Source organism: Amblyomma mixtum, chromosome 3 (assembly GCF_055824585.1).
Source record: "Amblyomma mixtum isolate Tamu chromosome 3, ASM5582458v1, whole genome shotgun sequence".
Lineage (NCBI taxonomy): Eukaryota > Metazoa > Arthropoda > Arachnida > Ixodida > Ixodidae > Amblyomma > Amblyomma mixtum.
In genome coordinates this window covers 406,859,724-406,931,812 of record NC_143014.1, presented here as the reverse complement: position 1 = coordinate 406,931,812, position 72,089 = coordinate 406,859,724, and the positions used below count along the sequence as shown (strand labels likewise).

Sequence of the window (72,089 nt, the reverse complement as noted above, 5' to 3'; positions counted from 1 at the left end):
CTTCAGTACATGATAAAGTCTTTACTGGTGTCAGCAATGGCGTACGGTCCTTAACTCATCAGTGTAAAGTGATGTTCATCTCACATCAATCTAACCTGTCCAAAATGTTCGATTACAAGAGTAACAGAGTTTCAATAGACACCACCTTATATAATAAGAATCTTGGTGTTCACACAACTAACATCTTATCCTGGTGCATGCTCGAGTATATCCCCAACAATGCAAACACATGCTCTTGGCTACATATGCAGAAACTTCTCTCAGGCTCCATCCCATCTGGACTTAATTTCATATCAAACATTAACACGGCCAAGGTAGAATACGTATGCTTGCACAGTCTGGGATCCGAAATCCTTTCTTGACGTTCAAAAGCTAGAAAGAGTTCAGAATTTGGCTGTTCGTTTTGTTTTCAATAACTATGGGCGACATTTTAGTGTAACGAGCGCGAAAAAATCTTTGGGTTGGGACTGCCTTCAAAAAACGTTGGAAAGTTTATTTATTTATTTATTTATTGAATACTGCGGACATGCTGTATGTCCAAGCAGGACATACAGCAAATATTATTATATATATATTATTATTATTATTATTATTATTATTTCATAATATATTTCATTCTAGAACTGGAATAAACAGAACCAAATATATAGCCAACCCTGGTTACGTGTCTTTACAAAGAGATCATCCACTTAAAGTTAAAGAATACAGACGCCGGACTGACCTTTTTAAAATGTCTTTTTTCCCCAAAACGGTTTTGGAATGGAACAAGCTGCCTGAGGAAGTAGTGTCCATACTATAAAATGATTCATTTTCTTCCATAATGTGACATTTTTTATGTATAATAATTCCGTGTTCTTTCTATTTCATTGCTATCTTTTTTTTATAACCACCTGCATGAGGTGCAATTTGTGTACTTTTTCTTCACCCCCCCCCCCCCCCCCCAATGTAATGCCACACAATGGCGCTGTGGGTATGATGATAAAAAAAATAAATAAAAATCATTGGTATGGGACCCAGCAGAACTCACTTTAATCAACACTATAGAGTCGGTTCAGAAATGGTCAGCTTGGTTAATTCATTTTGAGTTAATCTTGCGCCGCTAGTGTTTCTTTAATGAAATCGAAACATGGTATGAGTAATCTCGCAGTTCATAGAAACATTTCATGCCTCAGTCTTTTCCACAGCATTCTTTTTTTTCATAACCAGACACTAAAACAGGAATTTTTTTCTCCAGTCCCATCATACATATCATCTCATGTCTTTTAGCCGCATAAAGTTGTCACCCCTATTTGTAAAACAAATCTGCTTTTTATGTCTTTCTTACAGAAGAGCAACACTGAGTGGAACCACCTTCCACCACGCATCACTTGCAACAAAGACAGGTCATCATACAAGACACTCATCACCACTGTAGATATACATATCGAACAAGGATCTGCATCATAATTTTCGCTTTTTGCATACTTATCACTATGTATAATTTTCTTTTTTACACACCCCTCCATAAAGTACTGTCAGCACTGAGGGCATTGTAATAAATAAGTAAATATGACATTAGAATGAAACCGCACTTGGCAACAGGATGCCAGTGTGAAATTGCTGATGACCACGAACAAGAACTGATTCAAGACTGTCCGCAGCTGTGACTACAGTTGACCACACCATCATCTTCTGACGACTGTAGGTAGTCTCTTTCCTCTGCTCTGGATAGCCATGCCCCTACCATTTGGTATGAAGCTCCAAAATCAATCAAGATAAATCAGTGTGCATCAGAAACATATCAATCCTTACTTACAAAAAACAGCAGCCATTGAGCGGAGGATTTACCCACCCCCGGACAAGCAATTGGTGAAGGCGCAGGAATGCGTCTGGCGACGATTGCAGACTAGATGTTTCTTCAACCCATACGTGTTGAGCAAAATTTACCCGGACATTCAGCCGGAGTGCAAATGGTGTCAGGAATTGGCAACCTATGACCACATATTATGGAGCTGCAGCATAGCACCGCCACCGGCGGACATTATGCGTGATCCTTCCCTCGAGCAGTGGGAGGCCGTGTTGGCCAGCTCAGACCCGGTGGTCCAGACCAGGGCCGTGGAGTGGGCCCCCCAGGTCGCTGTCAGCCATGGGTTGATGGCCATCTAACACGGAATCGTCCACACATGCTCTCTGACGAAAATAAAGTTTTTCCATCCATAGCTGTAAAAAACAAGATTCACTCAGTACCTTAGATGAATACTGACATGCAACTGACAAAAAGCATTATGCTAAATCTTAAGGATGGCTGCCTCATGGTACTCAGAAGATGAATTCGGGGCCACAGCATGCTCCACTGCTTGCATCAGTAGTCTTCCGCGTAGAAAACGTAGCTACAAGTAGCCAGGACTCTCTATGGCCAGCTTGCTGGAACCATAGAAACACTGTCATCTTCAAAAAACCAGACCACTGCAAACATCAGCACCAGTAGATTGCCTTTCGAACTACTAACAGCATCGCATAATTTTAAATATTGTCCCACTTTTGCCCAAACGTCCTTGAGCAAGAAGGTTTGCTGGAAAAACTGTAGCATTTATGACTTTACACACTGACGTGCACCCAACACTGTTATGCGGCTATTTTGCTACTAACTGTATTTACAAGCAACACATTACATTTTGTTTTGCTGAACATATTGTACATTTCTGCTAGTCACATAAGATCAACAAAGATTTACTATAAAAGCCACAAATACGAAAACAATAACATAACAGTGTGCCGCAAGCATAACATTAAGGAAGAAACTTAAGAGGATTCTGCTGTACTCCAATTATAGATCTTTCCCAAACACTATGGTATGGCCCAACAAGTCAAAGACAGGGCAAGGTGCATAATAAAATGCAGACAACTACACCTGGTCGTGACAATGAAGCAATGGTAGTATGACATACACTGGTGGTATTTCCTGGCAAGGCAAGATGACGAACTTGCATTTGATATCTGTAAGGTGCGATGCCATGAGCTCAGACAGATTGCAAAACTGAGAACACCAAGGTGCATCGATTTCATACACTTAGAAAAAAAGGTCTTCAGCAACTCTAAATCTTTTGCCTGCTACTATTCTCTGCCCAACCCAATCACGCACAAAGTGAAAGATTAGGATCACACAAATATCCAAAAGGATACCGCAGTTGTCACCAGTGCTACTTTTGAGGATGAAACCTGAAAAGACAGCCGCAAGATTTTCTTGGCCCTAGCAAGTTGCTGGCATTGGACCACCTTCATGAGGTTCCTTGAGAATGACATTACAAGAGGACACATTTGGTACACATTACACGTACAGCTCTCCTTTGGCCATAAGCTCAAAAATCCTGTTACTCATCTCAAGTGGTTTTTCCCCCTTCGGACAAGACTTCAGGTGATGCTGGAAGCTTTCTCCAGCAAAGGCACTGAAGTTGTTCATTGCAACCATGCAACAAAACAACGTCTGGCAGGTGGTCAGCCTATGCACATTGCAGCTCATTAGATCATGACCATACAATGTATCAAAACATGTTGCAAAGTAGCACAGCAGATCCTTTGCATACCCATTCAAAGACACGCACAAAGAAGAGCTAGCAAGAATTTGGTTTGCACTTTGAAAGAATATAGAAATTGCTCATACTGTTTTCAAGGCAAGACAGACTTCAGTACTATTTGTCCTGCATTAAGAAAAGCACGCAACTCAGTAGCTTTCCTTTGACCGATGTGTTAGAGAGACCACTGCGGCCATGAAAATTCTAAGCACAAGTGACTCCTCAAACTATGTGAGGCCTCTGATAAACAAGCTATAGACGAGGATGATAAGCTGTAGAGCAGGCTACCCTCTGACCACAACACAAGTAACTTAGTAACTCCTGTCCACACACTTTGCATATAATCCGAGGGGAAAGTAGACACTAAGCCAACTGGAAACTTCTTGTGAGGGGTGTCATTTACATGGTGTTCTTTCTGCACTTGACAGGTAAAATCATAATCTCTGCGGGGAAGTAATTTTGTGCCAAGGACCACACCCCTTCGATCCCATACCTTGGTTTTCTGTACACTTTGTACAGCTGAAATATCCAAAATGAAATTTTACACCAGGAAAAAACGCATGTGCTGGTGCATCACAGGAAAACGTTTTAATACCCACAGTAAATTGCCTGCCACTGACAAAATATATTTTGCATCATGTTACATGCTTTGTCCACTAACAGAGGCGAAAAAGCATCAGCAGTTTCTGGCTCTGCGTAGCCCTATTAGCAGCCCACAACAAACATACCACTGCCCGGAATATCATCTATTCTGCCTAAAAGAGGCCTAAGCTTCCTTGAAGTGCTTTTTTTCAATAGCACCCCATTAATAAAAAAAAACAAGTTTCACTTGTGATGGCCCTATTCAAAAAGTCCGCAACTGACAACAGGACAGTCTTTAGACGGGTTGGCTACCCTATGAGTACATACCCTCCAAGGGGCACACTGGCAGTGATAGCATGTACACTCCTAGGAGTTACAAATAGTGTACTAACATCTAAAAGTAAATCTGCAAAACGTACATGAACAAAAGTTATGAGTTCGAAGTTTCTTTAAGAGTTGGCTTGCAGCGGTATGTGAAACAATGTTTCGACAAACCCAGATGGTCAAAAAAATGCCTTTTACACTTTCATCGGCCACATTATCTATGCACTTGTTGGTACTAGTATAGCCTCCTGAGGTAAATAAATGCTACAAGCATTTGCCGTTGTGAATGACCCTGTTGAGAAAGAATCTGAGCTACTGCAGATGTTCTCCTCCATACTTTTTTAACACATAGGTGCTGTTGACTTGAGGAGGGGGAATCTCCCTCAATAGCTGCCGATGTTGAACACCCTGGCCTTGCTTCATCCACAGATTGAAGTGGCTCAGGCAATGGGCTGGGGTGAAATTCAGATTCTCTCACTGATGACATTAAGCGCCGGTGTGTGTGCCAGCGAGATAACTCATTGAAATCTTTTTTTCGCCTCCTTGCGTGTCCTCGAGTGTAAGACACAAGCATGGTTTATAGCTACCTTTTAAAAAGAGTCAGCCTTCGCCAGTATGTACGTAGCAGGAAACAGGGAAAAATTTTGTTACGGACTTGGAGAAACGCAGGAAGGGCAAGGCGACGACGCCGGCGGGGCTCCAGTTGTGGCTGCGCCGTTTTCTTGCTGAGAACGTTACCCGGCTCCTCGACCACGATGTTACGGCTATAATCTCACAGCCGGGCCGGTGTTCTAGCTGGTTCAACAGGCCAGTGACGAGAGGTTGAATCGGCGAGCGGGAATCAGTGTCCAACGGGGCACAACCCTTTCAACTTCCTCTTGTTTCGTTCTCCTCCTTGCCCTTCCTGCGTTTCTCCAAGACCGTAACAATATATAACTAAAAGCAGATCAAAAAATATCCCCCTTATGCTGGGGCTGGGAACCCAAAGCTTTCACCGGTGAGAATCCGTGGCCAGACAGAGAAGCTGTTAACCTTCGAAAGAAAGACACGGCGAGATTTAAAAATGCAGAGGGGTTTAACTTGATTCTGAAGCACCAGGAGAGCTAAGAGGGGACACTGTAGTGGACTCCGGATTAACAACGACTACACGGGGTTCATTAACATGTGCTAACTCACAGCTAGAACAAGAGTACCTTATGTGTTTTGCCTCCACCGCAACACGGCCGCCACAGCCAGGATTGAATTCATGGTCCTCACCTTAGTATTTCTATATTTGTGTATCAAATAAGGTGCGCAATGCAAAGCAGCTTTTTAAATGAAGCGAACAAGGCCTTTGCTCTGTAGTAACATTTACCCCTGCTGCAAATTCACCGGCGATGGCAGTAAACTCAGTAAAAATGGCGAGGCGGGGGGGGGGGGATAAATAGAAAATTCACTGGCCTAGCCTGGGTTGCGTTTCAGCTTTTTCTGAGTGCATCTACATTTTCTATAGATAATAGTGGAGTGCGCAACACAAGACGCTCACTACAAGGACCACGGATGATGGCCATGTCGTCTGAGGCACTAAAGTGCAGTGTGTTTTGAATGACACGAGAATAAGAACTTCTTTTGCTCTTTCACAGATCTGATATCATTTGGTGTGCCTACTAAAATGAGTATTAAATTTGCTTGAGAAAGAGCGACTCATTTCGTTTTCACAGATGCACGGTAGTGAAACTAACGGGGTAGTGCATACGTCTGTAACAGCTGTCTTGCTGGCAGTTACAATTAAGAGCCTTCTTAAATGTTCTCCTCTGGTGAGATGTCATGCCCTGCTTTCCGGGACATGTACTACTTACGCCATCTGTCGGCAGTGGCGGCGACACGGCGCGTAACTGAATGGGAAGGGGTACAAAAAAAAACGTAAAACGTGAAAAAAGCACCCACAAAAAATGACCCGGGGATTTGTATAGTGTGGACTTAGATGTCGATTGTGCCGAAGCTTCAGTTCTGTGCTGTTGATGCACGAGCTTCCCAGCGCGTTTGAATATTATATGAAGCTGCCTATCGGAGAGGAGCACATTTTGCCCATTTTTCAAACTTTAAAACCGTATAGCGCCGTAACACAGATAGATATCGGAAATTACCCTGGGTTTTAGGTACCCTAACATATGCTGTTTAAAATGGTGTGCGTCGATCTATCATAGCTTTGATCCAGAAGCTTCCCGATGCCTTTTTATCTGAAACCTGATAATGCCATATGAAACATATGAAAGATGGCGCCTGGCTAGTTACGCTGCAGAAATAGTTCGAAGCGATGAATTTCCGTCCATTTTGATGATTATCTTTTTGTCAGGAGACGTACGCCTTACAGAGAGTTCGTGTGCGAGAATTCAAAACTAGTGCATGAACCGGAGTCTTAAACAAAAAAGTTACTAGGATGAAAATTACCGTAGCTACAACAAGTATTTGTGGGTGTTCATAATGCTTGTAGTACAGCAACTTCGCGAATTGTCAGCCCTGTGCTATTATTCAAATAGTTTATGCGTCTGTGATTATGTTAGAATAGAATCCGAGAGCTAGCTCGTTTGAATTTGGATATTCATGTTACTTTTGAAGAGCGTAGCGGCGACCAAACGGCCGGCATCAAAAAGTAATGTCGGATGGAAGTCTTTGAGTTTATTCTCAAATGCTGATGTAAGAAGTTTGAGGGAGCTTTACTCAGAGATGTTCTGTACCTGTTCGGCTCATTACATGTCGTCGGAAATAATACAGAATTATAAGTCTAGAAGCAGATGGCCTCTGGTTAGAAGGTCAACTGTCGCTTCCATCTGGGATGCTTTCAAATTAGTGATTTGTAGCGTTGTCGGGGATTTGTAGCGTTACTGGGGTTTTGACTTGGGGCTCTAACCAGCGTTCAGAACCTTTCTTTTTGTCAGCCGATTTTAATAAAGAGTTCTCGTTTCAAGACCACGAAAATATATTAGTATCAATGAACAATTTCACGCATTATACCATTCGTACGTTTTCTTTTAAAGAGCTATAGGCGACTTCTTTTTGGTGCTCTTTCATTCAAACTTCTGTCATATGCATGCATGACGTATAGCCAGGATCCTATCTGTGGGGTACCACTGCAGAAAGAGGCTGCGCTTTTGAGTCATCAAAGTTTTCTTATACCACGAGATACCACCAACTTTGTTTAATTGTTGCGAAGAATGTGGTGAATTTAATTTTGTCGACTACTGTCCTTCGAAAAAGCGCTCTTATATGGGCATCTGCAAGAAAGCAGCTTACAAATGGCAGATATAAATGGTATGTATTGCGGCTGCAGCATTTCGCTACGCTGCCTGTCGGGATATTGAATGCAGTCAGATACAGCTCAAGAATTCAGCGGCAAATGCCCGACAAAGCAGACCCCCTAGCGAATGGCAGCAACCGATTTTCATGGTGCCGCGGTTAATCCCACCGCACCTCCAAGAGTTACATTGCAGGGGGCTGGAAGGTGCACAAGGCTTAACCGCAGATTAACAGGATTAGCCGCGAAGTCATGTCATTCGGCTGAGGCCATTGGCCTGAGGGCCTCCTTTGAGGAACGTTTGCGTCTGTACTCTTGAAGCTGGGGTGTAATCATGTTTTAAAAATGAATTATTCTATATTACCAGTGCAGGAGATTACCGTATTTTCCGGTGTATAAGACGCGGCTTTTTTTTCAAAAATCTTGCTGGTGCGTCCTATACAAGGGTGCGTCTTATATGCGAATTTTCCGTTTCTTTTTTTTGCGAGTTCAGAAATTACTCAGATTCATGTTCAAGCTTTTTTCACCGAAAAAATATTACTACTTACCACATTTACCACAGGTCAGTTATATGGCCAAACAGGCCAGTGCCTGAACGAAAGGCTACGAAAACACCGGACTACAGTCGCAGCTCTGATGGCGGGGGGCCAGTTGGCCGCACATTGCCGCAAATGCAAAGTAAAAGCAACAGGCGGTAATGAAGAAAAATGCGTTCCACTCTTTAGCCACACGAGAGTGCTGAGGCGGCTTCATAGGCAGGGTTATAGGGAGATATTTGAAGCATTTTGCATTGATAAGGCGTGACAAGTGCGTGAGCACACCCTCAGTAGCCCTCACGAAAAAAGAGATAATCTATCTGTCAAAAAACTTGCGCGTCAATTTGGTTTAAATGTTTACTCTTTGTTATGACAACCTGCTTCGTGATAAAGAGAAGGGGGCGGGGGCACAGTCTCCTGAGCATGCGCCGAATAGAAGTGTAAAAATCTGTTATGTGTGCATTAAAACGTCAGTTGAAGTCTAGCGTGCTGTCCCGTCGGTTCCTTGTGTCGCTGTCCTTGTGCTTTCCACGCTAGTTGCAATGTCGCAGTCACTGACGGAATTATATGGCGAAGCGCTACATAGGCTTCCTTCTGCGCTCCTATATTTGGCAGCAACGGGGCGGCTACGGCGGTCGACTAGGTTGACGTATTAAATGAATCCGAGAAAGCACGAGGTACGCAGGTCTGCATTTTCAACATTTGGGGCGATACAGCATATCCGATCGCTAAGTGCAAGGAGGACGACGGGAGGCAGCTTTTTCCCATGACGAACCATTGTGATGTGCCTGCTCACCCCCTTCCCCCCGTGTAGGGTAGCAAACCGATTATTATTTCGGTTAACCTCCCTGCCTTTCCTCTTCTATATCCTCCTCCTCCTTCAGTGCGGAGAACGCCGAGCGCTACTGGACACTGAAGCCATGCAGTCACTTTAAAGGAGTCATCAAAATGCGATCTTTACTGGTAATGTCTGAAAAAATGCATTTTATTCGCTTTGCTTTATCAGAGGTGCACAGGCGAATGAATAGAAGTTTACCTCGAGCTACAACGAAGTTACGTTAGCTCTGCAGAGCTAAATATTTTAAGTGTTTCTGCTTGCAGGTCTTATTCTGCTTGATATCTGGCTTTTGTTCCTGTATTTGCTGTTTTTGCCAGGTTCCTTTTGACCAGCAATTGTAAAATTCAGGTAATATGGGAAATAACACTGCATGATTTTGCCGATACCTTAGCGACGCTTAATCGTTTTTAAGGATAGGTAGTGAAAAAAACGTACAGTCTTTGTCAAAAGTAACCAGGCTGCACGTTTTTCTTCTCAGTCGTATGTTAAAGCTATTATGCCAGTCCTCAAGCTCTAAATATTTGTATGGTAAGGAGAACCCCTGTTCTCACCTTCAAAGAACTTTTTGATCTTTAGGGAAACCGTGAGGGCTCTGTTATACGAATGAGAAGAAACCATGGGGCCTGGTTACTTTTGACAAAGACTGTACATCTTGAAGCTCGTGGAAGCGAAAATAGAGAAAAAACTACGCGTCGTATATTCCTACTACCGGACTACAGTGCTGCTTCAAATGTCGCGCTTAGTGTCCCGATGAATGCTGAAGGCGACTAGCAGCAGCTGTTTTTTTATTTTTTAGCCCGAAGAGATGCCCGGGACGTAGTCCGGGTGATTGCCACCTGAACACGGTCCGCTGCGTTCAATTTACGGTCCCACCCACATGGAATGTCGCGTCCAGACTTCTCATAATCAGAGCCCGACAGAACGCGAACAAGCTGCAGACGTTGATTCTTGCACTGTTCGCCGCGCGACTGAAGAGCAAACATAAGGATTAAGAGATGCAAACTATAATATTTCGACGCAGAAATGCAATACTAGCCGCGCAGCCGATCCGTCGCCGAACTTTTTCCGCTCCACGGCCGCTGCTCATCGCTTTGGCCCATATCTAAATGCGATAAGCTTCTGGAAACTTGTGCCACTGCCTTTCTTCAGCATTGCGGTTCAACCACCCGCACCACAACTCGCCGGAATATTGCAAAATGCGTTCTAAAACGCTCAAGCGTGGCATAATCAAGGCACGCGGTACCGGCTTTTGCCTACACAACGAAAGTCACTGCTGATTCCAGCGCCGCCGCATCTCCGTGACGTCACGGCCTGAGGCTTGCGCATATGGCGGGTGCGTCTTGTACACAGGAAAATACGGTAGTAGCTTTATCGCTCACAGCTTTTTTTTACGATTCATCTTCCTGCTCAAAATGCACTGAAAACGAATAAAAATTGATCGCGAAAAGCCAGGTCAAAGGATGTCGAAGGGGAAGAAAAGGAACAACTAAACAGTCCTGGCCAAGCCAATATAAATACTATGTTAAGAATCTTAAAAGAATGAAAACTGGAAACATATTAGAAAAACAGCGCGAAGGACGCAGACGAAGAAGAGAAGACACAAGACACGAACACAGCGCTGTGTTTGTGTCTTCTCTTCTTCGTCTGAGTCCTTAGCGCTGTTTTTCTAATAAGCAACCAACTAGCGGGCACTTCAACACGTGGAAAAATATGTTAGGATGGGCAATAAAAAAAGGACTCTCCTGGACAAAGAGCATGATGTCAAAGGGACAAGTCCCTGTGGGAAAAATCGCCCACTTTTGCTTCTCAGCTGGTTTTGTATGTGTCGATCACTTTCCGGCCACCTTTCTTCTCCCGATTAGAGACGCCTTGGTATGAAGAGGGTATGAGTAGCACCTGCTGCCCCTCCCGGTCAGAAGCCCCATGATTTGCCCCCCCATAACAGAGACACGTGCGCCGAGCAGTTATGGAAATACCCAGCACACAGAGGATGCTCTGGATGCGCGTGAGAAAGGAAGGAATGATTGTTGGGCATTCTACAGCACAATTGTTATGTGATGCGAGGGCAACCGGTTGCGGGAGGGAGGAGAAGGGACTCTTGAAGGAGCGTGGCGACGCCTTGTGTTGTTGTGAGTCATACCATGCACTCACTTGTTCCCTATATCGTTTCCTGCGAGTCACTCCGCGAAGCATGAGGCAAGTCTCGGAATTTCGTCTAGTGTTTGTGTTTGGGTATGCTAAGAAGTGGATTGCAAGTGTAAAGCCCCAACTTCAACGACACATCCTGGGCGCACGCGCTCAGCGTCGGCGCTCTTGGCGTATGCCGGAACTGGCGTCGAAAAGGGGCATGCATCTCCATGTCTTTCGTGCTGGCGCGTTCCCCCTCTCGAGTCCAGGGAAAGAATTTCAAGCAGCGAAGAAAAGGGGTTTGGGGCGCAGAAAAAAACCAATAAAACCGCGAAGAAAAGATCGGGGAACCTGAAAGAGGCTCAAGCCATGAAGGAAAGAGTCACCGAGACTCTCGCGGTCCTCAGATTGTTGCAAACCGGACCCTGCTTCCGACGCGTGCGCGAGCACCCGTGCGCTAGGTTCGCTGTCGTCTCCTGCAGTGGGCAAGCGCAGATCGGTTCTGGCGTACGCCAAGAGCGCAGACGCTGGGCGCGTACGCCCAGGAAGGGCCCTTGGAGTTGGTACTTAAAACTTGGACTGAAATTTTGGTCGTGTTCTCAGGGTACCTTCGTGGTCGGTGCAATCTGGATGACCGGTAGCTACATGCGCTCCCTCAAGAAGTTCCGAACGTAGTTCTTGCGCTGATTCTATTTTTCAGCTTTTCGTTTCACCAGTCCACGTCGTCAGGCACTTCCCACAAGGGATTTCGTTCATTGGGCCTTCATCTCTTCCTCTTTGGTGGAACGAGGATTATTTATCTTATAAAAAAGATGCACACAAATTAAGCTAGCACAATGCATAGCCGAGTGCGCCATTGGAGAGACATTTAATGGATAGCAATCCTCGCGTCTTGAAGAGCAAACCGTGTGCCCATAGACCCTTCTCCGCAAATGAGGAGTATAACAAAAAAAAAACACGATATACCAACACACACAAAACATTATAGGGGCACCTAAGTAATTCTTATGATGTGTAACTGCGAGAGGACTGCTTTTCGCTGAGTTGTTGCTGCTAACTTGGGGGCTGAACGTTCTTTCGCTGCAGCAGCTCGTTTCGCTGCGTTGCGTTGGTCGCGTATTTCATCGGCAGTGAACTGCTGCCTTCTGCCACGCTTTGCTGTCTCGCCTGTCGATGTAGACGCGAGCGATTCAACTCGAACGATGAGGCTCCATAGCACCGGATCCTCATTCACCGAAAGCTGAAGGTCGGCGGCGGTGGGGACTTCCCTCTTGTGTAATATCTAGCCGCGTTTACATGAATACGACAGTGGCGCATCGTATTTCCTAGCGTATCTCGCAGAGGCGACACGCAATTTTTTACATGTAGTACATGAAGTCATGCGGTACAGTGGCATCTCGCCCAGTGCCTGCAGCAGAGGGGCCAGCCGCTCCCATCCTGAGCCTGGTCTGCTTTGTTATACGTGTGAGGGTTTTTGTATAATGACCCCATGAATGCAGGGGGGCGCCCCTAAACCTGTTTCCATTCATCAGGGAAGTCGTCTTGCCCTTCTCGGAAGGGGAGAGTTGCACTGATTATGATGACGTCACTCGCGTGCAGCGTCTCTGCCACGCGTGCCTTCCAGTCTAGGTAGTTCTGGCCTGCTACGGCTTTCTGGCTACGTCGGGGTTTTCGCATAACGAGCCAAATGCCTTATCACACAGGCAGGTTCAGTGACACTTTCACGAAGTGCACTTCTCTTGAACGAATGACACTTTCGGTGCGCGCTGTCCCACGGCAAAAAGGAGCGTAATTTGGAAATGATGGCAGTGGCGAGGGATGTTGCAACACCTTTGAGAAATTCTTTTTTATTTCACGTAAATACCTACAAAATACAATTTTTTCGCAAATTTAATTACTCCGAGTCAATAATCAGATTTATTTCCACATCTAAACAAATTTTAACGACAAAAGGCATCACGATCTGTCACAAGTACTAATACCCCTGCTACACGGGAGTTTCGAACGCCTTCCAAGTGATGTCATTCGACTCGACTGCCGCATTGTGCTGCTCGACAAATTTTTTAATAGCATTCGGCTGAGGTACATTCCAGTCAGCGGAGCTCCACGAATTCATTTCATTCGAGATTTTGGGATGCCTCCGAAGCTCTAACACAGACCGCACCACAACAGCCGTCGCCATCGCTTCGCCCCCCACCCCACAGAAACGCCAGACTGCTTCGGTTCTGTGGAAATTGATTTTAATAATAATAGTGCTTTTATTCGTGTCTCACACGGTACAGAACAGTGAAGGCCGACAGTAAAAGTTGTCATAAATGAGAGCTTGCCGCACGCCCCCGCACAGAGCCGCACGCCCCCGAGCACTAGACAGGGGTACAGTGGCATTGCTTTAAAAAAAATACAGTACACAATACGCCCTGATAAATGAAATTCCACTCTTCGAGAGTAAATGGAGCACATGGAATTAGCTTGTTGTAAGGCAGAAAAAAAGACAAAAATTCACTGAAGCAATAAAAGTTAAAAAAATGCATACACAATTGCAGTCGAGTGAGGCCACAGAGATCAATCGTAATTACCATTCACACGCCCTATGGATACAACTTCAGTGCTTATACAATTAAAACGGCTAAAGCAAGCGTGGTCACAAGGAGAAAGGACTCAACGGAAAGGGAAGTAGGTTAGAATTTTTAAAAAAGCAGTAACAGGCCGAAAAAAAACAAGTAGTTTAATTTCGGCTTGTCAGTGACGAAGCCAAAGACAATCATTCAGAGATGAAATATTTTCATGCGTGTTGTTAGTTTTTTTGCTTATTTTTTTGCAAATATTTTGCGTACACGCTAAATGAGTGCTTGAAGACCATAGTACAGAGGGCAAAACGCATGCCTAGAACAACCAAACTGTGTGTTCCGGAGCTCCTATAGCCGCTGCGACCAAGAAAGCCAAAAATGACGATGAAATTCTATGAGTTTAATAGCATATGTTTACATCCAGATCATTTTTAACCAAATCTTATGGCTAGTTATCGCGTGTTACGCCCGAAACACGCTCAGAGCGTGTTCTAGACATGCGTTTTGCCCTCTGTACATGGGTGAATATTGACCGCACAAGCGCGAAATTTGCCCAGGAATGCACCGATGAGGACGACTGCACTCCAGTACTCTTGTTTACATCGCCGTGTGCAAACTGCTAGTGCTCATTTGCATGGCATAATACGCGACCTGCGCATCAGTAATTTTAATTAATCTCATTTTTTGGTAACGGTTGTACCCTTGCTTATTTACAAAGTGCGACAACTCTAGGAAGCGCCGATGCGACTGCGGGCCTCGGAAACACTTGGTAGCCTGGTTGCTGACATCGCGTAGGACCGGAGCTTCGCAGTTTCTCCGATGAGACGAATACCTCATTTTGAATCAGTTTACGGAGAAACATATTCGGTGACCGTTCGCATTCATTGAAACTCCCTTATTTGTCATCTACAAGCGACGGCAGCGACTGCTGCTGGCTGCCTAAAACATTGAGCGGCAGTCCGAGTCCCAACGGCGCTTCCCGTTCAGTGCATGCGCACCCTGTAATGTAAGCGACAGTCGATTTCAGATCACCTTTGGCAAAACTACACTCGCTGTACATTTGAGTTCGCTGAAATTTCAGAATTCGCTCTCCCGATCACCGAAATTGCGTACACACCCCTGTGGACTCATTAGGCCTATCGCGGAAAGGGGTCGTCGTCATCAGTAAAGCGGGAGTAGCTGTTTAAGTGTGCGCATTATCTTTATTTGCATATGAATTAAAACAAGCTTTCATTAAAAGGCGCAATCATGAAAATAAGATGGAGATTTTTAATTCTCAGAGCAAATTTTTGAATGCCGGAGAACTGCTGTTGAGGGTATACACGCTCGCCTTGCCAGACCAAGTTGAGGGAGCCCACCAAACTCACTACGAGGAAAGTGCGTTTGCAGTGAGTGTCACCAAAACTCATCGTGTGACAGTGCGCAAATGACACTTTAAGCAAATTTCATTGTTGAAAGTGGCACTAAACGCTCCAGTATGGCAGCAGTATAATGTTCTCGCATTAGAAACTGTTCCAATCCGTGCTACACCTGGACATTAATGCTACATTGCATTAATGCATGCGTAGTGTGCCGTGTTTTGTAGCAATGTATAGATATGAAGCGCTGTGACTACAGAAAACTTTCTGAATTTGTTTCGTTGCGCTTGCATTTCGTGCTGTCGCCCCGGACGCCTTCCGCGTGAGGGAAACTTCAAGAGGAACCTCATTTAGTGTTCTGGCTTCTATGACCAAGTGTCCAAGGGCGTGTGGTGATGGCTTGGCTAGACTACATGCTGGAACGGCTACTGCATGAAATGAACGTCGCTTCTCAGCTCTCGGTCGCTGTTTGCGAAGGTGATTTCGGCCCCTCTTCACCGCGACAGTTGCCCCGGCCCGGTGTCGCTTTGTCGTGGCGTTTGCGCAGCCAGGCGAAAGTGCGCCTCTTCGGACTACTAATTCCTCCTCTGTTCCCATTCATGTCGCCAACTCCGCCTTACTGTAGAGCTTAGGCCATCAATTTAGTGTTTATGTCTGTTGGCTCCGTTTCTAGACTTTTCGTGTGGCTTTTCTGCAATGATGCAGTCGCTTCCCGCCGCTCAGGGTACAAAGCTAATTCTTGCAAGTATAAATAACTCCTAGAGACATGCACTGGTGACTTATGGTTATAGTCGAGCTGTTCACAAGCCCACACACTTTTATGGTTGCGCACATAAAAGAGGTTAGAAACACGATGAAAATTAAAATTAGCTGTTCCCACTTCGAGTTATTGATCAATTCGCTCTACCACACTCTAAGAAAAAAAGGTGTGATCTTAGTCTTTTTGGGGGGTAAAACACTTGTCGCTGAGCTGACACCTTTTTTGGGGTAAGGTTACGCTGTTTCTTGGAGCTTAAGTATTTATGCTCTCGCACATAGAGTAATGTTACGCTCTAATAGCCTAAACTTGCACTGACATAAGAAGAGTAACTTTAAACCAGTTAGGTATAATATTACGCTTTTCTAAAAGGGGTAAATGTTAGCCCGAGGAAAGCATAAACATATCCTAGCATGAAAGGTGCAAGTTTGCACCTTTAGCAGGTAATAGAAGTGCAAAGTTACTTTGTCAAAGACTAAACTTATACCGTCATAAACAGAGCAAAGTTTGCACCCCTGTGGTGCAAGCTTATGCCCTTACATGATGGATAAAGTTACCCTTCTACTGGTACAAAGTAATGCCCTACTGCAAAGGGTATCTATGCACTACTCGGTGGTGTATTTATACTGTCCACACGAGAGCATTATTACCCTTCTGTAGCGTAAACCTGCCCACTGAATGCAGAACTAAAGTTGACCCATATGGTAGAAGCCCGAGTCTTTCTGGAAGTGCAGGCAGTGTCAAAATGTTGCGACGAATCTTTCATGTGAGATGGTCTGTGTCATTGTGTGTTCAGGTGCAGGTACTACTGCAGAATGCACACAAAGAATTCATAAATGAATCGAATCGGAGAAAGAAACATACCGTCATATTTATTTTGTCACATGCTACACCATATTACAGCAATGACCCTGGCAGTCTTCTTCATACAGGTGGAGGCAGCATGTACCATGTATTTGACCTGCACTGAGAAGAAAACATATAATGAATTTTGCAACCACAAGGCTCAGACGACGTGACCATGGGCTTAGTTAATTCAGGTCTAAAAGTGTAAATCACACAAAAGGCAGGGATAAAGGGAGATGCATGAAAACAATGCCACAAGTGCAGGCTTCTGTTTATTAATGAGAACCAAAATCAGAAAAGATATGCAGGAAAAACAAAACATGTCCTAAATGGCAGCTACTTAATCACTCACATATGCTGACATAATCACAGGCACACTGGCTTCTCAGGAAAAATCCAGAATATTGTGCCCAGCTGCACAGTCAGGCTGTAGGCATCCCGGATGCCAGACTAAGAGAGGGTCATATCAAGAAACAGAAAAACATGTGCATGAAATGGAAGCTACTAAAAGGTGATAAAATGAAATGCCGTTTAACAAACCCTTCCCTCCATTCTCGTGTTTTTATTTATCCGTATCTAGAGTGGTTAAGGTTTCATGCAGCCCTTGCTAACAATGTCTCTGGTCTCCGATGCCATTATATGTTTTGTTGCCTATACTGTGAATTTTCTTCCTAAAAGGGAAGTGTAGGTGATTATCTGAGCATCAATGAGTGATACTTCCAACTGTAATTTTCCCTGCATATATTACCTGTGAATTCATTTCCGATTAGCAAACAGCAGGAATCTTGTGCCTGTGATGGCATTTCTGGGTGCATTCCATTGTCACAGCCTTTCGATACAGTTTAAATACCTGGTGAAATGCCTATGCACAAAGGCTATGCACTATAAATCTTAGTGTACCACTCCTGGAAAACAAGGAAAAGCTTTCGGCTAAACGTGAAATAATAGCTAGGGCAACTTACACATCTAAAGAGTTGTCTCCATGCATGAGGCAACGCCATACCAAAAAAATTATTTGGAACACATTATAATAAAGATACTTTTTATTCACGTTCATAGCTTGTTTCATACTACACCTCTACATTATGCCTGTGCAAAAAGCTTTGGTTATGGACTGGCCTTCACTGACAGACTACATTAACTACACAAGCAGCATAGAAAAGTATCCTTCTAAAGCACTATTTTTGCTTGAGGAAATTACAAATCTCGTCTTTTTATTTAGACAGTGCTGCTGCATCTAATGCTTGCAGCATATGCAGCAGCAGTAATTCTCATGAATTACATTTTGTTGGCACAATAGAATGTTACCTTTACACATCTTTTCAGATGCTTAGCATAATGAAATTGTAAACACTGACTGACAGCATGCAAGAATGGCTATTAAAACAGTTGCCTTCCATATCTGCTGTCACATGCAGGGCACGTGAGCTTAATTAAATTTTAAGTTGACTCCGATGTGAAATAAAACTAATATGGATTCATGTGAGTTATTGGAAATTATTCACATCAGTGAACAGCACCTTCCTACTCAAAAAGAAAGTGTGAACAGTGCAAAGAAGATTAACAGCCTCACGTAGCTGCATATCACATTAAGCTTCACATGCATAAACGGTTCTAGTCATATTAGCTTGGTAGTATGCCACCCTGCCAAGCATTACCATAACTGTGTGTCATTTTTTTCTGACGCCAGCAACATGGATTGTAGGCAGCGCCTCTCAAACTAATTCAATATGAAATCTTTGCTGAAGTCCAGCCTACTTTTGCAGAAAAAAAACTGCATTTATACTTCATGCCATAAAAAGTGGTCACAATTATTCAAACCATTATTCAGAAATTTTTTCAGAACTAAGTCCTCGAAAACATTGAAAAGCTCTAAAATCTCTGTAATAGAATGGCTGCAGCTGTGCAACATAGCATACTATGTTCACGGATGGACATCAAGTGATGATGAACTTGCAACAGTGTCCCAATTACATAAAAACATACATACCACACACATCTAGTCCCGGCCACTTGTACGGTTTTGAAGAATCCAGGCTGAACTTCGGTGCTAGGAGTGACAATGGTTGTGCACCTTTGCATCCCTTCTTCTCCCAGGTGCACTGCAATAGAGGCGTCATTTATAGCGTTAGTGTAATGGTTAGTGATAACTTATATCTTCATTAAACCACGTAATGGCAGCACACATGCTCAAAAAACGACAGGAATAGTTTGAAAACGAGAAACAACTTTTTATTCCAAATTTTATCCATTACAGCACTTGCCACATATTTATAACAGGCATAATTGACGCGGTGCACTGGCACAATAAGCCTAGACAAACTTCTACAGTACAATGGCCTATTACCAGTGAATTGTCACTAAGTGCCTAACATAATTAAAATATTTTCTAACAGCCACTGCAGAAAAAAAAAGAACTATACTGTTACTGCTTACGAGATTGACAGTATTCATTACAGAATTTTTTTTTCGTTGACAGATTACGGCAGTGCAACCAAAATCCTTATTGTTCTAAACAGAAAAGCTTAGATACTAGCGTATTGTTCTATTCAACCTCTTAGAGCGACATCAAACCTAAAGTCTCACTCTTTCACAAGAGAATACAAGAGCACAAAAAGAGGTGACATAGACTGTACGCTTTTGTGAGCGAATGTTTGGCCACCAACTAGCCCCGACCTTTTCACTAGTAAAAAGAACTAAACAAGTTCACTTTTCTCTATTAGTTCTCAGCCTGAGTGAAGAGCCAGTTACATATCAACTTAACACCATTAGCAAGCGCATCTTGCCATTCGAATGCAGTAAAACTGCTGGCATGATAAGTCACATTCTGGGTTATCAAAAATATTGCAAGGTGTAAGCGAAAACGGCCGCATGCCAGGAAGCGCAGAGCAAAAATGAGCTGCTAATTTCTTGCCTATGAATAAATAAATTTCACGTTTACTGTTTTATCATTTGCTTGCTACTCCGTGGTAAAGAAAAAAAATTGACGCCGTCCATTCGCAAAAAAAAAGCGGCCTGGCAGAAGGAGTTGCCTTGCAGCGCTAAAATTATAAAGGGATTATTGTCCAATAAGAATCACATACAGTGCTGCAGTAGATGTGAGCGCTGCGCGCAGTACGTGCCACAGAAGCGCGCACACTAATTTACTCGCCCCTTTCTGAACGGAGACTGCGGTTTCGACGTAACCTTACTGAATGGTCGTGAGCAGGGACAAATACTTGGCGTTGAAGAGACGACCGGCAATGTTCTTTCGCACGGCAGACGAAGGATCAGAGCCTGCAGCGAAAGAAAGCATGAAAAAGACGCCTGCAGATTGCGCCGCTGAGATCGTGTGTTGTACACGATAGGCTCCCTCCGGCCGCACGCGACCGGCTCAAAACAAGGAATAGCAACAAGCAGCGGCTCGCACACACAATGCATGATAAAAAATCTGTACTGAACACACCATAACTTGATGGCAGGAAACAACCCGTATTGCCAAACGAAAATGTCACTTACTTGTACGGTTGAAATTGGGCGCAAAAAATCCGTACGATGAGGGCGCCGCGACGATCTGGCGTGCGCTGTTTCTTTCAGACGTTGACTCTTTCGCGAAGAAGTCGCCCACTCCAGCGTCACACATCGATGAAGCTTGCACGATGAAGTAATCGCTGAACAGAACCTAAACGCACACAGGCCCGTACTACAAGATTAAAAGAGGATTGCGCGTCGCGACTTGCACGCACGGCACCCAGGCGCGGTAAACAGCGGCTTCGTCTTCGACTCTAGGCGAGCGGCCAATCCAAATAGATAGGCACGTGACCTGGAGAGAGAGAAGGGAGAAACCAGGATAAACTACAACCCATCGCCAGCCAGCCATCTCTTCCAAAGCTTGCTTCGCGCCATAGAGGAATTACAGAGGAGGTTTTCCTTCCTCCAAGCTGCGTGCCTTTCTTTCGTTCCGCCGGACCCCGCGCTTCCCCTCTTTTCCTTTTCTCCGCCGACTGAAAGAACGTCTGCGTTCCCAGTAGTGTCCCAAGGTCAAGCCGCCCGCGTGCGGGGCGACAACCTTTGGTCTTTGCAATGTTCTGGTAGCTTATTATTTTTGCATGCGCCTCTCTGCTCTTGTGGCACGTATTTTTCCGCGCTTTCGGCGTGCGCACAACTCTTCCGTTATCGGAGACAACGAGCGCGGCGAGACTCGTCTTGTCAGTCCTTGCAGTATCCCTTTCAAGCTTTTAATGCAGCCAGCTATTACGCAGTATGAATTACGCAGATGCTGCCGTAAATGTGTGGCGTATGCAACAGAATAGTTTTCAGAGCAGCTGCAGCTTAAAGTTACGAGCATCATTCGGAAGTTCTCGTCAGCTCTCATTTACTACCGCGTACTGCGAAATATATATCAATAAACTGCCCTTCCTGTACTTCTAAACCATTCATAGAACCGGCTAAAAAAGCGATGTAAATGCTGCAGCATTATTGATTCAATGTCAGGTACAGTAACGATTTTAAATACTGATATTGCCGCGTGATATTGCTGCGAGAAATTTCAACTTTCTTTTGTGCTTATGGGGCCGCACGTGTGAGGAGAATCCGAAGAAAGCAAAAAAACCGCTCTGTTCAAAAATAGTTTAACTCAATCGAAATAGATACATCTGTAGAAATATGGATTTAATAAAGCCGCATCGAGTGATCAGAAGCGTCAGGCAAACAAGCGGGATTCACAACATTTGAGGAAGATGGCGCAGAAGAGGGCTTCAAACGACAGTCGACCACTGCTGATGCAGCAGTTCTCACCTCTCATCGTTCCAGTGTTCGCGAAGTTCTCAAAATATTTTCAAAATAGGTCAACAGAGCAGAAATGGGGTACTGGCAGCGCTATGCCAGCAAGCATCCGTTAAGACGCTTCAGCCTACTGGTTATTCAGGCGATTCCGTCTATTATACGCGCTTTCATTTTATTCAATATAGGCAGTTGCCACCGCTGAATTCATGCTTTTGTTAAAGATTGGTTCGTCAGTGCGATACACTGTGTCCTTTATCTCAGTTTTATTTTTGCGTACAAGACAAAAGTCTCAGTCATCGGAAGCAACTTACGATGATGAAGGAAAACCTGCCGGTTTATACGCCGTAGTTTCATTTATTTTCGAGCTTGGGTCTTCGGGCTGCGTCTGTCTAGTGCAATGTACTGTTTAGTGCTTATCATTAGCCTCTAAAAGAAAGAGTTATTTCCTGACGCATGAACCATTCCATAAGAATTCACAATGCACTGCCGCAATATAAGCGCCTTGATTACTGTTTCCTCTGGCACGCGGTTTGTTGCGGAATTCGATGCTTCCATAGCGCTACAGTTCGAAAAAAAAATGGAGGCAGTCAGCTTCATTTCTGACTATCAGTACTACTTGATTGCATTAAAGCTGCGCGGAACAACCTAAAAGCTAAAGTTACGTACACGTACACTGAGTTTAAGCTAATTTCTGCTCTTGTAGGCGTGCAGCACAATTTCATACGCAAGAGAAATTCGAATAGACTTAGATCGCGTTGGTCGCCTCGCTCCCTGTTTATCAATTTAAAATAAGCTGAAATTGAATTGCTTCTATGTGAAACACTTGTACACGCCAAAACATGATCAGGAAATGCAGCTATCTCGAAAACTGATTACTATGGGCTTCGCTATCTTGTGCCGAGAGAAAGGATCCGTACACTTGTTGGAAAGGAAACGTAGAAATGTCTTTTACGCTGCGTTGAGGAGTTTCCGAGCAGATGTACAAATGCTGGTGATCTCATAGTAGACCAGCAAAAGTGCGACTCTGAGGCCTGGCTCGTGTCTTGGTAAAAGTGCTCTAAACAAAAAAGTACCTATATATATGGAATGGTCAGGCCACGTTCACAACTCAGTTCAGGTACAGAATTATTCCTTCCCTAGTTTCTTGCATTTTTGTTTTTCAGCGTTGTCAGTATTAGTGGTGAAGGTCACGCGTTTATCAGCGAGTAGGGCTCTTTTTTGTTGTTGAAATGGAGCAGAAATATGAGAGTGCAATTTATTCGGGATTTGCGTTACATTGCATCTTCAGCTAACATAAAATTACTGTGTCAACAATCTCGCTCGTTCGTCTGATTTTGATTTATTAACTTATATGCATGTTAACCTGAACCCTTTCTGTTATTTGCTCAGGAACATGTGCCACAACGAGCGGTTATCCGAAAAGCAGTGCACGTTATGCGAAATTGTACGGAGGGAATTAACCGCCCTGGTATTTATCGTACGCTATTAGAAAATGAAGAACAACGCTGACTAATAGAGCTTACGCTGGCTGTGAAGCAAAACTGTTCATTTTAAAGCTTTTATTACCGCTTTAATAAAAGCTTAACCATAAGCCGAAATTATAAGCGCAATAATTTTCATGCCTCTGGTGTGTTGAAGCGCTAAACTGTTGATTTCGTTCAGAGCTGTGATTGGTCAGAGGAGTAACACAGCACCGATCATGCCGTCTGTCTTTGCTGACTTACTTCTTTTTAAAATGATATCCAATCATGAGTATGAAAGCACATGCACCGAATATTAGTGATTATTTTGGTCGTTAGCAACCAAGAGCATGTTTGCATGCGTGATGGTTGTCGTGGCCCATCGCGGCCAATGCACCTTTTTTCAGTAACGTTCTGTGCATCCGCCAAGCCGCCTCCAGGCGGAGATGGGCAGAAGATCGCTGTACGCGTTCTTCCAAGAAATAGCTTCTGGTCCCTTGAAGAAGCGAGGAGGCGCGGTCAGTGTCGCCAGCGCGGGTGAAAGGATCAATGCAGTGGGGGAGCGTGAGCCAGCGTAGCTTTTAACTATTGTCCTCAAAATAACCCCGCCACCCCGCTTTCGGGAGAGGGCCATCTTCGAGAGGGAGGGGCGGCGGTGAGGGCTGCATACTTTGCTGTACAGCGTCTTCGCGCCGAGGGAACACAGCTGGTTTGAAGAGTAAAAAAGGGGGTAAGTTTTCTGAAAGAGACTAACGGCCTCCACCACCTCCACACGGGTGTAACGATGCACTCTGCAAAGTGCATCGTTAGTCCATACGCCTTCAGATAGCATAAAGGCCGTTGTACGATCGTTTTTGGGCGGATCCGCCAGCGAGCGAACCGCTCGCTTTCGGCCTTCGCTCGGGCGTCGGGCGGAATGAGTGTTGTACGATCATTTTGGAGCTGGCGGACGAGGCGGATGGTTTAAAACGTTCCGATTGGCGCACCCGGCATTGCCGTCTGTCGCAGCTCATCGCTGCCGACGCAGTCATTCAGCAGCAGCGTAAGCGTAGGCGCAAGCCTATACGACGTTGCGTAGGGTTCTCTGTGCTGCTGAATGATAGCAGTGATGTCGGGTGAATATGACTGCTATTATTTTCAACTGGTAACCGTCTGTGCAATCAAACACATGCTTTTAGTGAGTTTCCATTGTTTGCAGAAGCAAACCGACATCCTGAGTGGAGTACTTTAACACAGACGTTGGCTGCCTACCTACAACATAACTGCAAGTAAAAAAATAATGGTGCATTTCATGACAATGGTTTGCTGGATTTGAGGATGGTGACCTTGTGGAACACACATCAAACATCTGAACATGATGAAATTGCTGACTGAAATTTTATGATTCTGGTTCACATACCGCGTAGCTCATGTATAGTAGGATAAAACTTAAAAGAAACAGCAGTTGTTAGAACTCGGTCATGGCCCGAGGCATCCTGTATTACTCCACTAACCAATAACAGTAAACAAAATAAGTTGTTCGATGTTTGACTTTATTAATCTATCCAGGTATCAGAATTCTAGAGGTTATCATTTTTTCTTGTAATAAGCTTCTTATGGTAGTATACAATAAAAGTTTTAACAGCGGACTACTTTTTTTGGCGCGGAAGAATTCTGTGCGGCGGTCCAGATGGCAGAGCTTCACTGCAGACTTAAATTGAATCCGACTATAGTGTTCGGTGATAACATGTTCTGACAGCCAAAAACCAAAACTGAACATTGGTTGTTGGCTGAGCTTAGATGCCAATTCAATGCAAACAAAAATATTTGTTGTAGGAATAGATACGCATAGTTAACATGAAACAAAAAGAGACAACCCGCAACAAACACCTCACTGATACTGCCAACTGTCCAAAGCGATATCACGAACAGTGTATGCTGGACTGTCCTACACAAGAGGTGACATAGAGCAGATGCCTCTGTGTGCTCTTAGATAAAAGGGAATAGTACCGAGGCTTAGTCCATGCTACTGCTTCCGACGTCAAGGTGACCTTGACAAGATTGGTTGTTGCATCTGTAGAGAGGGCATCTGCTGCTGCTGCTGCTGATGTGGACTGCTTGTTCACAGCCTTTAACAATGCTCTGTCATAGCACGTGAAAGAACCCCAGGTGGTCGAAATTTCCGGAGCCCCCCACTACGGCGTCTCTCATAGCCTTAGTCGCTTTGGGACGTTAAACCCCATAAACCAAACCAAACCAAACCAGATCATTTTTGCCCAGCTTGGTTCTTCAGCTGTGGGAAATCCAGCATCACCTGTATATCATTCTTCTTATGTCCGTGTTCACTCCCGCCGCACTTCAACTCTATCCACATCATAGTATGTGTGGTCAAATGACATCAAACACGCCACTGTCTCTCATTAAAGAAAAGGTGTATGTGTATGTGTGTATTATGCATGCATGAAAAAATCAGCATATTTTAGCATGTTACCATCAGATATGAATGCATCTATACATGAGGAAATTACAATGTTCCCAACCTTTACTAATATGGAAGATCAGTGTTAACTGCAGGTGTTTACAATATCACAGAAAAATGACGACGCAATAATACTGATTTCTTTTCTGATTTTTTTTCGTCATGTTTTTCACACCATTACGGAAATCGAAATAGAAATACCACTCAGTGGCTTCAAAGCGGATATGGTGCGCATCACTGTACTAAAGTGCACGCTTTTGTTCTGCAGTGACAGTGGGCAGGCCGCTTCCTTTTACCAGTGCTTCCTGAGGTGACATTGCAGTGAACATTGTGCAAACCAGTATGCAGCATAGTAAACAAGTGTGGAAAGTTCTGTTGAGAGCAAATCAATGTTGACATGCACAGAAACAAGGTGGCGTATTGTGCGTATGACCACAAAGCATTCTTAACTGTCCCATGAATTTAAAACAAAGTGGTTGCTCTGTATTTAAGAAAAGTATACATGTGCCATCCTCATTAATCCATACATAATTAGATAAGGGAGTATGTACACTGGGCTAGAGGTTAAAGAAATGCAAAAACCGATTTGGAAAGTTCACATAGCAAATATTGGCGGAGACTAGGATAGAATGCTTTGTATAGTCAAGGGAACGGGAACTGCTTCATATTTTGCAGTTACTTCAAACAAACACAATCATATGAAGCAGAATGCGAAAAAGTTAATTTTCAGAAATAAGAGCTATGATGTCTCAGGACAGAATGAATTGAAAAATAAGCCATTGAAGTATGTGTGGGCCATAGATGCTTAAGTTCTCCAGTAAAGCTCTACAGCAATCTTGAAGGTCTTGAAGGTACGTCCTTTCTGATCAGTAAAAAATAATATGAGAAATTTTAAGGGCAACTCTGATTCCCAAAGCAGCAAGCAAAAGAGAGAATCTGTATTTGTTAATCGATATCCGCACCACTTGTTATATATAGAATAATGACGTACTAGTTACTAATTACCAATTTCTCAGCAAAATATCCTTATTCCACTGCCAGTCTGGGTTGCAAGGAAACGAATTAACTGAGCCATCAGTAGTCATAAGGAAGTTGGAAAAAAACCAAGTTGAAGTCAGGCCGAAGGATGACGAAGAAAAACAGAAAGGCAGTGATGACTTTTGTCTTTTATTGCTATCTCATTGCTGCAATCTGATGATGAAAGCTTTTAAGCTGAACCAATTGCCCAGTTAATACTATCCTTAGTACATGTGACTATATACAAGTTACATGCATAAGCATACACATGTAGAATTCTCACTGAGCCACATCATGAAGTCAGTGTGTTGCTCAGCTGAGCAGAACAGACAAGCACAAAGAGAAGCCTGGTCAACAACAGGTGGGTGCACTAATGCATGTTTAGCTTTGCAGTGAGCGAATGCAGGTAGCTACAGCTAGCTTGTGCAAAGTTAGCCCAAATGCTACTATTGTGTAAATCTGCCCCGATATTGTTTGAAATCAATTATGAACAAAGTTCTCAATGAACACGTTATGCATAAGAGAGCATTGTACTGGTTTGCCGAGGTGACCGAGTGACTGAGCACTATATCAGATCTATTTGTTTTCATATTTATCACACCTCAGTGGTCCTAAATGACGTTAGTTTAGTAGCGAGCTTTAAAATGGTGTGCCAGGTAGGAGCTCAGTGAGTTCGTAATTTATAGCATGATTTCTGTAGTAACCACTTCGAAGGACAGTAAGATACACAGCCTTGTGGGATGCAAGACCGTTACAGCCTTCTGTGGCACGAACAAAAACGAATCTTGAAATTCAGTGGCATATGAGCTAAATGAGGCACAAGAGTGTTAGTGCACCTAGTGCACGAGAGACTACAAGTTGGGACTGATTAGTTGGGGACGTGTTGGTAAGGAGCAAAAAAAACCTGCATAAGATGAAGACACTCAAATATGCACTTTTAGTGCTGTCAAACTGGACCTTCAAAAATGGCGTGAGAAAATAAAACAAGCGGCTCAGGACTGAACTAATTCAAGGATTCTAGTTAAATTAGATTTTTGCCATGTGCCATTAGAATACCCAAGTTGATGACACACAGGGGAATTTAATGCAAGTAACTTGGAAGACGGTGATACTAACAACACGTCATGGTATAAATATCCTAGGTTGTGGGTGGGTGTATGAGGATTATTAGGTATTTGAACCAGTATACAGTGAATATACCTTTATCGGAAGGCCTTATAAGTTGGCAAAATGTAATGCTGACAATAAAAAACAATATTACTGCATTCTTAGTAACATTAGCAAACAGGACAATCCAGGGCATGCTAATTGTTGTTTTGAACAACTGAAATGCTGGTATTGATTGCAATATGGCACACCCCATATGGCTGTCAGTGAAGGCATATGACAAAACACTGAAGGGACGGTAATAATGCAAGTAATGAAAAGCTGAGGCCCAAAGGAGTGCCTTGGCGGACGTCCGAGATTGCAGGAAAAGGCAAGATACATAAGAATTGGCAAGGGAAATCTGCCGAAGGCTGGCTGTTTAAGCTTGGATCCAGTTTAGAGCTATTGGATGCAAGTTAAAGCACGAGAAAACCAGCCTCACATAAATAGGGGAATCGCATGCTTTTTCAAAGCAAAGAACAAAAGCATCATAGGGGGATGTTGCAGTCAAGGTGCATGTTGTGAAGAATGAGAAAAAGTTGGCTATTGCAGAAATGTCTTCTAAAAGCTTGCCGATTTGAATCAAACAACTTAATGGGCCAAAACAATCTAGCAGGGTCAAGAGTATGAAATGTGTTTGGTGATTTGCAGCACATGCCAATAACACAAATAGGGCCATAGGTGCTGGGTGATGAAGGATTAAAAACAGAGGGGCCAGGCTATAATAAGCACAACATGCACTGTACAGCATGCACTAGATATGCCTATACAACCTACTTCCTCTCCCGTTGTTGCTTTCTGTAAATTTCACAGAACTTGATCATAGCGTACAGTGGGGCGCACCGCTGGCAAGTTGGCATGTCGAAACTGTGCTAAGGGACGACAACAGAGCAAGAATTGCTACCCTGTGCAGTGATGTTGTTACCATCGTCTTTGTTCCTAGCGTAGCTTTACCAGCTCCACATGGCTTATTTTGCAGTCTGCAAGTAGTCATGTCTGTAGCAAGCAGTCACAGGCAAATGAAGGTGGTAGCAGACAGACATATGCAAGTGCATCGACGAGATCTTCTCAAAGCTTCGAGAATGGCTTGTTAAACAAAGTGCTGCGGCTGACCCAGGAAGCGCCGCTGAACAACCGCTTAACACCAATAAGGCCGATTTCGCGAGCAGCTCTGCAACAATAGCATTGCGAACACATCCAGTTTCGTACCACTGATCCCCGGATCGAAAAGGACCATGAGCAAAATCAACAACAGACACTGTCATTGCCTATGAGGTGCTTCAAGACCACTGTATTTTTCTGATTGCAGTGGAAACCAACATCCCACTTAAACTGAATACTGCCAAGCATTTGTCAATATTGACTTAACACTGCTAAGCAAAAAGAGAAAAAAGCAATGGCAAAAGTTTTCTCAATATTTTTTTCTTCTTTTTCATCAAGACTCGTTATGCTCAACTTGCTCTGTGGTCAGTTTTGATTGCATAAGCTGCTGCCACACTTTTTATTTTTTTCTGCACTACATCAATTGAAATGCTCATGAAAAACAGACTTATGAGTTGGCACATATTAGAGATTTGTACGCTGTCAATCAGTCGTGATTCAAAAGCGGCAATGATTCTTGTTTCTAATCGCGTAATACCATGTTGTTACAACCTAAACCGAAATGGCTAGCGGAAGTGTTCAGTCACCCATTCATCACGCCGATATGTTTATTGCAGGCAAATGTGCGCACAGCCGGCAGGAAATAAAAATAAATGACGCTCCCGAAGATACATTTGCACTGCACCGATGTTTTCACACAGGTTACACAGTTTCTCCGGCGAGTCGTAAACCGAGCACCCATCATCACAAAACGTACTGAATGGAGCACCAAAGCGCAGAAGGATGGCGACATCGCTGTTGTCGCCGCAAAACAGTCCTACGGCCGTGCAGCCAAGCTCGCGTCGCGTCACGTAGCACACACGGCAATTCTCAAGCAGAGTGCCAACACGAATCGCGAACAAAATGGTAACGAATGCGTAGCCAGCAACAACGTCATGTGCACACTTCGGTCGCGATCACTGCAACCATCGCAACGAATGCGACTAGCTGCACAACGCCACGTTCATTTCAGCATTCGGAAAGCACGGCGTGCGTAGTGAGCTCTCGAAGGCGCACATTTCACTGCCTTGACGTAAAAGCACTCGCTTCGATCGCAATCACTTTCACTACGCGGACACTAGTCACTGTGCTACGCAGCTCATGCACGCACAAAAGTTCACCGTGAGCAGCTGTTGTTCGCCGCTGTGCGTGATGATCCTCGCAGGAATTAGGAACGCTTGCAGCAACCACAAACAGCTCTATATAAACACTTCGTGACACCGCCAACGCGTAGGTCTTGCGTCGATTTGAAGAGGCGCTCTGTCAACTACATCAGCGTCGATTTCAACTCGGGAAACTGTCACTGCTCGCCGCTGCTGCACGCGGAGAAGTTCGCAGTCACTCTGAACACTCGTAATATCAACATGTGGCCAATATAGTATGCCTCGCGGCATAGGTGCCACCACTACAGCCACGACCTATGCCTCGCTCCCCAGTTCAGTCAACGGACGGCCATCTTGCCCGGCAGGAGCGGATGCCTACGTCACGTAAAAAGCAGCCAATCGCTGCAATTCGGTCGCCGGGCGGTTCGCTCGTCCGCCCCAAAGTTGAAGTTCACCAACTTTCCTTTCGCCTGCCGAACGGAGCCAATGCCTATTGTGTGGTCGTTCGGTCCGCCAGTCCGCCTGCCTGGCGGATCCGCTCAAAAGCGATCGTACAACGGCCTTAAGTCGTGAAGAGGCACCCTTCTTACACCCTTTTTTCTTAGAGTGCATAAGCTTACCGTCCCGGTTAGCTCAGTTGGTAGAGCGACTGCTCCGGTGAAGCGGTGGTCCCGGGTTCGAACCCCGGACCAGGACAAATTTTTCTTTAACTACGAAGTTTCTGAGAAAGCTGTATAGCTGTCCTTTGTAGCCGTATGGCAGCGCTTGGGTGGATGCCAATGAGTAATTACTCCCTTATTATAAAATTATTTCAGATGTACTTTCTTTTTCGGGTGACTTCATGCGTCAAGTCGAAGGTGTGGCCTCGAAATGCATGCCTGCATTATTACACGCTTGAACAACTAAAATAATGAAAAAGAAATACAAACTGGCAAACAACGAAACAACTACAGCAATACATTGCCGAAAATAACGCCTAGAAACAAAATGATAAGTTCGGCTCGTAACTGGCTCCCTTAGATGTATATGCTGTTGCATTTATACAAATGACAATAATACGAAGGAAATAAAAATATAACGAGACCAAATAATTAGAACCGAATTAGCGCAGCTTTAAAAGGTGCTAAAAATGCCAAAAATATTTTGACACAATATGATTTCGAGTTACGCCAGAAGAGCACTATTTAGAGCCGTAAATCGACAAGGTAGGTGACTGGCTGAACGACGCAAACAGAGACGAGAATAGCGTTTCACATTAGACCGTTTATTCACCTAGAACCCCACATGAATGACAAAATATACTACTTTTTCAAACATCTAGATTTTTTCTTGAGGAAACACCCACCACCCCTGCGTGGGCAAACACATCACATGTCTCAGAAATAGTCACTTCAAGAAGTACGTTGCTGGCTGCCACTGCTGCTACGCGGTGTGTCAGTTGGCATTGACATTTTGTTCCACAGCTTCCGTGCTTCTAGCTCAGGTGTCCTACGAGTGTGGAGTTCTCGCATGCAAAACTGTGCTCACTGTGGTTCAGTTATTACAGTCGACGCTTGACAGTACGGGCTGCAGTGCCCCCTTGAACCACACAATCCGTAGCACAAACTGTTTGGTTCTCGAAGGAAAGCACGAATGGGCTTTGATTTCAATTTCTACAGCTGCTCCGGGATCGCATGGCTCTATTATTCTGCAGAGGTTATCTTCGATGCGTCATCTATGCAGTGGGCTTGTTTTTCTAAAATGTCCAGAAAGCAGTTTTCATATTATGAAACAAAAGTACAATGTATGCGGTCATGTGTTTTACGGGAATCCCCCAAAGTAGAGTAGATTTGTAATAAGGAAGTAATTACTCGTTGACATCGACCCGAGCGCAGCCATACGGCTACAGAGGAAAGCTAAACAGCTTCCACGGAAACTTCGTAGTTAAAGAAAAATTCGGCCACCGCTTCACCGGAGCAGTATGAGCTAACTGGGACTTTTTTGTCTTTATTGCCTGTTTTGACAGATTACAACCGGTCACAAACTTATGTTCTGTGCTGCACTCTCAAACATCAAGAGCGGACATGTGTTTCACTCACGTGAGAAAATCAAAACTGTTTCAAGCAACACAACTCTCCCATCAACTCGATAACTTCATCTCCAAAACATAGTTCCTTGTACACTTCATGCAGCCTAAATATGTTTTCTTTGAAGTAATCTCGGACAGACCGCGCATCTTCATCGTACTACCATTCTCCTTCGCCAAATACTGTGCAGGCCAAGAAGGAAAATTACGTCGTATTTATAAAGATCTGGCTAAACGTCCAGGAATTGTATCCCATACGGCGCAAGGGCAAGTCTTTCTTTATTGTACGCTGGAGCACGTCCAAAAGAGCAGCGCATCCCAGCAATCAATGAAGACGTGTTCTATTGACTCTGGATTTCGACACAACACGCACTCAGCACCCCATGGTAAAAACAATCCTTTCTCCTCTATCCATGTTTTAACCGGCAACGTACCAGTGTGCAACTTGAAGAAAAACGTCTTCGCAGCCGCTGGCATCACCATTTTCCGTAGTCATTTTAAAACATTTCCCCCTTGGCCTCCACTATACAGAGATCGATATAGTGGCTCGGGGAAGACACAGTCAAGAGAGTCTTTTAACAATTTCTTACGCGTGACATTTGAAAGGTGTTCCAAACAGAAGCCAGCATTAAAAAACCGGAAAGCAAAGGTCACTTCTTTCAAAAATCTACTTTTAATGTATCGCATCCCATTTACTTTGGAAATAACATAGTTTGGCAAAGCCAAAAAAACCCTCGCTTGAATAAAAGTCTGCAGGAAAGGATAGCGTTGATCTCGAAGAAACATACATCTTGACACCACCTGCCTCAGGTACCAGTGTGGCAAAGAAATACCCCCTTTTCTCAAGCGCAGAAATAAATTATCACGTTTAGTCCTCTCCCATGAGGACTGCCAAACAAAAACTGCGAAGAGACGATAAAGATTTTGAATGCTAAGACGAGGAGAGCATGAAAGGACCTGCAACAAATGGCACACTTTTGAAACCAGGTATACATTACATAAGTTTGCGCGCGCGAAATAGACAGTTACTTTCCCAACCATTTCTGTGTATGCGGGGAGAGTTCTTGAATTTTCTCCTTCTAAAAGTCTTCGTTATCTCGACACATGTCAAGAGGAACACCTAAGTATTTGGAAGGGACATGTGACCATTTTACACCTGCATGAAACAAAGGCACTGATGCCCACTTCCCTTGCCAAAGGCCCGCACATTTGACCAGATTAACAACGCTATTGATTACATCACAAAACCTGCGAACAACCGACATCGCATGTTCTATGCCGCTGTGGTCGGTACAAAAAATGCCACATCATCGGCATAAGCTACTACTTTTGCACATGCTTCCAGTTCAAAACCACGAATACAGTTGTTATTTATTACATTCTGGCAAAGTGGCTCCAGGTACGGAGCGAAAAGCAGCGGTGACAAAGGGGAGTCTTCTCGCACGGATGCTCTAATGGCAATTCTGTCAGTGAGCTCTCGGTTAACAATGAGATTCGTGATACAGTTACAAGCCATTTTAACCTGTTTTAAAACAACTACTCTAACACAGACATGTCCAAGGATTGTAAAAAGAATGTCATGACATACATGGTCAAAGGCCTTTTCTAAATGAATTTGCAACATTGCGACTTGCCTAAAGTCAGTGTCATAGCATTCCAGTATACTCCGAGTGACATGAACATTCGTGAAAATGGCCTGCCCTTGAATTACACACGTCTGGTGAGGACCAACCAAGATGTCTATAACTGACTAAAAGTTTGGCTAAAACTTTCACAAAAATTTTATAATCAACATGGTAAGCGTTATCGCCCGATAACCAGTAACTTGCTTAAGCTGAGCAGGATTGTCAGTTTTCGGTATAAGTACCCAATGTGCAAAAGAAAATGACGATGGTAAAATACCAATTCTAAATGACTCTTGATAAACGCGTTGTAAAATGAGAGCAGTTACGCGTTTGAACGCCTTATAAATTACCGCTGTTATCTCGTCAGGACCTGGCGATTTCCCGAAGTGGAGCTCATCAATAGCGTATTCCAATTCCGCTGTTGACAAGTCGGCAGACAGGATGTCAATGTCTTCACTGGTTAGTTGGTGTAATAGACTCGCTCCCTCCGAGCGAGATGTCGCAATGGCTTGCTCCGAGAGAGGTGCCGTAACGGCGTTTGTTAGTTAACCGGGACGGCAAGCTTATGGTAGGGCGAGAACGAATTGATCATTAACTCGAAGTGGGAGCAGTGTTGGTCAAATGTTTTAAGGAATGCCCCAAGGTGGAGAAGATTTTTAATAAGGGAGTAATACCTCACTGAAACAAAATGGATTGAAAACAATGAGTAACTGAAAATTACTTATTTTATGCTGCTTTCCTTTGTAGCCGTATGGCTGCACTCGAGGGGGCATCATTGAATAATTACTCCCTTAATAAGAAGTATGCGGTCGAAATTTATTCTGGAGTCGTCTATTACTGCATCTCTTTCTCTTATATCTATAACTCCCACTTCCCTCACGGCGTGGTTTAGCAAGTTGAGGTTTCAGCTGGGGGCTTCCCTCCAACCTCTCCTCAGAACTTTTTCTCTCCCTCTCTTCATTGAGAATGAACTTTTCTGATAATTACAACCAGTTTTAATTTTCAGGGACTTTTTCTGCAAGTATTTACTCGTTTTAGATATACTACAGTTTTGTTTTTTGCTCGTCTCTTTTGCAGTGCCCCCTGACCTTTGAACTGAGGGAGAAGGTGTAGGTTTACTCCGTACATAACCTCCGATATTGTCGTCTAAGGCAATTGTTCTTTTTTTCATTTTTTTTACAAAATATTAAAATGGTTGTAAGCCCACACCGAGCTTTATTTATTATTTTATGTTGCCAGACACTTATGATTGCCACAGGGTGGCCAGTATTTTCTGAAAATTAGCAAGAATTGTGATGTAAACATAGGATTAGGTTTTGCTTACTTAGCAGTAAAAAACTAAAGGTATTTCTTTTCTTTAGAAATAGTTGCAAATTTTTCGAAATTACTGACCAAAGCTTCTTGTTGCCACATGTTTATATCACAGTTAGCCTAGTTTCCGCAGCTTGCATTACATATCCAGTGCGTTGAATGCTTATTTAAGGCGCTTTATTGCAAATCTTGAAGAGTGTACTGCATAACTATCGAACAAATAGCTTCTGTTTAGCTTTCGCTACTTTATGCTACGAATTGTGTGGTTCAAGGTGGCACTGCAGCCCGTACTGTCGAGCGTTGACTGTCGTAACTGAACCAAAGTGAGCACAGTTTTGCATGCGAGAACTCCACACTCGTAGGACACCTGAGCTAGAAGCGCGGAGGCTGTGGAACAAAATGTCAGTGCCAACCCTATTGAAAATATTGAGCGTGAATTCTGCGTGCCTATCTTTGCGTGTTTATTGCCACGCAAAATGCGACGACTGAACGAGGTCGCAGAACGCGAGACATATTTCACATAATTTGCGCAAGCTGAGCAAGCTCGCAAACGCGAGACATCTCTCACATAACTGCGCAAGCCGCGTAAGGCTCGTACAGCAGGAGACATCCTCACGTAATATGCGCAAGCCGGGTGAGGCTTCCAGAATGTCCGAGAGCCAAGGGTGAGTCCCAGAATGTTCAAGAGTTGAGTCTATCTCACAGAGCACTAGACAGTGTCTAATGGAGTTACCATCATGATGCCGATAATACCTTGCATGGCTGCAAGGCTCCTACATCACTGCTCCACACGGTACGCTAATGTACTGCATTAAGGCCTCCTCATCTGTCTGTCACTGCCTCATTCAGCATGCATGTTGTGAGATAACAAGCTTTGCAGAAACGGTGCTTCGTGGGATGGCTCTCATGTGTGTAGCATGCTTGCAAAAGGACATAGATAAGGTCACCTTAACTGGCTTTATTAATGCCACATCCCTCATGATGGGTGCCACACAGTGGCTAAACAATATCTTCAGTTTCTCCAAGTCCAGCAGGTTGGCGTCTTGATACAGGTTCTCACTATGCAGCACCTGCAAAAAGGTAGGAGTATATGCAAAAAAATTCAGTTAATCTGTTTTCTGGAAATTCCAGAAAAGGGCACAAGTACTTCTTCCATTAATGAACTAACGATGATTTCGAAAAGTTTCAGGTTTGAAATACAGACACTGGAAAACCCGACTCAAGCACGCAGACTGCTCAGCATCAAACCTGCACAAAATCTAATAACCGTGTCACACAGGCATTTTGAAGGCTTTCAAATGGCTATTAACTCAGTGGCACTTGAATACAGCTAAATGGGCATTTCCAATAGCCACTGAGTCCCTAGAACAGTGTGGGCATCTATTAAGATTTTTGAAGGCTTTTCAGTGGTAGAAATTTGCACTCAGACATGGAGCACTCGCAACCATACACTAAGCAATAAAATCAAAGCAATTTAATCGCTGAAAGAATACTCAACATGAAATTTACAACTTATTTCACTAAAAAAAATAAGGCTAGCCACAAAACACTGCAGCAAGCATATTATCACTGTTGCCAATAGCACAAAAACAATGAATACCACCTTTTCAAAACTGTGTGAGCGCTACAACAGCTTCCCAGCAAAATTATCAACTGTGACAGTGGCGCCACAGCAGCTTGGTGCGAGATGATGAAATATCTCTACGGCGATCAAGTATTCTGTGTAGCAGTGGCATAACTCCCGAGTTGAAGTGCAAATCTCAAAGCTCAATCTCCCACCTCAACTGTTATCTTTAAATACATATTTAAATTCATTGGAGCGTGCTGCAGAAGTAGGTGGTCAGATCATTCGAGAGGATACCTGCAAGGTATCTCAGGAGACGAAAGGTCTGATGAAGAAACGCCAATGCATGAGGACGTCTAACTTCAGAGATAGAATAGAACTAGGGGAGCTATCGAAGTTATTTATAAGTGCAAGGTAGCCGACATAAGAAAGTTTAACATGGAGAAAACCTAGCATGCTCTAAAGCATGGAGGTAGCCTAAAATCAGTGAAGAGAAAACTAATCACAGGTAAAAACCAGATGTATGCGCTAAAAGACAAAGAGGGCAATGTCATAAGCAATATGGATAAGATAGTTAAAGTAGCCGAAGAGTTCTGCACAAATCTCTACAGTAGTGAATGTAACCAGAACGTTACGGAGAGAGGCAGTAGAGCATAGCAATGGGACATCCCGCCAGTAACGAGGGAGGAAGTAAAGAAAGCCTCAGGAGCAATGCAAAGGGGTAAAGCAGCTGGTGAGGATCAGGTAACAGCAGATTTGTTGAAGGACGGAGGAGAGATTGTGCTAGAGAAACTAGCCACCCTGTACACGCTTGCCTCGTGCCCACGAGCGTATCAGGAGCTTGGAAGAATGCGAACATTATTTTAATTCATAAGAAAGAAGATGTCAAGGACTTGAAGATTTACAGACCGATCAGCTTACTATCCATTGTCTACAAGGTATTTACTAAGGTAATCACTAATAGAGTCAGGACAACCTTCGAATTCAATCAACCAAATGATCAGGCAGGCTTTCGTAAAGGATACTCAACAAGAGACCACATTCATGCAATCAATCGGGTGATAGAGAAATCAGCAGAATATAACCAACCCCAATATATAGCCTTCATTGACTACCAGACAGCAATTGACTCGGTGGAACCACAGCTGTCAAGCAGGCATTGTGGAATCAGGGTGTAGAAGAGTGTTATGTGAAAATATTGGAAGATATTTATAACGACTGCACAGCTACCATAGTTCTCCATAAGGTCAGCAATAAAATTCCTCTATATTCCGAGTTTTCTAACACCACCATCATTTTTTGGCACCGTGACCATATCATACAAGAATGTGAGACCTACTGCATACCTAAAGAAAATATGTGTGTAAGCCAAGCATCAGCCGTTGTATGCAATAAGAAGTCTAAGTGAAAAAGATTCTATGTAAATTAGAGAAAGCCTTGCCATTTTTGTACTTCTGCTTCTATGACTGCTTGCTGGATTTTTTTCTTTAGTTGGAAGCATTCTTCCATCCCTTATCTCTCTACACTATTCCTCTGCCAATTGACTGAGTAACCCAAATAGCAACTCCTAAGTAGGGAGGGGGCCTTCCACAGTGACCACACAGGGGCCTTCAAGTTCTTGCAGCAATCAAAACATTCCTTTGTAACACTGGCCTTGAATGCACCACTATACGTTTGTGGCAGGCCAAATACTTATACAATTTATGTTTTAAAACCACACAGAAATCCACAACTGCCATTATGAAAACAACCTAGTAATGTAACCATAAGCGCACCTGGCCAGCATGATCAGCATGGAAAGGCGCACAGCTTGTGTGCAGCTCCTAAAATGAAAGCAAATTCACATGATTAATTGCAATTTCCGCAGAGACATTCTTGAAAAATCATGTTGTTGCACCACTCAGCCTCAAGCCTGCCGTATTGCTCCTGCAGCAATGAGGCAAATCTGAGCACAGCTTGGGGTGAGCTGGTGGTATCACATTACGCACCTGACACTACGTGCATCAATCCATTTGTATGATAGAATTTCAGAATGGCGAAAAGACACACACACAGGAAAAAATGGTGGGTGGATGAGATTAAGAAGTTTGTGGGGATACAGTGGCCGCAAGTGGCAAAGGACAGGGTTAATTGGAGAGACATGGGAGAGGCTTTGCCCTGCAGTGGGTGTAGTCAGGCTGCTGCTGCTGATGATGATAATGATGACAGCCTGAGCACACCTACAAAGTAAAACTGTGATCTCGACCCAGCAGCACTTTACTGTGTTGAAAGAGAACAGGTACAATTGAATTACTGCATTACCTTGTTATTATCATTAAAAAGTACAGGGCTTAAGGACTTCCTAATTTACATCGAAACGAATGGGTTACAGTGAACTTTCACGGATTACACTAACAGGCACTGAAAATCCAACACAGCTGCCCAAGAGAATATTAGGCAGCCGCGCTAGCCTTCTTTTGCGCTATGCTACCTGATAACAGATTAAAATTCCAGAGCAATTTACTCATACTCTAGCACTGGGATATGTTATGCCCCAGACTGATGCAGCTGTCTTACTAAAGGCAGAGAAGCTTTCAGTGTGGGTCATGTGTGCTGTGGCGTGAACACATGCACAGCATCGCCTGCTACCATTCAAGTCCTCTGTGTACACAAATGCAGGTGCAATAGAAAACCCACATCACAAATTTGGCTAGTCTGGTCGGCCAAGCATGGGCCAGCTGATAGCACGAAGCAGCAGGTGCGACACATACCATCATCATCAGCCTGACTAGGCCCACTGCAGGGCAAAGGACTCACCCATGTCTCCACATTAACCCTGTCCTTTGCTAGGTGTGGCCACCATATCCCCGCGAACTTCTTAATCTCTTCGGCCCATCTAACTTTCTGCCGCCCCCTGCTATGCTTGCATTCTTTTGGAATCCACTCCATTACCCTTAAGGACCAGCGGTTATGTTGCCTCCCCATTACAAGCCCCGCCCAGGCCCATCTCTTCCTCTTAATTTCAAGTAGCATGTCATTAACCCGCGTTTGTTCCCTCACCCACTCCGCCCCCTTTTGGTCTCTTAATGTTAGACTTATCATTTTTCTTTCCATAGCTCACTTTGCTGTCCTTATCGTTTGGCACGTGTTTTTTTCTTTGTAAAAAGCCATAAAGTATTATACACGGATTACCACATGGCATCCTCCTATGACCGCTAAATAATTTATGATCAAATTTCTTTCTCCTGCTGTATTTGTTTCGGTTTCGACAGCTGAATGATGGCTGTGACGTCAAAGCGAGGTTATTGGTCATGTGAGGCATGAAAAACTGCAATACAATTGGTACTTCTGGCTCTTAAGGAATGCTGGCGTCAGCGCTGTAGGGAATTAAAATGATGAAGCAGCGATTATAAGTGCAGTTTTTCCACGCCTCACGTGACCTATAACCTCTCTTTGATGTCATAGCCATAGTCAAATTGTTCACCGAAACAGGATGGCAGAAAAAGTTGATTATAAATTATTTAGCGGTCTCACGCGAATACCAGATGGTGATTCATGCATAGTAGTGTCTTCCGCATCACTATAGAGAAGAAAACATGCCACCAAGATTAGGTGTCTATACTCTTTTAAGCTGAACTCTCTTCATTAGCCTCCACGTTTCTGTCCCAAAAGTGAGAAACATGCAGGCTAAAGAAAAAGATTTTAGCTTAAGTACCAAAGTGGCTCTAATCACACGATGAAGCGGAAAAACTCTCGACACTTGAACAGAGAACAAATAGGAATTCCAACAAAATTTTAGATTCTTGTCAGGCTGTCAAGCATTTCTGAATATTGTAAACTGCACTTTCACACATACAGTACGCATGTATGCCAAGCTCACATTCAGTAGCCCTGTTTACCGGCTGTAATTATCACGGTCTGAGCTCAGTTACAGATTTAAAACCAGCCAAAAGATGCAACACAGGAAAAGAAGAAAACAGGTTGGACTATCAATTGAATTTTTTGTAAAGGAAAAGAAGGCTCGCATGAAGATGCGCCACACATGACCCACACCAGCGAAAGGCAGGACAACAAATAACTGTCACTGATATACAAGCACGTCATCTAAAAGAGAAAATTCTTTCTGTTGAAGATTGACTAATGGCTTCGCTACTCATACAGCCGTTGCCTTGGAGATATGCATCAAATACCTTACAGATTTGTTTACCACTTCTATACACCACTGAAGTGTCACAGAAATCAGGCGTACACACTGATGGGTCATCTTATGATTTACACTCACGAAATTGGCACTGTAGTGCCAGATTAGAAGCTGCCTTCCCCCTAACAAGTTAGTGCTCACTCAGGAACACATTAAATACACCTGCACATATCCCTGAAGTAGTTTCTTGCACAAGCTAGCGGAATGTGATAAACCACTTTCCTGCAAGTCCTGAACCTAGTTTTATGGGATACCATACTGCTATCCCGGTTTTTAACAGCAGCGCAAAGGCCATCAACACAATGATTGGCGCAAAAATTACATTTAAAAATTTTCCCGCCACTCGATTTGAACTCATGAAGTCTACACAAAGGACTCCATGATAACCGTTCTGAGGTGAATGGCAGTTCAGCCTAGCCTCTGGAATCTGTGCCAAAAAAAAACGGAGTCAGCGCATCGCAATTTACTTCCGAAATCAGCCGGTGCTGATGAAAATTGTATGTTTTGCTTTCTCTGGCTTATAAAGCTCCACTTTCAGAAAAAGTGTCGTCTTTGTGGTTAGGATGCGGAACTTCATCATCACAGGTCAACTTCAGCTTGCCATCAGTGTCCCTTTAATGCCTCAAAGTTCAACAATAGCTCCATTCATAGAGCAGGGCTGTGCATAAATTTCGACCACCAAAGATTCTTTAACATGCACTGACATTGCATAACACACGAGCAAATATGCATTTCGCCTTGTCGAAACGAAGCCACCACAATTCAATCCCGCGTCTTTGGGCTCAGTAGACGAACACCAATGCAGTAGGCCACAGCAGCAGGTGAAAAACAAAAGAGAGCCCTTAATAGGCAACCTAACTTCCCAAAATCAACATAACGAGGGGTCACACAAGTAGCAGTGGACTAGGAAAATAAAAGCTACTTGTGTCGGAAGATGTCTTCAGTGTTTACCTCAAAAGCCTGCTTGCTTGCTGGGCATCCTAGCACCAAGCGAAAGGCTGGCACAGCTATACTGGACAGCTTGGAAGAGGCATTGCTGGTAAAGCTATGTGGAGATTGCTGCAAGGTAAAAAGACACATTTAACAGCAGCACAGTGCAAAAAATGGACTAGAATCAAGCATGTAAGGCAAAATGCAAGGCACAAAAAGGAGCCGGTCGCAGAATGGAACACAACTGTTTAACCACATTTCGAAGTGGGCCAGGCAACAAGAAATTCATAACCACGGCAGTCATTCACAAGCTAGCCTCAGACGAGACATCACTTGCATATCGATATCCAGCATCGTTTCTACAATACATGCCACCATTCAAAACAGACCCACCGCAGAACGATATTTTCAGTAGAAGGCTGGTTTGCTTCAAATTTTGCATGCGTCCCTCAATTTGAAATCTGGCATGATTAGCACTGATTTCACATTCTCACAGGTATGATGAATTAATAGTGCCAATTGCAGAAAAACCACACTTTTTCCTTTAACATCAAATAAGGCATTGGAGAGGTACCTCAGCATATTTAAGTCAAAGTCAGATTTATTTTCGCCATTGGTTATAATCATGAAACAATCAAGTTTATTCTTCGTACATATTAAAGGCTCAATTACCCTTAAATTTCACTGCAACTTCGGGATTTAGGGCAAATGGAGCTAGGGCACCTGTGTGCATTTTGCAGTTGTTTGTACCATTTCAGCTCCGAGCCAAAGTATGAAAAAGCGAATGCCAAAATAGAGGCGAAAAACTTCAGAGCAATTTGTTTTTATCTCACCGTTCTGCTATTCAAGGCTCGACTACACTGGCTCGGCTATAAGTACGAACGCAGCTGGATCATATGGAGCTTCGTACCTTAAATACACAATTTATAAAAGTACAAGTGAAATACAAGTGAAAGAGGAGGAAGCTCAATCCTAACGCATACAGCTGAATCGCAGTCTACGTAGTTAAACTGCTCGAGCGCTGTTACTTCAATTACAGCGTAACATGCGGCGAGAATGTAAAGCCTGGGCCGAAGATCTATTGGTGGGCACATATTCCATTCTCGGCAAGAGATGAATGGCAGTACGGCGGCAGTAAGGCGCCGATATCGTGCACCCCGCGATCGGATCAGCTGTGCATATTTGCATGGCATACTGACCATGACCGTGTGACCACTGACACTACACGCGCATTCATGCCCGTGTGCCGCCAGCAAACAACCTTTCAGCGCTGCGTGCTGCCGCGATAGGCACTGCGTCTTCGCGTCTCTGTACTAGCTGTGTTGACGTGGCCAGTTGTGCGCAAAGGCTTTGAAATAATGAACAGGTTCGAAGAAAATTAACTTACCCCCAAGATGCGAGATGTCACCCGGGTAGTGGTCTCCCACCAGCTGCTCCGCCATGGAGGAAATGAGCCCCACCATCAGCATAGCGTTTCCAGTGAAGGCGCGCAAAGGACGACGCGCTATCCGTCGAGCCCGCTGACGCACGCTATAAACACAGGTTTACTCAGCACCTTACCACGTTTTCGTACATCGCACCAGCGAATTTCACTGCTGTCGGCACATCACATATCGGAAGAGTGACAAATGCTCATGCCAGCGATGGTTCATGCCCTCGGCACCACAAAGGACCACGAAAAACGTAGTAACGCTGACCGCCATGCTGTCCCTCCCCAGACGCTGCGTTCGTTGGCTAGCGCTTCGGCCAGTTCCGGCTTCCTTCGGCCCGTTTAGAAAGGCATCGCCTCCAGGCAATCCTCCAGGTCGTCTCTTTCGGGCTCTATGCTTTTGGGCAGTGCGATAGCAAAGGACTAAAACCAAATGAAACTTTCGTTACAAAAATAATTAAGTTCTTGTGCACATATTAGCATTAAAAACTTGAGAAATTTGTGACGCATGGACGCATTAATATGCGTGTCGGTACATTCGTGCGTGCGTGCGTGCGTGAGTGGGCATGGTCTAGCGCGTCAAATCCAAAGCCTATCCGACATGCCAACGTTGCGACATGCTGCATGGTTTCTGAGATCACCGCCGTGAGCTTCGCTTGTTTTCTCGTGCTGCTGCTGGGCGGTCTTGCGCGCCGCTGTTACTGTGCTGGAATCGCAAAAGAAGAAGGATTACCGGTGTGTGCTGCCGGTGGGCGCGCTCTCATCCAAGAGTAGTAGCAGCTCCCAATTAAGCGATCCGTCGGGGCATATGTGCTATGGATGTCTGGTCGACAACGATAATGAGGTCAGCAGTGCGGTGCCGTCGTTTGATGAGTCGAACCTTTCGGCCTATTGCACTGCTAACTTCGTTGCAAAAATGCCTGGCTCATAAGCAGCGACAGTGGCCATTGTTTCTGTGGTGTGTTTCGATTACAAGACGGCGCCCTTCTACAGTGTGGCTTCCTTGGAAACTTAGTCGGCGGTGTGCCTGCAACGCCTGTCGCTGTCAGCTCAAACTGACCGCCTGCGAGCGCTGCCTTCTTTTGCGATGTGAACGGTGACGGGACACTTACTGCCTGTGGCCGGAGCTTATAGCAAAAGCGAAGAGTGTTTTGTGTGAAGGTTTGACGAAGTGCGTGTGTCAGTCTGGACCCTTAGCAAGTCATACGAGATGCGACATGCAAAAGTGGTCCACCAGTCGCTTCAGCAGAAAGGAGTGCGGATGTTTTTTACGTTACTTCAATCGAGAACTGCCCATGCAAATATTTCAACTCGTCTCTTGCCTAAACAGCATAGTAAAGAAGCTAAAGCAACAAAACTGCTGTTTCCATGCTGTATATTGATTCCGCACTCGTGCTAGAGGTGGGAAATATGTAGCTGTTATTGGCGGAGTTACAGCCTATGAAGCACGTGCAGCTTCATGTAATTGCAGGTTAGGATATGCGCCTTACTTGGTATTGACTTTGTAACCAGACATAGCCATCTGTCAACTAAAAGAAATTTTCTTGCTATAGGATTCTGCAGCATTATGTATGCTTCTGGACACTGAATACCGGGTGCGTCACCTCTCTTGAAAGCACTCAGATTTGTGTACTTATCAGTACGTTTGAGATGAGAAAATTTTATCAGCTTCTTTTCTTTATTTTATAATTAGCTACACAGCATGTCGCAAAAAAATGTTTTAAGGAAAAGTATTTCAGTTTAGAGTAGAACAGTTCAACAAAGTTGTTTTGGGCATTCTGGTAACTTCAAGATGGTATCTGATGGTTGCATACAGACGCGCAAGTCAAACCTCAAAGGGCATCAAACTTAACAGTACCGCGGAGCTTATCCTTTCGTGCTTTTTATGTGTGTGTAGATCACCTGGGGAAGTTCAGTATTGGATGTTGGATTTCATAGTTCTGCTACAACTTTTATCTTCCTTTCTACACATGAAACATGACTGAACTCGATTACATTCCCCAAGCAAATACCTGACGCCTTACAAGCGTTCCTTACTGTGCACAGCTGTCCCAGTGCATTATATCCACTCATGTGCAGCACACTGTTGTGTTGCTCTTGGTCTCCAAATGTGACGCTCAGCAATATGATGGAATGATGGAAGACTATTGATAGTAACAATATTGGCATTATGCATTTGTTGGCCAGCGATATAACCAAAACATTTGTGATACCTGATTGGTTTGACGGTCTCATGTGGCTTAATGTCCCAAAGAGACTCAAGCTATAAGGGATGCCGTAGCATGAAAATACATGGAAGCCCATCTAATAAAGAGCTGATAAAGGAATATCCAAAAATGACACCTATGCAAAATGAAAAAACTACAGAGAATGTTTACTGCATTGGAATCGGAGCAAAAGCATGGATTTGTGCCACATAGAAGACGACGGTGAGCAGGCAGTGCCACGGGACGGAGCAGATGGAAGTTGATAAAGACGACGCTCTACAATGCACAGCGCGAGGGTGCAACTTATTTACACTCACAACTCATTTAGGCTCATTCAGACAAACCATTCCGCGGTCAACCACTTATACGGTTGGTTGGATTCGCCTGCACTGGTTCGCTAAAGTTCCGTGGCGGTGTCGCGAGCGTGCAGCGCCAGTCCCTGCAGTTCAAGTGCAGCTTGGCACTGGCTGCTTCCAAAACAAACGGTCGAGTGCATCGTCTGCTATCCTTGGTGTCACCACCCAGCCAGCAGCGTGGTGCCCATATATCAACGGCCGCTTACATCCCGAAGTGTGTGAAGAATTTCAAACAGCACATCATAGCAGCGAGGTGTTGCCATGCATCAGCATCAATGCAATCTCGCGGCAGCTATGCGAAACGCACGTGTGTTCTTTTACTCAACACAACAAAGAAGGAAGGCGAAAGTCCTCCATGGGTAATATTCAGTTGCAGAGCTCTGTGATCATAATGCCTTTTGGTTAGGTATCGCAGACACGGACATGAAACCGATATCCACCACTTCTATATGGAGCACAAAGACACATGAGGAAGAAGCGGCCATTGCCTTAGCCATTTTAAGAAAGAAAGCCATGACAATTTTCAGTGAGTGTATAGTGTACTACTATAATACTATTCTAGAACACTACAGCGACTCAGAAAGAACTGTTCGAAACATTGCAAAAGGCAGCGTCCACAAACCCGCCAGACAACTCCTGGAAGAGCAAAACCTTAACGCAAAACCCATTAGAATAATATGGGTTCCGGCCCACGTGTCGCATCTCGGGAATGAGGTGGCCGACAACTTAGCCCGATGTTTAGTCAACCGTGCAATAGGCAGGCCAATCTTGAAGTCTGCCAGAGAGACCTTCACCACCTGTCACAGCATTACATTACATTGTCACATACTGTTGACGGCAGTCAAGAAAGCAGCCAAACAAGGCTTCTGAAAGAAACTGTTTATTGGGCTGACCTGCACCCACAATGAACTGAATGACTCGGCGGCGGTGAAAGCAACGAGTGTGCTAGGCGGTCATTGAACAGAAAAATGCCCGCTGCTCTCGGCCCTGCTCAGTTTGAAGCTGATAGCGAACTTTCAAGGTATAGGTACAAAGTTACTGCAACAGTCTGGAACATCCTAGAATTAGCTCCACCTGGATGCGATCAAAGAAGGTAAATCTGGTTGCGTCTTGCGAAACAAACAAAGTCACAAAGCCGCTTGGCAAGGGCTTTGAAGAAGAAACAAACAAACCGCACAAAGATTCACGGCAATATTACAGAAACACCAGGCGGACAGAAAAAAAGCCTTAGCAAACATCAACAGGTGGCATGGCGAAAACTGCAAACACATTCCCAAACACCCGATCTACACAAGGCCTATCCAGGGGTCTACATCCCTGAATGTAAGCTCTGCAGAGCCACAAAGGCAGATTTAAAGCAAATTTCATTCGAATGCAACAATCTAAAACAAGAGAGAGGATGCGGTGTCCAGCTCAGACCCGCCTGCTCAACTGCAGGCGATCAACTGGGCTTGGGAACTGGGAACGAAAAGACAGGACCTCGCGACCACAGCATGCGGAACCAGAGGGCTGATCAGACGGCCACCTCATGCACTCTGGAAGCCCACTAGAATCAACCAAATCCTTTCTGTTGACGATATATAGTAGTTACCACCACCACCTGCAAATGTCACACTACAGACGAGCACAGCAATTCGACATGACAGGCACACAAGTATACACAATACGCGATGGCCACACAGTGACAAGCGACTGCAGCATGCAAGGAACTGATAACCAATGCCAATAGCGAAAGATGTGTCACCATGCTCCATTTTATACGGCAGACTTCTCACTGGAGAACAGCATAGTGCAGAGGTCTTCGGAAGACGAAAATATGATGAAGCCCGACCGCTACGCAGTCCAAGTACGTACGATTTGCACTTCCCTGTGCCACCTGCAAAATGCACAGTCTGCGTCACCCTTGTGTAGAGCGCTCTAGCAATGTGCACCGTACCATAAAAACCTATGCTGGAAAGCAGCCCATGGTTTCCGGGCAAGGTGCTTGTGCCCATCTTGCCTGCAGGTCTGTGTGGCTCTACTTCCGCTCAAGCGTTGAATCTAAATACTAGACGCTGCGATAAGGCATCCATTTCTAAGCAGTGAAGTGCGTCCCTCGAGCGCTCTAAACAAGGTTGACGCAAGCTGTATTGCCCACAATACCTGGCTGGGCCTCTAAGCGATGTGGAAATGCACGTTTTTCGCGATTTCAGAGTTTCGAGAACTTCTGCGGCTCCTGTACAGGAGCGGCCGAAATAGTACGGTGCACGCTTAAACGTGTTACTTTCTCGCGGCGACCGTACAGAATATAAGTTTTTTTCCTTTATTTTGGCTGTTACTTGTACGATCGCATAGGCAGCAATGGCTAGTCTGTGTATAACGTGTTCTCCATATTATGAGCGCACCTGTACGAAAGCATACGCCGCCGGTTAAGCAATGAAAACAAACACCGTACATTGAGTATCTGCATGCTCATTCAGAAGGGCTATTTGCGTTCTAACTCACATTATAAACGCCGCCGCCGCCGTCAGTCACCCGCATTCGATCCTCTTGACACCTTAATTCTCTCGAATCAGGTGCTAAATATCAGACGTCGCTCTCGCTTAATATTCTACACATTCGCGATGGCTTTCCGTGTTAAGCAGAGGCCTCCTCCGCGCGAAATGCAGTTCGAAATGAACTCCGCGTCGCACTATGCATCGCTCGTACTCCGCCATGTTTGTTTGTTTCTGTTTCTCGGATTTGTGCTAGGCTACAGGCTCGTTCTGACTTGCAATGGATACAGACTCATGAAATGATGAAGCTTACAAATTTAAACGAATATATTAAATCTTATATTAAATATAACTTATACATTATTAAATATAACTTATATTAAATTGCCTTATATTAAATAACAGCACAATTTCAGATAACCGTGCGTTCTTTTTCGCACAGTTAAAACCAAGCCCAAGGGCGCTGGGCTATGGTTGCAGCGCAAGAGCTGAGGATTAAGCTCCCCGCCGATTCCCCCCCCCCAAAAAAAAAAGAAAGATAAAAAACGGAGAGGACACACAAGCTCCACCTTACGGGTATGACGCGATAGCGTAGTGGGTTAGGCTTTTCATTCTGAGCAGTTTGACACCTTAGAACACATTTTTCATATCCATTACACACTAACTTTTCGTAATTAGCATCATCTAGCATTGCCTTTCCATCCTGAGCACCTTTGAACACACTTTTTCCAATTTTTTCATTACTTTAATCAATCAATAACAATTATTTCATTAACTCGTCATCGCCTAGCTATCACACACCAATCAATCACTAGAAGCACAAATTACCATGATGAGATTTTTTTTACGCAGTCCCTGATTGTTTACAACACGTAGTGCCAACTATGCCAATGGTTTTTTCCAAAGAACGAGCTGTCTACATTGTTGCGTAAAAGGTTCTTCCGAAAGTCGTGAAAAGGTCTATGGAGTATACGAAAGTTCCACACGTCATGGCCCAGCGAATGCTGTTGTGCAGCTTTACTTCTTCAAGTAGTACCATAGGCACCCACTGCGAGGAGGCTAGAGGTCTCCAGCTGCCCCCCCCCCCCCCCCAGAGGTTGAATGGTGTGGTCAGGGGGCAGCTTATCTTCTTTCGTACAGTTTTGTACAAATTAATTAAAGACCTAAAGTTGCCTAAACAGCACAGCCTTAAACCGCCACAGGTACAGCCTTTGTCAAAAGTTTGGAGCCCAGGGGGTTTGCTTCTGAGCCACACTGTCTGGTTCGTAATGCATCTCCAACGCTCCAAATTTGCTGAAGGTCCGATGACTTCTGGTTCTGCCTCCTCCAATGGGTAGGGCTGCCACGAATGTTACAGGAGTCCCACTGAGAGGCTTAGAAGCAAACCCCCTGGGCTCTAAACTTTTGACAAAGACTGTACATAGATTCACCAACGAAGGGCGACAATACTAAGCGTTCTCAAGGCTCTTACAGGCAACTGGAGCTCACTGAACACCTGTTCGAAGTCTCTATGCGGAATCAAATGACTGGCCACTGGATAAGTGCAGGTTTTTCTTTTGTGCTTGCACACAGTCTTTTTCAATACTTCGAACTAAACACTGAGATCATGTTTTGACCCAAAATATCAACTATGAGCGTACCGTTCAAAATAACTCTTCTGTAACTCCACTTTTTGCTTTTCTCATGAACAGTGCATCACAACACTAGTTTTTGCAATCTCAGCATGAATAACCTTAATTTTCTACGTAACAAGGTAACAAGCGGGTGCTCCCAAGAAGTGACGGAATTCAGAGCCAACACAAACCTGAGCGAGTGTGTTGTGAATTTAAATCACATAGCGCTTTTCCATGGGCACACAGAGCCGACACGGAAAATAAATCTCAGTGACATCATGGACAATTTTATGTGGAGGTCAACTGTGCAAAGAAAGGCGCTCTTGATTTCGTAGTAACCTTTGTATAAAACGAAGAACAGTAAAGTAAAGTAAAGTAAAGTACACTAGCTTTCTTGAAGCTATCACAATTGAAATTAATCCCTCCTATAAAATCAGCATCTAATTCCCTGTGTTGCTACTTCCAATTACAACCTTTTTTCTTTGATTTCTGTTTATGTCTTTTGTTTTGTACCCAGTTTGGTGGTTCGTTTACAGTTTTTAAAGACAAAGAGCTTTTAATCCATCTTTAAATTTTGGATTGTTAGCACATTGTGTAAATGTTTGTAGAGCCCAATGTTTCTTAGACATGAAAAGTTTAAATATCTTTTTAGTTTTGCATTGTTAGCTTATTGTTGTGGTGTTGTTTGTGTTGCCCCGTGAATTTTACAAATGAAGAATGAGTCCGCGATATACGAAATTGTTAGCTTGTTGTGGATATGTTTGTGTTGTTCAGTGTTTCCTTTCACTTCTAAGGATGTTATGAATGTCTACCTACAGTTTAGGTATGTTTCAGCTGTTTTTGTTAATTTATTTATTTAATACTTTAAGAACCATGGGGTCATTTTGTCAAGCATATTTGCTCAACTAGAGACAAAACTGATGTTTACATGTATAGTGCAAAAGGACCCCACCCCCATCCCCCGGCAGACTGAAAACTCGCAGCCTATGACTAGTGCATTGACTCCCAAGTCATCTCAGTATAACAAAGCGGATCAGTACACTAAAATAGATATATTACCCAATGGAATACATTTTACACATGAAAATATTTTGCATGTAACAATATTTCTCAGCAGGAAGTGCACTTGGACAGCTTGAATGCATGCACTGTCAATGCTAACCCGACAGCCTGTAGCCACACAGCAACTACGAATGGGCAGGCAATGGTATTCTAACACAAAGACCGGTTCCAATATAAATGTAATTTGAGAACAAGCATTTAAGCACCATGCGTTGTTCCGCTACTACGGTCATCACACAAGAAGGTGGGTACGGTAACTATCGACTACCAGGCTGAGCACTGTGACCGCAAGAAGAGTATCAATCACTCAGACGGAACCATAGCAGCAAACCTGAGTGTATGAGCCCCCATCAAGAGGAGCTTTGCAGATGCACATCCACCTCTGGAGATGGACTGGACATGCTTTGACTGAAGAAGAGATCTGCAACGTAAAGTATCAGATCCACGTTGAAAATGAAGGCCCTTACAGATGCACATTCTCATGCTGGAGATGGACTGAACATTCACTGACTGGAGAAGACATCTGCAAACTAAAGTACAAGCACTATGTTGGAAATAAGGACCAGGTGCACATTCCCAGCCTGAAGATGAAGATAGTTTGACTGGAAAAAGACATTTACAGTCAAACCTCCCTATAACGAAATGGATTGTGATGAAATAATGGATATAATGAAGGAGTGGCTATTCCCCATGGAGGCTCCAATATAAGCCCATATAACTGATATCTCGGTTTTACAAAGTAAAATGTTTGTGCAATGGCATATAACGAATGTCCAAATGAACCGCATTGGCCATTTGACGCTAAGTATAATGGTTTTTAACAATTCCCAATGCTTCCATGCCAATTTTGTGCACAGAACTGCAATCGCCGCGTATTACCTGCTCTGCCGAGTAGTGCATAAAACATGCGGAAAACTTATCCTGTCTCAAGCAAGGGCCCGCATACAGCCTTTGTATGGACAATATGTTAGCTTTCTTATTTTATTTATTCATTCACGTCACCCCTAACGTGAACCACATTCATGTGTGGTTTGATGCTGGCCCACCATTCATCACCAAAAATTGAGTATGCTGTCCCTTGAATGATGCTGCACTGCGGAGCACATGGTCTACTACAGCTCGGTACAGTTACCAAGGTTGCTGCAGTTCCCTCATTCTCCTTGCTCACACGACCCACTGGGAGCTCGCTATGCTTCGCTCTTTCAGCAGCCAAGTCTGAACTCCTTCTTTTATGTTGGAAAGACCCGAGGCCACCTCGTGCCCGTGGACATGCATGTTTGCATGGAAGGCAACGCGATCCTTAAAGTGTCCAGCTTTTGCATACTGAACCTACATATACAACAAGATAGTAGTGTGGCTTAAAACCATCAACTTACTTAAGAAGGGAGATCTTCACCTCATCTAAGCACTGATCAGCAGCTGGATCACGTACATGGCCCCCTCTCACACCCTGAAATTAGCTGAAATTAAAAAGATAGACATCCTATTTAGGAAAGCCTACAACACAGCCCTCGAGCTGCATCCCATGGCTTCCACTGAAAAACTTCATGCCACTGGAGTTGGCACCACCTGGAAAACTATCAAAGCTCACCTCACTAGACAACAATGACTCGAAACGTCCCAAACCAGCCAGTGTGTCCTTCAAATCCAGGACTACCAACGCTAACGCTGGATCAGTGGTCACAGCCTAACACCAACACCCTTGCCATTAGAGATCAGAAGCCAAATACAAGTTGCCCCTCTCCATAATAACCTGCACCCAGAATGCCATCAAAACTGGCACCGAACACGGGCAGAAGCACAATGTGGCATCCACATACACATGAATGCCAAAAAGGCATTCATGTGTACGTGGATGCCACATTTGGTGCAGAAAACGTTAGTAGAGCGATCCAATCAATGCTCTAATGTGCACTGGAAGCTCTGAAGCTAGGCTGATAAATGCAAAATTCAGGCTGAGAAGTGCCAAATTACACTTAAAGAGGTTGAATTTTCCTGTAATAAATACTTCAATTCCTTATGCCGCCTACTGTGAATGTGTCAAGTACACAATAACAGTGATGACTCATTCTGACATTTTTGTGATACGACCTGCTACAGTGTGAGCAGCAACTTTCTTTCTGCTCTGCATTGGGCATGCCCTCTTTCTTTTTTCCACCTCCTAGTTGTGCTGTCCCAGCTACATAACAAAGCCCCTAAAGAGCTTGACAGATCCGTTTTCTATGATGTCGGGCCATAAATACCTCATTCACGCAGCCTACAGTCCAAAAAAATGTTCACTTATGAATATTTCACACCCCATACTGCCCGCAGCGTAGAATGCATGTTTATCCCGTGGAGCAACAATGGATTTAATTTAGACATCGACTCTTTGAGCCACAATGGCTTCGGGGCCTTTTCAGAACTCTCTTGGCAAAATTGAGATGCAGAGAGCACTCTCACAAAAGTATCGTAATTGCACGAATATACCACGAGTTTTCCCTCACTTCACTCGTTTCAGAATGCATAGCACTCTATATTCTAAACCAAGGGACAAATACAACGTGATTTTGTTTCCTTACTGCAAGTTAAGGTAGCCACAGCAAGCTTCACCACCAGACTACCAAACTACTAAGAAAAGCAAGCTTTGCGACGGCCTTGGGGCCACGCAGCACGCAAAGGGTAAATGAAAATTTTAACGTGAAAATAAGGCTGCGCAGGCTGCTGAGAAAGAGAAGGCACTGAAATAGTTCGGTGGAGTAGCAAAAAGAAAGAAGGGCGAAAGGAAACAGGACTGGGCGGCACAAAACATGACGCAATGGTGGCATGGCGCTGATGGCATGTAGCTGGCGCTGCTACCGTTTTGCAGACTGCATTTAACGCATAGGAAGCTTTGCTGTGCACGTTGCACGCTCTTCTGGAATGTTGCCTCTGAAATGTTTACGTAATGTTCACATAAAGAAAATACGTTGCTTTTGTATATTTATGTACCATCTCCATTTTTCCAAGTTCTCGGTTGTAGTTGGCATGAACACGCTGAGATCGCATTATAATTAGATTTTTTTTTCACTTCCATTAGGTCTCAAACTGCCCACTCGCGTTATATTCGTGGTCGTGTTATTTAAAGCATGGACAGTGCCCAGGACCATTCAGCTGCGCTTGCACTGACCAAGTGATTTGAAAATGACTACAATGAGAGCATGTCAGAACGTGAGCAGGTAAAAACAAGTGCAGTTTTTACCATGGCATAATTACAGGCGAAATTGCAGTATAATTGTGAAAGCAATTGGGATACAATACCAGCTACATAAAAGGTGATTCACTGCAGAGCTGAAAAAAGCGTCCACAAATACAGAAGTGTATGAAACTGCAATAACGGCTAACAGATATGTCATGAGAAACAATGAACATGGGCTGGGCATTTAATAATAAGGCAACATAACCGCTGGTCCTTAAGGGTAACAAAATGGATTCCCAGAGAAGGCAACCGTAGAAGGGGGCGACAGAAAGTTAGGTGGGCAGATGAGAATAGGAAGTTTGCAGGGATAACGTGACTGTGACTAGTGCAGGACAGGGTTAATTGGGGAGACATGGGAGACGCATTTGCCCTGCAGTGGGCGTAGTCAGGCTGATGATGATGATGTACTCGAAAGGTCCTGGGGGGAGGTTCCAGACGAAAGCCGCCTCACGTGGTCATGAAGGAGGAACCAGACATGTCACATGTCATCACTTGTTTGTGCAGGACAGACGAAATGAGATCTGGGTGCCGCACGGCGAATGCTACCTTCAATATCCAGCCCACCTGCAGCTGTGCACATAAAGAACCTGCTATGTCAAAGCGTTGTCGCATAATTCAATGGTAAGTGATTGAGCTAGCTGATCTTAATCAGTGACTTTCCTGAGTGGGGACTGAGGTGTTTGTACCAAATGTTCAGCAACACCATTATGCAGGAAGTCATGATGGAGTGCACAGCTATGTCATTCCATTTGCAATTATGTCATTCCATTTGCAATGCAGAAATATGTTGAAACAAGCAACAATGCAGGACCACAGTGAGAGGCAATGAAGCCAGGCAAGCCATGGCTAGAGAACATCAAATGGACTCCAAATTGTGGCTTCTTAGGGCCACTCGAAAAGATTTAATCCATTTTGCAAAACCATCCTCTACGACAATGTGCTATCAACCTGTAAGAGGTGCTGTAAATTCTACAAGAACGCACAACTCCAGCTATTGAGGAAATGGTTAAGGTAACACTGGTGCTGATCAAGCAAGTCTGCGATGGTCCTAACATACAAGCCAGTGATAGAGTGTGGTAGTGGTATCTTCATCTACAGAAGGGCACCCACTACACCTTTCTCTCCAAGATTAATTTTCATGACACCCCATTCCACTTTGTGACTCAATTGCAGGATGGCATGGTGTAAAAATGGAGCAGTTTTGACTCTAGGACTCAGTAATATGCAGTTCTAAGGAACAGAGCTCTGTTGACCTTGTATATTGCTTCAAAGCTGTACCAGATGTGTCACTGCATAGCCAAACATCATCCAAAAGCTTCCCTGGGGTTTGATTGTTTAGTTGGCTCAGCCAGAGCAGAGGCAGACAATACTCTTGGGTATGACTCATCTAGCATGAATCCTTCTGCAGGACAGACTCCACAGTTGGAGAACACATCACCACTAAACGACTCAGTACTTCAGCGCTCACAATGCAAGCACCAGGCCTGTACTTTAGAATGTCTTTGTATGTTCACAGCATCCACATGGCCAACACAGTAAAACATGTTTTCTAGTACCACTTAATATATACTAAGTTGTGTGATGTTGGTAGAGGAAAATGCAAATGCCACCTGTGAGCCTTAAAGATCTGAAAGGCTACTATGACGGTGCAGGGCTAAAAAGTAAGGAAGTGGTGCTGTTGCATCTGACAGCTGAGGGCAGTGATGCTCTATATTTCATTAGGCACCTAGATGCTAGGCAACCCTCTTCATGGCACTTCATGCAACAGTGTCAGCCAATGACTGGACTGGGCAAAAGGCAACTGCGCCATACAGTGCAAAGGGGCTAAGTAGCAAGCTCACTTTGTAGCAGGAGGCATATCCACTGTGCAAAGGTTATTTGGTGGGCTGGAGAGGTGCAGCAAAGGCACATGGCTATGTCTGCTATTGCCCTCAGTTACATGAACGACTTTGGGATCATCTTGAGCAAGTGAGCCTCAAAGGGGCACTCATGTGGCTGTTACTATAACAGCTCATCTAAGTATATCGCCTGGGTTCACCGAGACTGCATGTAATGGGGACCCAGGCCAAGGTCTGAGCAGTTTGCGAGGAAGGTGACAACAGAGGATCAGCACTGTGTGGCTACACTGACAGCAGTAGACTGACACTAAATGCCTGGCAGGAAGGCTGCACTTCTTAGGTGTTGGACATCTGTCGATAATTGGCAGTGCGGTGTAAGCACAACTGAAGAGCAACTAGGAACTAGGTTGTACCTTGCATACAACTGGTGTTGCCATTGTGTTAGCCAACTGTGAATGCACTGATGATTGCTCACTTCCATGGGTCCCATACCAGGTGCTTACTGGCTGTCATCTGATGGCACTTGGCTGCTCCGCAAAGTTTATTGTCGGCAGTGCAGTGAGTGGTCCGTGGAGACCTCGAAGCAGACTGCACCATACATTGAATGTCTTCGATTCAGAGGCATGCAGTTTGCTTACGACCGTGGCAAGCTGATACATCGGGCACTGTGGTAGCATGTATCTGTAGCATGTATCTGTGCCATATGCGAAACCAAGTACAGAGGTGACGACGTTGGTGAAAGGGCACCGCAAAGCTCCGTGGGTGCTATGGCTGCATGAAAACTGTCCAACTAGTGCCAGCACGCAGCACTACATGTCTGCGGGGTGCTGCTATTTTGAAGCAATGAAGACGTGACCACACCACACATGTATAAAACAGCCTGCCATTTGCAGGGATGCAGCTTGCAGAGAAGTAATATTCCACACACTTCATGTCCTTCACAATTATTCTTCCCACCCAAGATTTCCAACTTGTCATTGGTAGGCATTCTGAAGTAGGCCACCACAACATCAATCAATGTATATAACCCTTGTCATATGGGCTTTAACGTCCAGAAGAAAGTCCAGAATGGGCTTTAACATGGGCTACAAGTGACGCCGCAGTGGGCAGCTCTGGATTAATTCCATCCACAATTGTGGCCACTTCAATGAGGGTTAAATGCAGAAATGCCTGTGTGATGCCACTGCACATTAAAGAGCCCCAGGTGATGTCAAGAGATTCCAAGCAGTAGATGCAGCTCAGAAACACATCAGAAACAGGCCTCACTGTCACTGCAGTATCCACTGCTATGAGTAATGCAGGTATAGTGCAGGTCCCACAGCCTCCAGTACTCACAGCAGTCCCCATATGCTGGCTGCCCTTGGCACCACAGTGATGGCACTGATAAATGATCTGCCTGGCTGGTGCACCTAAGAAAGGTGCAAGAACGCCTGCTACGTACATCTTTGCCAGGCCCCTGATGAGGATCTTGGCTAGCTCCTCAATTCCTTTGCCCACCACCATGTGGTACTCGTCAGCAGCAAAAAGGTGCCTCTTTGGCGCTTTTGCTGCATCCAAGAAGTGAAGCTGAAAACAAAAATAGAATCTGCTCAAAAACAGACCAAATTGAGGGAACACACAAACCATGGTGTGGGCCTCAACATCATCAGCCTGACTATGTCCACTGCAAGACAAGGGCCTCTCCCACAACTCTCCAATTAACCCGGCCCTGTGCCAGCTGTGGCCACTGTATCCCCGCAAACTTCTTAATCTCATCCGCCCACCTAACTTTCTGCCGCCCCCTCCTATGCTTTGCTTCCCTAAGAATCGAGCAGTCTGTTACCCTTAAGGACCATCAGTTATCTTGTCTTCGCATTACATGCCTTGCCCAAGCCCATTTCTTCTTGTTTTTCACCTACCGCCGCGGTGGCTCAGTCGCTACGGCACTCGGCTGCTGACCCGAAAGACGCGGGTTCGATCCCGGCCGCGGCGGCAGAGTTTCTTGAAGGCGAAATTCTAGAGGCCCGTGTACTGTGCGATGTCAGTGCACGTTAAAGAACCCCAGGTGGTCGAAATTTCCGTAGCCCTTCACTACGGCGTCTCTCATAGCCTCAGTCGCTTTGGGACGTTAAAACCCCAATAAACCTAAACCTAAATCTTGTTTTCACCTAGCTTGTCATTACCCCATGTTTGCTCACTGAGCCACTCTACTTTCTTCTTGTCTCTTGATGTCACACCTATCACTTTCATTCCTGTAGCTTACTGCGCTGTCGTATTTTAAAGTTGAACCCTTTTCGTTAGCCTTGTGGGATATACGGATATCCCTCGCCGCCCCGCGCTGAGTCACGAGACGAGAGCGCACGCCGCAGGGAATGGGGAGAGGAGGGCACCCGGCAACTCTCCTCACCCTCAGCTCGGACGTGACGTCACGCCTACGCTCTGGCGTCTTAGGAACGGGGTGAACGACCCCTCTTGGTTGCAACCGGTTGCTCAAGGGGGTGCAATGTCGTAGGGGTTTAAGGAGAGCTCACGCGGGAACAAAGGGGGTCGAGTCTCTCCTCTCGCCGTGGTGACTGCCCGATTGCCCCGCCGACCCCGTCTCCTGCCCGCGCCTCCCTGGATTATTCAACGCCGGTCGACGACGACCTGGTAAGCTGCTGAACCATATATTATCGGATAGAACATTCTTCCGCAGTGTGTTTTGCCTTGCGCTAGGTTAATAAACGGTTTCCTAGCGTACTCTGTTCGTTGCCTACTTCGTCCGAACCCGCCGTGGCTGTGACTCTGCGCCACGGGTTGGGGACACGAGAACGCCCGCGCATAGCTGGCACGGAAGCTCGCCCTCCCGGCCGGCTGCTCGCGGGTGACCCCATATCTTGGCACCCGAACGTGGGGCGAACTAGGCATTGAGCAGTGTACTTTGTTGGAGCGAACGACTGTCGACGCGCTAACAAAGGATGGCAGCTGATAGGCCTGACTTCCAGTCTTTGTTCATGCTGTCAGAGCTAGCGGCACAGAGCCAGGGCTCCCTACTGGACTTGCCTTTGGAAGGCGTAAATCTTGAGTGTTCCACGCGGAATAGCCGAGTTGCATTCCCGGGCGCGTCGGCAGGACTTAGGCCTGGTACGGAGGGCACCACATCGGGCACCTCGCCGCTCCGTGGTGCGAACAATGGGGCACCTACGCCTCATTGTTCGACGCCATCAGCGGCTGCGCCCAACTCCGGGGGCGTTAGTCCGCAGTCATCCGAGGTGCTCTTGCAGAACGCGATGCAAGTTATGCAGAGCTTAGCGGGTATGTTGCAAAACAATTTGCAAGCCCCGGCCCAGGCAACCCGTCTTAGGATAGACGTACCTACCTACACGGGGTACCACGACAGAACAGGGGCTAATGAGTACCTCGACCGTCTGCTGCATTATCAGCAAGCGACAGGAATTGCAGACGCCGAACTGCTCGCGCGTGTTGTGCCTGTCTCTTTGACGGAGCAAGCGGCCCGCTGGTACCGACTAACCGGCAACCGAGCGAGGACAATGGAGGAGTTTAGCGCAAGCTTCCGCGACGAATTCCTTCCCGCAAACTACGAGTGGCGTTTGAGGAGGGAGCTGGAACTCCGCACCCAGCACCCCGACGAGTCTTTGTTAGAGTACGTCCGAGCGATGGACGAACTGTATCGCCTCGCTGACCCTCGCGCCACAAATACGGAGAAAGTTGAGCGTGTCACACGACAAGCGCACCCGACTTTCGTGGCCTACCTGAGAGGAGGCAGGTTTAGAGATCTGGACGAGCTAGCTGCTGAGGCGAAGCGCATCCAGGGAGACATCCTCTCTGCGCGAGCATATCGGCCGCCGCCACCTGCATCGCAGTCACTCGAGCCGCGCTGCGCGTGGAATGGCAGCTCAGCGCGTAGTCCGTCTAGAGCTGAAGCGACAGCACAGTTTGCTGACGAGCGTGTCCCGAGGGGTTGGGAATTGTCCGACCGCGCTTTGGACCCATTCAGCTACGCGCTGCGAACAGCACACGCTGCCGCAGAGCGGAACACCTGTAGCCGAGATCGCGAGGCCGACACGCGGCCGCACGAGCGGCCCCCACCGTCCGCACCGCGAGATCGAGACGACCGACCGGAACGTGGCGACCAGCGCCCAGCCCGTCGGAGCCCGAGCAACCGTTGCTACCGGTGCGACCAGCCGGGGCACTTCGCCCGCGACTGTGGCCGCCTCCCCGCCCGTGACCAAACACGGTCGGGAAACGGCTACAGCCGCCGGTGATCGACCTTCGATCCCGCGCGGCTTACACAGAGAACCCCGGTTTATTAGCGCCTTTGGCATGTCGCGTAGGAAGTTCTGTTGACTTGCCAGCGCCGTTCATCGAGCTAACGATAGCTCGAAAGAAATTCACCGCGTTACTCGACACAGAGGCAAGCGCTTCTTTGTTCGGTGACGAAGTGCTAAACCATCTCCGCCAGAACAAAATCCGGTTGAGAGAGTGCGATACCACTTTTCGCCTCGCGAGCGGCACAGCGCAATCCAGCGGTGCAGCTAGGATAGTGGTTCGCTGGGAAAGACGCGTGCGGCGACAACGCCTCGTTCATCTTCCCTGTTTATCCGTTCCTGTAAATCTTGGGCGAGACTTCCTAGCCAAGACAGGCATTGTGATAGACATAGCCAGCGGTGGCTATCGAGAGCGCACCACCGGCGCCTTGAAGCTTTTTGCAAAAGCGCCCGCGGCCTCGCAGTCAATTACGGCTCCGAACGCGGAGCTAGCGGGGAGTGACCGTGGAAAATCACCCCCGCCGGCCCGGAAACAAGCATGCGAGCGGACAGTCGCCGCTGAAAGAGGGCCCACAGAAAATGTTGTCGCGGTCGAAAGCTGTTCTACCGTGCCAGTGAGGGCAATGCACCCTTTGTTGTCGGAGGTGAACAGCGTATCGGAAAGGGAGAAGGCACGTTTGTCATCTCTCCTCTACGAATTCAACGCGACATTCACAGACCGGCCTGGCCTCACTACTAGGGTCCCTAGAAATACTTGCTAGTCTGCCGTCCGCGCGGAGCTTCCACGGAACCAGTTGGCTGCGCCTCGGATGAATGCGCAGGGGGCGCTGCACGCATTCGGAACGCTGTGCCTGCAGCTGCCGCCGTGCTGTGCCTGCCGTGGCTATGGAAGTATTGCGCGCTGCTTCTTGGTGGCGAGCACGGAATGCTGTTTTTTTTTTTTGCAGTACTGGTGTTTGGTGGCAAACTTGAGCCAAGACGGGCTTTAAAGCCTATTTAGCATGGTTCGGTAGTCGTCAGGAGCTATAATGACGAATGCCGCACTGTGTTCGGTTGCTGTTAGTGCACTCGGATTTTGCAATCTTGCGAACCGAACACCATCGGGAAACTGCACCAGAAGTGGTCACTTCATTAGTTTTGGTGCCTAAGGAACAGCCATACAGCTAGAATATGTTGGCTATTCTCGACAGCCTAATAAAGTAGCGATCAAGGATGCAGAAACTTCTGCTCCACGTATACATCTGACTTCAGCTCCTGTGTGACAGGAAAAAGCCACGAGAGGTTAATTTATTATATCTCGGGCTACATAGCTAGAAAAGCACTGAAAAAAGCCAGTGTAAGCAGCGTCTACAGCAAATGATCAAGCTGCAGCTTTCACTGCAAACTTTCATAATGGTGCCTTGCTGTATCCCTGTGGCCCCTTGAAGAAAATTTATCACCGTCCTTAAGACAGCTTCATCGCACTTATTTTAGCCTTAATAAGTTGCACGATAAGAGCATTAATTGTTGACTTCGCTGATTTTTTAACATATGTACAGAGGGCGAAACGCTTGTCTAGAACACGTTCTTGGTGTGTTTCCAGTTGAACACACGATATCTAGTGATTACATTTGGTTAAAAATGGTCTGGATGTAAGCATGGGCAGTCAAACTCATTGATCGTCATTTTTTGCCTTCCTCATCGCAGCGGCTTTGGGAGCTGCGGAACACACAGCTGGGTCGTTCTAGACATATCCTTTTGTACGTTTTCTGCCGCTAGCCAGCGTGAAACATGGATGTGAAATGGCTAATGGCATAATCAAATTCTGATTCACCTGCGCTTCGCGAAGTCAATCAATGTTCAAAGGGCTAGCAAGAAGGAGCAGCTGAAGCTTTTAAAGATGAGATGATGCCAGTAGGCAGTGCAAACAAAAATGTGATCAGCCTGACACTGAGTGCAAAACTGACGGAAAGAAATGTGTTTAACAAAGGTTTTTATTTGGTGTCATACGTGAGTGATTCTTAGGTATTTTCCCTGACAGTACGTCTGATCTACATTGCATGCGCTAATAATGCTATTTTACCAAGCACGGAATTCAAAGAAACTTCTTAGAATGCATGCTTGTGTTCATTACTTAGGTAACTCGGTTGCCTATGCTCTAAGGAATGCATGCCGCAGTTCGCCTAAAGCACGTTGCGATTTACAGGGCTCGGGTTTTCATCTTGCATGCTTTAATTGTGGCTGCATCTAGAAGTTTCCAGTGTTCAGTCTGTGTTCTAACTTTCGTCTGTGTTCTAAGTCCGTTCAAGTTGAGATCAGATTACCGCGCTGTCAACAGCGCTCTGTTGCAAACACATAGTCGTGCGGTTTAGAATCCCAGGGTAATGTCTTGATGCAAGGTATCTTTATTTATTAAGTTCCTCAGAAGACGGTATGACGATACGGCATGGTAGCAGTATTCAGAGAGGAGAATAGGGTATAAAAATGAGCGGGTTTGTTTCGCCTTCGACTCATGAGTACGCGCACGAAATTCGTTCGCAAAAAAAAAAGAAACGGTTGCGTCGCTGCATCGTTAACTGAAGTGTGCATTGAAATACCACTATTAATCTAAAATTAAAGAAAAAAAGAGTGTTAATCGTAAGCGCAAAGTATCTGATAACGCGCAGCGTATTCGTTTTGCGAGGCGAAACGCGCGCGTCGACTGCAGACGCCGTGGCCGGCGCGGCACACCGGTTGCTCGCAGCGCCACAGCGGCGATCATCCAGCAGCAGCCCCCGCCGCAGCCGGCGGACGCCAGACTAGCAAGTCTTTCTAGGGACCCTATCACTACACTAGTAAGGCACAGAATAGACACGGGTGATGCACTGCCTTGGAAGTGCAATCCTAGACCAATCAGCTTGGCTAAGAGAAAAGCACTGGACGGCGCCTTAGACGAACTTATCGATACTGGCGTTGTTGAGAGGTCTAACAGCCCTTGGGGCTTCCCGGTAGTCTTAGTCCCAAAGAAAGACGATACATATCGGCTTTGCGTGGACTACCGCAGACTGAATGAGGTTACGAGAAAGGATGCGTACCCTCTACCAACCATTTCTTCTCTAGTGTCCAACCTATAGGTGGGGCGAAGTACTTTACTACGCTCGATGCTAGCCGCGGATACTTTCAGGTTGAAATGGATGAGCGTGATAAGGAGAAGACTGCTTTCACTTGTCACAGAGGTCTTTTCCAATTCAAGAGAATGTCTTTTGGCTTGGTAGGAGCACCCGCTACTTATCAGCGCCTAATGGACCGTGTTCTGGGAGATGCGAAGTGGCACCACGCGCTCGCATACCTAGACGACATCGTGGTGTACTCCAAAACGTTCGAGGAACACCTGCGCCACTTGAGGGACATCCTAGATAGGCTGAGGTCCGCGGGAATCACTTTGAACCCGAAGAAGGCGCAGATCGCCGCGACCCGAATAACACTGCTGGGGTCCACGATCGACAAAGGCCGCATTCTGCCGTGCGAGGATAAACTCGAGGCTTTGCTTAAGTTTCCGTCGCCGTCAGATCTAGCTGGTCTCAGACGCTTCCTGGGAATGGCGAACTTTTATCGCCAGTTCATCCCAGATTGCGCAGCGCTGCAGGCACCTTTGACAAAGCTTTTGAAGAAGGGTGAGCGCTGGAGTTGGGGTCACGAGCAAGAGGCTGCACTGCGCAACCTCACCAATGTGCTCGAGGACACGGCTGAGTTGCAGCTACCCGACCTAAACACTGAGTTTGTGATTCAAACCGACGCAAGCGACCTGGGCTTAGGAGCAGTGTTGCTTCAGAAGCATGAAGGCGTCCTCCGACCGGTAGCGTTCGCGAGCCGTTCACTGACGCCGGCAGAGAGAAACTATTCGGTGACTGAGAAGGAATGTCTCGCGATAGTTCTTGCTCTGCGGAAGTTCGACTACTACGTCGACGGGGTGGCATTTGTGATCGAGACGGATCACATGGCGCTCACCTGGCTGAGACGACTCAGCGAGCCGAGCGGCCGCCTGGCGCGTTGGGCCCTGTTGCTGCAGCGTTACGACTTTACCGTACGCTACCGAAAAGGGAAGAGCAACGCCGTGGCTGACGCACTCTCGCGAGCGCCTGTCCAGAGCGAGGAAGGTCACACGACCGACCGCCCGACAGAGAGAGAGAGTGAGGGATTGTCGCCAGCCGTAGCCGATGTAAGGGACACGGACCGACCGTTGACCCCAGGCGAGAGCGTGAACCACGTGGACTACGAGAGTTCCGTGGGGATCGTGTTCAGCAGAAAGGAGTTGCTCGAAGCTCAGCAGATGGATTCATTTTGTCGAAAAGTGTTCGACGGGCTCCGGGAGCCGGGCGGCCGGTCCGCCGCGCACACGGGGACAGCTGGTTTTGCTGTCGGTGCGGAGCGCTTGGAAACAGCTGGTAGTGCTGTGAGCGCGCTGGATTCTTATCTGCTGGATTCCGACGGCGTCCTGCTGAGGTATATCCCATCCGAGAACGACACAAGTGAGGCGTTCAAGGTGGTGATACCGCGAGTGTTGAGAGCGGCACTGTTACGTTACTTTCATGACTCGTGCATCGCTGGGCATGCAAGCGGCCCGAAGACTTACATTAAGTTGTGTCGCTTTGCTACCTGGCTTGGCATGAAAAGGGACGTAACACGCTACGCCCGCTCATGTCATGTGTGCCAAAGCGTGAAGCCCCGGGGTGGACGACCGCCCGGCCTCATGCAGCCGATTAACAGCCAGACTCCCTGGCAAATCGCGGCGTGTGACATCATGGGACCGTATCCCACGACACCGAGTAGGAACAAGTTCCTGCTGGTGGTCACGGATCACTTCAGCAAGTGGGTTGAACTTTTCCCCCTTAGAAAGCTGACGGCACGAGTGATCATGGAGAAGCTGATGGACGTATTCACCAGGTTCGGTTTCCCAGAGCAGCTGATAACGGACAACGCGTCCTAATTCACTGCGAAGGTGTTCGTAGATTCGTGCGCTGCACTCGGCATTAGGCACAAGAAAACGACCACCTATCATGCTCAGTCGAACCCCACGGAACGAGTCAACCGCAACATTAAGCACATGCTTGTCGCGTACTCTGAGAGGCACAAAGATTGGGACTCCTATCTGCCGGAGATCGCGTTCGCTTTGCGTTCGACCGTTAACCGCTCGACTGGGTATGCACCGTCTTCTCTCAATCTGGGCAGAGAGCTGCTAAATCCGATGGACCGGGTTCTAACGGACAGCAGGAAGACGCCAGTCGCTTCGTCAGCACGAGCTGAATACGCGACGCAGCTGCGCGCTAAGATGACGGAGGCCTTACACAAGGCTCGCCGAAACCTGAGCACCGCTAGGGCGCAGCAGAAAGCACAGTACGACCGCTCGCACCGGGATGTCCATTACGAAGTGGGCGATCTGGTGCTGCGGCGCCAACACGTTCTCAGCGATGCTAGCAGACAGTTCGCGGCCTCGTTGGCGCCGAAATGGATCGGGCCGTTTCGCGTGCGAGAGAAGCTCTCCTCGCTCGTTTACAGGCTCGAGGACTTGCGGTCGAAACCGACAGGCGGACCGGTGCACGTATGCGACCTGAAACGTTACGTGAAGCGAGATGAGTGGGTTCAGGACACAGCCCGACCCGCGCCGCAGTCGGAGAACGAGCGCTGCGATCAGCCGGCTAACTCCGCGTCCCGCTATAACTTGCGCCGTAGGCAGAAATAAAATCTGCCTGCGCGGACTAGAGCGAGGGCGCAGGCCGACAAGCAGTCTCGTTAAATGCATGAACGTACGGGCCGCTCATGCCGATCAATGTTACGTAAGACTTACTTGCGTTAACCCTCATGACTCTCGTGAGGGCCGAACAGCTACGTAGCCCGCGCTGCGGGAGTTGGTTACTTCTGTGTTGACCTTTTCAGCGCAGATGGAAAAGAAGCAGGGCGCATCAGAACGACATCGTTCACGTCTACCAACTAGAAGCCACCATCCAGCTTCGGCAACGCGCCGCGCCCATGGCTCGCCGCTACGCCCAGCCCGCGACCTGAAGCCGCCTCCCTGCAGCAGCCAGGCGCCCCTGTTACCTGCCACGCCGCATCGGAGCCAACCCCCTGCCTAACGCCTGCCGACTGTACGCCGCCGCACCCGCCTACCCAAGAGCAAGCTGTCCAAACGAAGAAAGAGCAGCCGCGGCCCCCCCTTTACCACCTCAACCCTGGGCCCTCACCAGCTAACCGGGCATGCCAGGGCAGCCCAACCGCCCGGCATCTACGTTGGAAGCGCCGCGGCCCTCGCCTCTGAAGCCACCTGACCCTGTCTCTGAGGGTGGCGCAGCCACGAACCTGGCCTCCAAGCAATCGAAGCCGGGGCCAAGGAGGCCGTCGACCATATTCACCGGAGCGGCCCAGCCGCGCGTAATCGGAAGACGGCGACCGGTAGCAAGCTACCTGTCGACATCGGCATCTCGCGGGTGGTCAAGTATTCGGACCAGCTGATCGGTGCGGGCGTGGCGCGGACATCAACAAGTGTACCAGCGGGAGACGAAGAACTTCGATCCCTGGATGGCGGAGAAGATTAAGTAACGTTGCGCCCGCTTCTCTGTCCGGGAGGCTTCTTAAGGAGGGGAGGATGTGGGATATACGGATATCCCTCGCCGCCCCGCGCTGAGTCACGAGACGAGAGCGCACGCCGCAGGGAATGGGGAGAGGAGGGCACCCGGCAACTCTCCTCACCCTCAGCTCGGACGTGACGTCACGCCTACGCTCTGGCGTCTTAGGAACGGGGTGAACGACCCCTCTTGGTTGCAACCGGTTGCTCAAGGGGGTGCAATGTCGTAGGGGTTTAAGGAGAGCTCACGCGGGAACAAAGGGGGTCGAGTCTCTCCTCTCGCCGTGGTGACTGCCCGATTGCCCCGCCGACCCCGTCTCCTGCCCGCGCCTCCCTGGATTATTCAACGCCGGTCGACGACGACCTGGTAAGCTGCTGAACCATATATTATCGGATAGAACATTCTTCCGCAGTGTGTTTTGCCTTGCGCTAGGTTAATAAACGGTTTCCTAGCGTACTCTGTTCGTTGCCTACTTCGTCCGAACCCGCCGTGGCTGTGACTCTGTGCCACGGGTTGGGGACACGAGAACGCCCGCGCATAGCTGGCACGGAAGCTCGCCCTCCCGGCCGGCTGCTCGCGGGTGACCCCATAGCCTCCACATTTCTGTCCCGCAGGTAAGCAACAGTAAGATACAGCGTTGTACACTTCTCTCTTGAGGAACACTGGCCAGCTGCCATTCATGATCTCAGAATGCCTACAAAATGCACTCCACCCAAATGTTATTCTTCTAGTTACTTCAGTTTCGTGGACCTGGACCTGTCTGGACCTGTGGGCACTACCTGCCCTAAGCAGTGGCATAAATCCATGCAAGTTTCAAAAGGTACATGTAGAGGTGGAATCATTCTGAATATGTGCATTTTATTTCTTCTTTTTTTAAAGATACGATAAGCAAGAAAAGGGATTTAACGGCATTAACCAATTGCGATGCTTTTAGCACGTTTTGATTTATTGCATTATGATGCCAAATATAATCTTCGAATGGGACAGTATAAGCAGAAGACAGAATATAGCACAGTGGCAGAGTTACCTTCAACTTTATTACAGTATAAAATGCAGCTCACAAAAATTTATATACATATCTAGTCATCCCAAAAGTAAAAAACAGATCACTAGAACATTCAACAGATGCCTCCCCGTTGGGTTAATCTCACGTTTAAACAATAAGTGATGAGAATAACACCGGGCCCAGTAGTGATACACACAGCCATGCATACGTTGCATGAAGCTTTGTGTAACTTGTTAATAATTTATAACTTCTCAGGGGGGCCAACAACCAAAACACGGCTTTGGCAAGCACTCACAAATTTTTTCATCAGTTCAGTCAAGCTGGTATTGCTATAACTTCGTGATGAGATGCGCCATCGCCATGTACAACAAAAGTGCTCCTTTCCCATCCACTAGATTAAGGATTTTATAAATCCACCAGCCCTGCTCAAAGGGGAGCTGCCTCCTTATTTGAAAAGAATACAATTCCATATTTCTCACTGCTGTACGAAGATTCCTCGCCATGTAGGTGAAAGTAACATTGCATACACCTCGACCAAAAATGCCTGTTCACCGGCTGCTCCCTGACCTGCTCGCTGAATCAAACCCTGAGTACGCAGCAATGTGCTCATAATGTGCTAGGATGCTAAGCATCCCAGCTGGTGTATCTGTGAGGGCAACAAGTTATGCTTGCGCTAAAGTGCCGTTGTTTTTAGAAACTTCTCTCCTAAAGTGTTGCCTAATGAGCCTTTGAACAGGATGGCATGCAGTTCTTCTTTGAGCTGATTTTTTTTGGTTGTGCCACACTTGAGTGGGCACTTGTCGCTGGTACAAACCTGTGCTTTGCATTCCTTGCTTCCTGCAACTTTTTCAGCTGCTACACAAAAGTTTATTTACTGATTTATGTTTTTTCGTTTTTTTTATGCAGTGAAGTTTCTTCATGCAAAGAAAATGGGTCTGCATGGGCCCTATCGAATGAGCACCGGGCCAGTCATTAAACTGATAGCAGTCGCAATCAATCCAGACCGAAGTAGTGGCAAGGGAAATAATACCGGCCCATGCCGACCTCTAGCACAGAGTGCTAAGTTATCTTTTCTAGCTTTCCTGGAACCATCATTGTGCTGGTTAAACATTTCAGTTCAGTGGTTGTGCTATTTCTATAGCATTTAAGCAGCATCGCTATCTTGCCATATATTTCCAGCCTCCATGTCCCTAAACTTTTGGCTCATAGGAGACGTGGGCCCAAGATGGTCAAAGAGACATCCATAATTTTCTAATCGAACCCATGGCTTTAAGAAACTGTGAGTTACGGTAGCATTTTACTGTGTTTTACTTGTTTCCTTTTTTTAAGTAACGATGGTTACCTGAGAGGAAGTATTTTTATCCATACCACCAAGGCTAGCTACACCTGTCAGTGCCCGTCTCGCATACTGTTAAAACGTTACCCAGGTCCAAACAAGAGAAAGACCCTGAAGAAAGGTTCGAGGGTTTGCATGGTGCCGACTCTTGAATGCGCACGACACATTTAGTGTCTCTGTCTAGAACTCAGCTTGACGCGATGCCAGAAAAGCGGACGCTTGAAGTTAAATACAATCACACATAGTCATGGCATGTCCCTTGATTGTTGTCAGATTGTAATTATGACAGCAGTCTGATCCTGCTGAGCCATTCCGTGGAAGGGAAGAGTCCTTCTCGCATCTGTGGCTTTCCCATGTTGCGTGTGCTGCTTGTGTCATTCGATGCCGACCGAGTAGTCTATGGAAGCACCTCAGAGTGAGCGGGGGGACATTCGCATGCCCTGACCCTCTCACCCTCAGCAAAGGGGGTCAGTACCCCCTTATCCGCCCCCGCGATTTACACCACTGGCTCTAAGTAGATGTATTCCTTTACCAATTCCACTGTTTCACTACATATTGCAAACCGCCGTTCCCTTCCGAGACTGCTGACTTTAGTTTTCTGTACATTAATTTTTTGGCCCACTTTCTCCTCTTCCTGTGTAAATAATTGATCATGCTTTGCAGTTTGTTGCCCGAGTCGCATTGGGTTAGCAATTTGTTGCAAGGCAATGTCAACAGCGAATGACAGATTACTAAGGCATTTTCTATTAACTCTTGTCCCAAAATGTTCCCAATTCAGGTCGCTAAATGCATTTGAGAGACCATGTCTGTCTGACACTCTTCCTTACTGCAGTTTTCTTACTTTCTTGACAGAGGACTATGGTAGTTGTGCAGAAGCTATATTTCAGTATTTTCATATATGCCCTTCTACCCTGTGATTAATCCCTGAATGATTGCTGAGGTTTCTACTGAACCAAGTGCTTTCTCATAATGTACGAAAAATGTTATTTACGACTGATTCATTATATATATATATATATATATATATATATATATATATATATATATATATATATATATATATTGTCAGACGGGAAACAGCACAAGATGGAGCGAGCTTTAATGCCACCCGCAAATATGACGACCAACCCTCCAGAAAAGAAGATGAGCGATGATGATGAATACGTAGAGATGAAGATGAAGGTTGCATGTTGTGCTTACAATATGTATATATATTATAAGCATCATCATCATCAGCCTGACTACGCCCACTGCAGGGCAAAGGCCTCTCCCATGTCTCTCCAGTTAACCCTGTCCTTCACCAGTGGTGGCCACCTTGTCCCTGCAAACTTGTTAATCTCGTCTGTCCACCTAACTTTCTGCCGCCCACCCGCTGTCAGCCTTCCGGGCGACTGACAGCGAGAATCGAGAGCATTGCCTTTTGGAAGGAGTGGACAGCTTAGCAAAGACTATTACGAAGCCATCGTCAACACGAAAGAAGCGGGCCAAGATAAAAGTGCTGAACTTTTTTAGAGAAAACAAGCTGCGCTTATTGCAGGCAGATAAAGACGGTGGATTTGTCATAGTACCTGAAGGTGTGTTTAGGAAAAAGGCAGGCCAGGCAATCTGTAAAAAATTTAGGTCTGTTAGCAGGAATGTAACTAGAGTAAAAAGTAAGGCTGTGGGGTTGTGCAATGAACATGGCCTAGCGCAGGTATCAAAAGATATAAACAAGTGTACTGGCAATTCGTTACAGGTGTTTTTCGTAGCAAAGACTCATAAAGCGGATTTCCCATTTAGGAGGGTTGTAAGCGAAAGAGGCTCATGGCAGAACCAGGTCAATTTGTTTCTTCAGAAGCAGTTACAGAGGCTAGATGTGTTTGACCCATTTGCTACTAGAAATGCACAAGATGTAACAGGCTATTTGAACCAAAACCAAAATGTTGGGTTTATGCTTTCTGTCGAAGTCCAGGACCTCTTTTACTTCATACCTCATGCTGCACTGCTGCAGTATGTTAAATCGTGTGTAGAGGAGAACGGCGAAGTTCCCTTTCAAAACGCAACAGGAATGACTAGATAATTTTATAACTCTGCTTGAATTTTATCTTAACAGCACGTCTATAACTTTTGACAATGGATTCTACCTGCAGCTTGGTGGTATTTGTATAAAGTCGCGTGTTGCCCCTGTCCTGTGTAACATTTTTCTGTCTTATATTGACCGTTCCCTGTCAAACGCCTTTGACACGGCCAAAGTTTTCAAAGTTTTTCGATATGTAGATGATCTTTTAGTCCTTTTAAAGGAACAGGATACCTTTAACTACCTTGGCTTGATGAATGAGGTTTTAAATGTTTTTAGACTACACGGCAAAAGTTTAACCTTTATGCATAAGGTACCAAATGATAACAGTCTACGGTTTTCGGACATCAAAATGTTTGTCTCAGAAAAGCATCTGTGTTGGATGTACCATCCCCGAGTTGCGAAACATCTTATGCTGTATGGGTCAGCACAGTTGAAGACAGTGAAGAGAGGCGTTGCTGCAATGTGCCTTGAGTCTGCACTCACAAAGAATGTGTCCGCAGAGAATGGGTGAAAGTTTCATAAAACAAGTGTCCCGGATGGACAATGTGGGCTACCCCTGCACGATCCTGACAGCGGTGAGTGAAACTCTCATGCAAAAAATGAAAGGGACAGCACGCAAAAGGACCCCAAAGTAAGGTACAAAGCCTGTAGTAGCATCTTACATGCATAAGGCAGCACACAATTTGAAGAAGGTGGCCAATAGGTATGGAATGCCTATGGTGTTCTCAGCGCCTCTGAAGTTAGGCTGACTTTGCTCAATCCCGGCAAAAGAGAGAACCAGGCAGACCGGATGCGCCAAAAAGCATGGCAAGCCCTTTGTTAGATGTGCGAAAGGCGTTGTATATGAGATCCCACTAACATGTGGAAAGGTCTACACTGGCCAAACAGGACGCTGCATGAATGATCACGCAGGGGAGCATGAGCGCACATTAAGTGACAAGGAAAGTGGCACGAAATTGACCGAACATTGCCGAAAATGCCATTGTAGGCTGCGACTGAATGAGATGAAGATTCTTGGTCAGGGCAGCAACACCGTGGCACGAGAAATAATGGAATCTTTCTTGATTAAGAATGCACAAAATTGCGTCAGCGATACATTTCTTACCTTGTACAGAAGCGAGTCAGCTTTGTTAAGATCAACCCA

At 45.8% G+C, this 72,089-nt stretch overlaps 1 protein-coding gene and 1 long non-coding RNA gene across 3 annotated transcripts; both read right to left on the bottom strand.

The window, feature by feature from the left end:
• Window positions 1-16,760: 16,760 nt before the first annotated feature.
• On the bottom strand, window positions 16,761-20,437 carry LOC149357515 (uncharacterized). Its single transcript, XR_016291850.1, has 4 exons — window positions 20,259-20,437; window positions 19,947-20,036; window positions 18,751-18,862; window positions 16,761-16,875 (listed from the first exon to the last, which is right to left on the bottom strand). It is a non-coding gene; the product is annotated as an uncharacterized LOC149357515 (long non-coding RNA).
• Window positions 20,438-35,652: 15,215 nt separating this feature from the next.
• Window positions 35,653-44,277, bottom strand: LOC149357514 (uncharacterized). Of its 2 annotated transcripts, XR_016289906.1 has the most exons (4): window positions 42,911-44,277; window positions 41,545-41,652; window positions 38,189-38,236; window positions 35,788-35,919 (listed from the first exon to the last, which is right to left on the bottom strand). XR_016289906.1 is itself a non-coding variant. In XM_089577930.1 (3 exons), exons 1-3 carry the CDS (start codon window positions 41,671-41,673, stop codon window positions 35,695-35,697), a joined length of 402 nt encoding a protein of 133 aa, XP_089434056.1. In that variant the 5' UTR covers window positions 41,674-41,890; the 3' UTR covers window positions 35,653-35,694. The 2 variants fall into 2 exon arrangements, 1 of the variants encoding a protein (XP_089434056.1); XM_089577930.1 differs by lacking the exon at window positions 42,911-44,277 and having other exon boundaries at window positions 35,653-35,919; window positions 41,545-41,890.
• Window positions 44,278-72,089: the final 27,812 nt, after the last annotated feature.

Excerpts from the sequence above, each read along its gene's own strand:
- LOC149357514 (XM_089577930.1), bottom strand. The coding sequence starts at position 41,673 with ATGTGTCTTTTTACCTTGCAGCAATCTCCACATAGCTTTACCAGCAAT. Across the intron at positions 38,237-41,544 it reads CAAGCAAGCAGGCTTTTGAG|GAGCTGCACACAAGCTGTGC; the intron begins GTAAACACTGAA and ends CTTTCATTTTAG. Across the intron at positions 35,920-38,188 it reads ATGCTGATCATGCTGGCCAG|GTGCTGCATAGTGAGAACCT; the intron begins GTGCGCTTATGG and ends ACCTTTTTGCAG.